The sequence below is a fragment of the Camelina sativa genome, chromosome 20 (genome assembly GCF_030686135.1).
Source record: "Camelina sativa cultivar CO46 ecotype springtype chromosome 20, ASM3068613v1".
NCBI lineage: Eukaryota > Viridiplantae > Streptophyta > Magnoliopsida > Brassicales > Brassicaceae > Camelina > Camelina sativa.
Window position 1 is genome coordinate 32,744,245 of NC_141899.1, and position 59,441 is coordinate 32,803,685.

The 59,441-nt window shown below is 38.1% G+C and overlaps 2 protein-coding genes, 1 non-coding gene and 2 pseudogenes across 4 annotated transcripts; 4 read left to right on the forward strand and 1 right to left on the reverse strand.

Annotated features, from left to right (window-relative positions):
• The first annotated feature begins 9,874 nt into the window (after window positions 1-9,874).
• On the forward strand, window positions 9,875-10,948 carry LOC147919762 (uncharacterized). Its single transcript, XM_087504096.1, has one exon. The coding sequence runs from the start codon at window positions 9,875-9,877 to the stop codon at window positions 10,946-10,948; it is 1,074 nt and encodes a 357-aa protein (XP_087360222.1).
• A 456-nt stretch (window positions 10,949-11,404) lies between these two features.
• LOC147919763 (uncharacterized) lies at window positions 11,405-20,389 on the forward strand. The gene is made up of 8 exons (XM_087504807.1): window positions 11,405-11,480; window positions 11,696-11,927; window positions 17,148-18,011; window positions 18,233-18,826; window positions 18,920-19,060; window positions 19,154-19,294; window positions 19,373-20,043; window positions 20,127-20,389. The coding sequence occupies exons 2-8, from the start codon at window positions 11,895-11,897 to the stop codon at window positions 20,371-20,373; spliced, it is 2,691 nt and encodes an 896-aa protein (XP_087360933.1). The 5' UTR covers window positions 11,405-11,480; window positions 11,696-11,894; the 3' UTR covers window positions 20,374-20,389.
• A 12,368-nt stretch (window positions 20,390-32,757) lies between these two features.
• LOC147919764 (uncharacterized) lies at window positions 32,758-33,413 on the forward strand (annotated as a pseudogene).
• A 13,899-nt stretch (window positions 33,414-47,312) lies between these two features.
• Window positions 47,313-47,996, forward strand: LOC109131292 (pectinesterase inhibitor 12 pseudogene; annotated as a pseudogene). The gene has a single exon (XR_015592365.1). The product of XR_015592365.1 is annotated as a pectinesterase inhibitor 12 pseudogene (transcript).
• A 3,400-nt stretch (window positions 47,997-51,396) lies between these two features.
• On the reverse strand, window positions 51,397-51,503 carry LOC147919765 (small nucleolar RNA R71). The gene has a single exon (XR_015594190.1). It is a non-coding gene; the product is annotated as a small nucleolar RNA R71 (small nucleolar RNA).
• Between the last annotated feature and the right edge of the window lie 7,938 nt (window positions 51,504-59,441).

The following is a 59,441-nucleotide window of genomic DNA, read 5'->3' on the forward strand; positions in this document are numbered from 1 at the left end:
CCTATTTTGGGATTGAGCTTGGTAGAAAGTGTTAGGTTTGAACTGACAAGAGTAAGAACTTGTGTAGTTCTAGTTTGCATTTTTCAAACTAGATAGGACTAGGTGGTTCACTTGTTGGGTTTGGGACTTGGCTGTTTTGAAAAGAAAAGAGGAAAAAGAAAAACAAAAAGGGTAGAGTCTTTGAAGAGGAGAATGTGTTTAAGCAAAGTCTAGTGAAAGGATGGGAAGTAAAGATTATTGAAATTGGTTCTAGTTAAAGAAAAAAAAAGAAAGAAAAGTCTAGCAAAAAGCTTGTATGTCTTAAGAATAAGAAGAAAAGAGAACCATAGCAAATAAGTGAGAATCCCCCATCCCACTAGAAAGATCAAATAAGAAACCTCTCCTAAGACTAGAAAACCAAAAGAGAAAAGGGTGAAAGAGAAAAGAAGAAGTTAAAGGGTAGCACTAGGATCATTTGGGTTTAGATTGATAGGATAAACACTTTGGGTGCCTTTGGGTAGACAAGGTTTTATTCTTGTATGTGTCTAGGTGTTCTTACCTTTAGCTTTCTTCTAAAGCTCAATCCATTTTTTATGAGAGAACCTTGATATTGACAAGCCCCACTCTAAGAGACCATCATTGTCTCAAAACCCTTTATTACCAAGCCAAATGAGTTTAAGCTTTGCATAGAATTGATTCATGTTCTTGATTAATGAATGTTAAAGGAAATGGTTGATTTGAATGCATGTGGATAACTAAGGCTCAAATCAATAAAGGTTGTGATATGCTTGTCTAAAATCTTTAAGTACAGCTCATTCACCTTGCATCATAGTACTAGTAACTTGGACATTGATTCTAGGTGGTCTATTTGCAAGCTTTAGGAGCTGAGATCCCACTTTCAAACCTCACTTACCTTCTTATGTCTTGCTTATTTGCTTGAGGGCAAGCAAAGACTAAGTTTGGGGGGTGTTGATGTTCATATAATTTACCATGTTTTCCCTTAGTTTATTCACATCTTTTGCATCTTTTGCTATCCATTTAGGCCATTATTGTGTAGCTTTAGCACTAATCATGCATTAGAGTTTAGTTGCATTGCATTTGCATCTTTTCATGCATATTCAGGTGATTTTGGAGCTTAAGGAGCATGGAAGCAATGCTGAGGAAAAGTGAGCCAATCATGAAGGGAAAGCAAGAGAGTTAAGGCTGAAGAACCAAGGTCCATAGTCCAACTCGACCGCACACTCGACCAGACACTCGACCGTGTGCTGAGGAGGACTCGACCGAGTGGAGAATGCACGAGAGAAGCCAGCTCGACCTGCCACTCGACCGAGCACAGTTCGAGTTGACCGAGCCGTTGACTATTTTGTCTTTTAGTGTTTTTAGGGCTTCCACCTCCTCTCCTATATAAAGCCTTGTACCTGCAGCCACCAAAGTGTGCAACCTTTTTAGAGAGTCAGAAACCTAGTTTTTACTTTTTAAGGAATTATTCCCTTTGCCATTTTATTTTCCTAGATTTTGTACCATTTTTAAGAAAACTCTTAGATTCTTCAATATTGTTGGTTCCATAACTTTCAATATATTAAGAATTTGGATTTGATTCCTTTTGCAACATTGTAGATCTTGTTCTTATCTTTCATCTGATGCAAGTTTCGAGATTTTCTGGGTTTATGACTTTGATGTTCATCATGTGTTCATGTGAGTAGTGCTTAGGATCTTGAGGATGGGTTAGGCCGGGCTGTGTTTGAGGTTTGTTTGCTTTGGTCAAGCTTGATTGTGGTAGAATCTCTTCTAGGCTAGATGTTCTTAATGCTAATCCTGAACTGAGAGGTTAGGGTTTGATTTCAAGCATCTTAGCATCACACCAATGTTTAAAGAGCATCGATAAGGCTAGATCTAGAGCTTACCATTAGGCTTGCTAAGAGATTAGAGGTCTTGTTTGGTATGAGATGTATTGCTTAATGCCTGCTTGTGTAGATTCTTTACTTTGTGAGAACAAGTCTAGAGATGCATATGTTTGATTGATTCTTGCCATGAGAGTTGAAGAAACTTGTCTTAGATTTATATGTCTAGAGATTAGCTCAAAGCTTTGCTTGAGATTTGTTGGCCAAAGTGTGATAACCTCATTCATTAGTCTAGCCCATGAATCCCTCCTCAAGGCCTTCTTTGTTTATTGATTTTTAAGTCTTAATCCTGTTGCTTGCTTGTTGTTTGATTCGTTTTTGCATTGCTCTGTTTTTATTGTGTTGCTCTGTTTCCCGGATTTATCTAGCTCGACCCTGCACTCGATCTACACTCGATCGAGTGCTAGCTCGAGTTCATCCCCAGAACTCTTGTTTATGATTTGTAGTTGTTCTGTCTTGTGTCTAGTATCATTCTATTTGCATTTCTGTTTCATTTACTCATTGTCCTATTCATTATTGTCTTGCATTAGTTCATTAGCATAGTTTCTATTTCTGTTCTTGGTTCATAACTACTGCAATCATTCTGTTCTATTTGCATTTAGCTCTTAGTTCTTTTAGTTTACTTTCTACATTTTACTTTTTCATCTTAGGATTGTTAGTGACAAACAATCTTTACATTTGGCTTAACTTAGATTCATATACATATCTTAATTGTTCACAAACACTCATTTAGGATTGACACCTCTTATACTGCAACTGCATAAGGGGAATTGAAACATCCATCCATTCATTCATATCTCACCATTGCATACATTCATCATCATTCACCCACACAAAAAAGATTCTTCTTTCAATAATTCAGCCAGATTTTCACTCGAACGAATCTGTAGAACACGTACATCGCCATTTTTCTACATGTCGTGTGTGTAGAAGAACTTTGGTAGAATATGCTTCGTTCTATCGCCTTTGATGTATCCGTCTTTAAGTTGTGGAATGCATGCAACATTGTCTTTGTACATAATTGTTGAAGCATCTTTCCCTAACACATATACCAAACAAAATTTTGTTTTCTCGAAATCTTTCATCTCAAATTCTCTCGAGATCATATAAGCCATTGACAATTGATTCCAATTCATATTTTTTCAGCTGTTTATTTTTTCCCCCTAATGTTGGGTAAACAGAATGATTAAAATGAAAATATATGAATCAAGCCTTGAATAAATCCTCTATGGATCGCTCAAGATACTTTATTATTCATGGAGAATCAAATCCAACATATATTCCCAACCTCTTTTGAGGTCCCATCTTAGTTTGCTGTGGTGGAGCAATTGGAACATATACAACACATCAAAAAAATTAAGATGAGAAATATTTGGTTTCTGACCCAGAACTAATTGTGATGGAGAGAACTTATGATGACTTGTTGGCTTGATGCGAATCAGTTCCGCAGCATGTAATATAGCATGTCCCCAAGCAGATATAAGGACTTTTGATTTCATGAGTAATGATCTAGCAATCAGCTGAAGACGCTTGATTAATGATTGAGCTAAGCCATTTTCTGTTTGAACATTTGCTACAGGATGTTCAACACTTATCCCAATAAACATACAATAGTCATTAAAAGCTTGAGATGTGAATTCACCAACATTATCAAGACGGGTTGTCTTCAAAGAAATGTTTGGAAAATCTGCTCGTAGTCTAACCAACTGGGCAAGTAATCTTGCAAATGCTAGGTTTCGAGTTGAAAACAAGGATACATGTGACCATCGAATAGATGCGTCAATTAAGACCATAAATTATCTAAAGGTTCCACATGAGGGGCTAATCGGCCCACATATATCTCCTTGTATGTGTTCCAGAAAATTAATCTGTTCTAAATCTATATTCGATGGTGATGGTCGTATAATCAACTTGCATTGTGAACAAAAAACACATGAAAAATCATGAGGAAGAATCTTCGGATTTTTTAATGAATGACCACATGAATTCGTTATTATCTTTCGCATCATTGTTGTGTCGAGGTGACCTAACCGGTCATACCAAACTTTTAAGTTTTCAGTGGACTTCTGGTTTACTATAGCATTTGCTTCAATTATATTAATTGTAATATATATAGTAAAGCCCAGTAGAGAATGCAAACAGTCTTTCCACAATATTTTTAGAGCTTTGGGTATTATTTGTGATTTGAAGGTATTCGGTGCTACATTTTCTCATTGTCTCAATATGGTAACTATTTCTGCGGATATCTTTAAAACTTAATAAGTTTTTTTTGAGACTTTTGAGATTATAATGCATCAACAATTTCTAATTGTGTTCCCATAGACCATAATATATTAGCTCTTCCAGAGCCTTCAATTATCTTTGCACTACCAGTTATGGTACTTAAACTTGCTTCTTTCATTGTTAAAGAAGAGAAATAACTCCTATTTTTCAAGATGGTGTGACTGGTTGCACTATCGGCCAAGCATAAATCTCCACCATTCATAAATAAAATAAATAAATTAATCTCATATAAATATTACTTCATTAAAATATAAATAGAAATTCATAAATAAATAAATATCTTAATAAATCAACTTTAACCATGTCTTAAAATACATAAATGCATATAATATAAAAATAAATCTGAAATCCAAATAACTAAAAGCCAAAGACAATAAATTAAGAGATAAGATTATTTTAAATAAATTTAGCACAATCAGTTTTTCTCTTCTTCAGGGAGGAAATCGACAATGTCTAGGTGAGTGAAATCACCAATGTCAAAATCATCTTCTGCATCTTCCTACACCATATTTTTCCCACTTTCTTTCCCTTTTCCATCATTGATTGTTGGTGTAAGAAGATGGGGAAGATGATTTTGGAGTACGACATGTACGGGACCAATGGTCTTTTCCTCCACAATGGTAACATATATTCAGATATGTTGATTTCTCTTGTTTGTTACCACTTTTGTTTTCTCACTTCTGGTGAGAGTAGTTCTTAAAGTGAACCCTACAGTATCTACGTCCATGACCATGACCACGACCTTGGCTATTATTATTGTTCTTATCATAGGATGTCACATTCGCTTCAGGGAATGGAGCAGAACGAGATGGGCGTAGTCTATGATTTTTCAACAACAACTCGTTTTGTTTCTCAGCCACAAGGAGACAAGAAATGAGTTGGGAATACTTCATGAATTCCTTCTCGTGGTACTGTGTCTGCAGGAAAATATTATTAGCATGAAAAGTGGAGAATGCCTTCTCCAACTTGTTTGCATCCGTGACTTTCTCTCCACATATTCCAATTTGGAAGTTATTTTGAACAAAGTTGAGTTGTACTCACTTACAGACTTAAAGTCTTGTAATCTCAAGTGAGTCCAATCATAGCAAGCCTTAGGTAAAATCACGATTTTTTTAATGATCATACCTTTTCTTTAGATCATTACAAAGGATTTGTGGGTCTTTCATAGTCCTGGGTATAATATTTGGTACCGAAGAAACGTACCGAAACCGAACCGATAAAAGCGGTATCGGGTAGGGTTCGGGTTAAGCAGAATTACCGAATGGGCTAAGAGGCCTTGGTAAAATGGACTTTGGTCCGGGTTTGGGTTGTAACTTAAGTATATTGGGCCACCGTTTTAGATCCGTTTAACCTAAAGGCCTAAGAAGGCCTTGACCCACTAAGTCTTAGACGACAGCTAACCTAAAGGCCTAAGACACCTAACCGGCTAACCCTATTGCGCGCAGGCGGCAACTATCTCTTATGTTCCTAATAGAGAAACGTTCATCAAAGCTTGCTTTTCGTTTCGTCTTCTACACGAGATGAAGCATTCTTTGTCTATGTGCAATTATTCTAGTAACCTTTTCGATTCGTTTTCTCTTGGTACCTTTCCTCCATTTCGAGAACAGAAGCGCTATATAAACCCCTAATCCCCCATGGAAAGAACCATAAGTTTCAACCCTCCATCTTCTCCTCAACCATCTCCTCCTTCACTACTCTCTGCATTTAGATCACAGGTTCGTCCCTAGTCTTCCTAAATCATGTAATTCTATTATGTCTTAGGCTGTTCTTAATAGCTTTTAGTTGACAATTGATAGTTGGTTTTGGTTACAGTAACTTACAGTGATGAATTGATAGTGTAATACGATCATTTGATAGCTTTTACTCTTTTAGTTGATAATTTATAGTTGGTTACACTGTTACAGTAGCTTTTAGTTGATAGCTTTTAGACGAATTGATAGTGTAATACGAATTTGATAGTTTTTATTTGATAGTTTGTTACATATAATATGATCTTATTTGTGTTATGATCTTTGATGATCTTATATATGTTTTTTACTTAGTTACTGATTTGTTTCTTTTTATGTGTGTGTTCAAATGGGTTCTTCATGCTTTCCATATGAAGACGATTTCGGTGAAGAGATGAGTCATGAAGACGAGCAAGACATTGACAGTACTGGACAACAAGCTGCTGCAACTACAGAAGTTCTTGGAACTCCTGATTGTGCTAGAAAGAGGAAGGACATTCCAGAATCAAGTGCTGCTAATGAAAAGCCAGCTAAGGAGCTCAAAGTCATCATTCCGAGATCTCCTGTTTGGGACCACTTCACAAGGAATAAGGAAGATAGAAACAAGTGTATCTGCCACTACTGCAAGAAGGAATACTGCTGCAAGTCTAAGTCAGGAACTTCTAATTTGACAAAACATATGGAAACTTGCAAACAGTACCAAGCCTATAAGGAAAACAAGTCTCAGCAAGTGATCAAATGCAATGGAACAGTGCTAGCTAGAAAGATAAGTGAGCCAATGTTCAGAGAGGCAACAAATGAGATGCTCGTGTTAGGGGAGTTGCTACTATATTTTTTGGACAGTGTTACCTGGAGACACTTCTCCTCTCGTGCCAACCTCTACCAGCCTCATTCAAGGAGAATAGCAAGCAGAGACATAGTGCAGATGTATGTGAAGAAGAAAGCTTTGCTGAAGAACTGGATTAATTCAAACAAGCAAAGGGTGTCCCTAACTACAGACATATGGGTTGCTCTAAATACAGGTTTGTTTGCTCTTTCTTTCTTATTTCATTGATTGATTCATTAATTATATTCTCGTATCTGATTATTATTTGATATGTACAATATGTAAAACAGGTGCAAGCTACATTGTGATCACAGCTCACTTCATTGATGCGTTTTGGCTACTGAAGAAACTGATCATAGGCTTCAAGTATGTCTCAGATCACAAAGCATCAACAATTGCAACTACTCTTCTAGATTGTCTGGCTGAATGGGGGATTCAGAAGGTGGTTTGTGTCACTGTCGACTATGCAACAGCCAACACTTTGGCTCTGAAGAGGTTTCAAAGAGAGTTCAGCTTGGTTAGCAATGAAGCATTTGTCTTGGATGGAGACTACATGCATGTCAGATGCAGTGCTCACATCATCAACTTGATTGTGAGAGATGGTTTCCAGTAGTTAGGAAAGAATGTGGAGGCTATACGCAATGGTGTATCATATGTTAGGTCATCTCATGTTAGGCAGAAGTCATTTGAGTTGAGGGTTGATTCAGGGAAGCTGAAAAGAGAAAGTCTCACATTGGATGTGAAGACCAGATGGAATTCAACATATACGATGTTGACAAATGTCCTGAAGTACAAAGTTGCTTTTGACAAGATGCTTCTAGAAGATAGGTTGTACCACGACTACTTCCTGGAATTAGACAATGGGAACATATGTGTTGGACCTCCTGAATCAACTGACTGGAATGCAATTGAAAGGTAATCTACTGGACTTATCTTTATACTGACCTGTTTATTGCACTAAACCAATGTTTACACTTATTTACACTCTCATGTTTATGTCATAGGTTGGTGAAGTTTCTGGTGATTTTCTACAACTCCACTTTGGTTGTCTCTGCTTCCACCAACTTGAATGCGCATAAGTGTTATGGTGAGATTGTTACAATAGAGAGGAACCTCTCATTTCTGAGTAACAGCAGAGATGATGAATTGAAGAACAGGGCGGATGAAATATTGAAGAAGTTTGTGAAGTATTGGGATGGAATGAAGAATATTAACAAGATGCTGATCATTGCAACTGTGTTCGATCCAAAAAAGAAGATGAAGTTTGCCAAGATGTGTTTTGAGAAGCTGTATGGTGAAGATACTGTCGACTCCAAGGCTATGTTTGATTCAGTTTTCTCTGTCTTCGACTTGATGTATAAGGAGTATGCTGCTTTTTACAGTCATACAAATGGTGCATCTTCTCAGACTACCAAGGCCAAACAACATCAATCAACTGTGATTCATGAGAAGATGGATTTGGTTGATGATTCGGGTTATAAGAGAATGGATATGGCTTATAAAGAGATGGTTGTTGACAAAGCAGATGAAGAAGTAAGGCGTGAGTTAGGGATTCATCTCACAGATCCTGTTGAGAATCCAAAGCTTATTAGGGGTGCATAATTTTATGTGTTATCTTGGTGGAGAGTGAATTCTTTCAAGTATCCTGTCTTGGCTGAGATGGCTAAAGATGTACCTGCTATGCAAAATTTTAGACCCTCATAGGTACATGATTGAGGTCCTCATGTGTACTGAGCAATGGATGAGGCAAGATATCAAGAGTGGTGCTGTCCCGACAGCGATCACAAGTGCTCAACTGCTCTCAGAGTTTGAAATGTTTGATCATCTTGAGAATGGTAATCTTTAACAAATTTTGATATTCGTAAATGATAATACTTTGTTCTATAATTCTGTTTCTAACTTAATTTTAAAACTGTTTTGCAGAGTTTGGTATTGGAGATGAGAATCATCTTGAGGCTTAGCTTATGTGGTCTTCTTATGTGGTGTTTTTTTTTAAGGCATGGATTGCGGCAATAGTAAAGGTATATTGAAACTTTGCTGAATCATTCAAGTTAAACAATAGATGTCCTATGGTTTGTTATCAAAAGATAGAGACTCATTCAAGTTTCATTTGTTTCACATGGAGCAACACTGCAGCAAGGACCTTTTTGTTAGTGTGGATGCTTCTTCATTGTTCCCAATTTTCATTGGCTATTTGAACTTGTTCTATCTTTTGTTTTAAGTTGGTTGTGAGTTTATTGAACTTAATGTTATGGTATTTGGTTGTGTTATGGTGAAACTTAATGTTATGGGTTTGATTTATGGTTTAATCGGTTATTTTGGTTATTTACATGAGTATTTTATAATTTTAATCAGTTATCTTGGGTTTTATTCGGTTATTTGAGTACTTTGGTTACTGAAAATAACCAAACAGATTATAACCCGGAATAATTTCGGGTTATTTTGGATTTTGTATTGGAGTAGAAAACCGCTCCGAACCCGGCCAATTACTAATTGTACCAAACCGAATTTTTTGTAAATTACCGAATGGGATCAATAGGTCTTATACCGATTTACCCGAAACCCGATTGGGTAGAACCAAAACCCGATTTCCCAGGACTAGTCTTTCATACTCAAGTATTCATGTCGAAATACATGAGTCTTGAATTTGGAGCTCTTGACATCAGTGGAGACAACTACTTGGCATATTCACTAGATGCTGAGATTCAAAAGATCTCCTTGACACCATCAAAGAAGGAAATCAAACTCAAAGCAAGGACAAGTCCAAAGCTATGATTTTCTTTCGTCATCACCTCCACGAGGATCTCAAGAATGAACACTTGAGTGTGAAAGACTCACAAATCCTTTTTGTGAATACTTTTTGGAGACCCACAAATCCTTTTTGTGAGTCAAATCATAGCGAGTCTTAGATAAAATCACAGCTTTTTTTTATGATCATACTTTTCCTTTAGATCATTGCAAATTATACTGATTTGGAAACAATACATGAATTTCACATCTCTTAAATGTTGCAGTTTGAATTATCGATGATATGAAGAATATGTTTAGTATTTTGATCTTGTAGTTATAGTAGATATTAAATATATGAGATTTTGAATTTATTATAATTTCCTTATGTTGTGTTTTCTATATAACTACATTACTTGAGAATGCTGCTAATGAAAGTAAAAGGGCCGACAAGATTTGATGATTTACTAACCGTTGATAATGTAAAACACAAATTATTCAAAGCGGCATGTTATGCAAGAAGAATGTTAAATGGTGATTCCGAATGGAAGGAGGCCATGGACGAAGCAGCAAAATATGCATTTCCAATTCAGCTTCGCCATCTCATTGTGACATTGTTACTTTACTACGAATTGAGTAGTCCACATACTTTATGGGAGCATTGTTGGCGACACCTAGCTGCGGACATCCCTGATTATCAAAGAAAGACATTCAACTTTAGTGATCAACGATTCTCTGATGAAGAGTTACAAAGTTATACACTTATAGAAATCGAGAGAATTTTAGCACATAACGATAGAACATTGACTGATTTTGAAGATATACCAAAACCAGACAAGGAATTATTGAAGAAAATGAAAAACTCGATGCTCAAAGATGAAAAGAGTTACAATATTCCTAAAGAAGAAGAAGAATATTGCAAGTTAATACAAACATTGAATGATAAGCAGAAGGAAGTATATGGTGCTGTTATCGACTCAATTGACCATGGGAGAGGAAGATTTTTTTTCCTCAACGGACCAGGCGAAACTGGAAAGACATATGTGTACAAGACAATAATATCAAGGTTAGGATCACATGGGAAAATTGTACTGCCAGTGGCTTCATCCAGAATTGCAGCTATACTATTACCTAACGGCAGAACTGCACATTCGCGTTTCAAGATCCCTATAGATCTTCATCAAGATAGTATATGTAACATCAGCCGTAATTCAATGCTTGCAGAATTACTAGAGAAAACAGATCTTATCATTTGGGATGAAGCACCTATGTGCCATCGGTTTGCGTTTGAAGCTCTTGATAAGAGTTTACGAGATGTACTATCAGTCGCAAATCCAGATGCAGCAAATAAACCCTTTTGCGGAAAACAATGCTTCTTGGTGGTGATTTTAGACAAATTCTACATGTTATACCACAAGGAACTAGACAAGAAACTGTTATGGCAACAATCAACCGTTCATATTTATGGAACTATTGTTCTATATTCACTCTTGAGGAAAATATGAGGTTACACCAGGCGGAAAAAGATTTTACAAAATGGTTATTAGGTATTGCAAAATAGATTAGTGATATTATATATCGCATTAATGGCTATATCTCCATTTACAATTCAATATCCGGAAAGTTCTCTTTTTAAATTCCAGTTATTGTTAATATTTTTTCAAAATTCAAAATCTGCAAATTCTAAAATCTTCATAGAGTTACATGTCTTGAATGCAGTTTTTGGTTTTTGATTATAAAAAACCAAAAATTTACCCATTCATGAATCCTTGAAAATTAGGAAAATTAGAATTTAGGAGATTTCCCTTATTTCTTCTAAGAATCCAAAACCTTTAAATTGTGTCTGGACTCATCATTCATATGGCCCAATTATTTAGTAAACCTACTTCATATGGCCCAAATTTTTCGAGAAACCCTACTTCACACCTACTATATAATGATATATTTTTCGTTGTTGTTGTGCTCTCTTATCGTTTTTTTTTTGGTGAGACTATCGCGGTGGCCGTTCAAGATTTCATGGAGAACGAGGTGAACAAGGTAGTTTGGTTTATTTTCTTCTATCTATAGATCCTTGTTGATGATGAGTTTATGATTTTCGTAATTCTATATAGTTCCTTAATCGTTCATTTTTGTTCATTTTTATCAGATTAGGCATAGAGATCTTTGTTGATGTTGAGATTAGGGATATATCTTCTTTGATTTTCGTGATCCTATAGATCCTTAATCGTTCATGCGTTTCCAAATGTTTTCAGGATCCTCCTGATGATAATTGGATTTTTTGGGATATTGAGGGTGTTCAAGTTCCCCAAAATCTTAAATGTAAAGACGTTCTTCCAATGATTAGGCGTTTTCAGCATGTAAGAGGCATGCTCGGAGATCTGTACATTTTGGGAGCAGTAGGGTTCTTAGAGTCTGTCCGCATCACCACTCGGGTTCATAATACCTTATGGGATGAAAACATCCTCATTTATAACATGCATACTCGTAAGTTTGTTAGAATTCCTTTTTTTTTTTTTCATGTGTTTACATTTTTCAAGTAAATTTAAATTCATTCTCTTACAAATTTTAATGAATAAAAATGTAAAAATTCAATATCTACCATAAAAATGTTTTATATAAAAGTAAAATAGATAAAATAAAACCTAATTTTATTTAAAATCTAATTATAAGATAAATTATATATATCATAACTTTCGAAATTATAATATTATTTACTTATTTTAATTTAAGTTGCTGATTTTACAAGAAAAATGATTGTGAAAATTATATTATTAATTACAGTTTCTAAGAAAATGTAAATACTCACATTTACATAAAGAAAAAGATTGTTGAAGTAAAAAAATAAAATGAAAATAGATCATTTCATATTTTTTTCACCAATCAAATAATTTATTCAAAAAGACTGCTATTGTAATATAGTAATATATAAGATAGGAGTATGTAATATTAACGTATGCGCTTTTTAACTATAAAAATGTTAAAGTGAATAATAGGAAATTATGGGAAAGCTTCTGGGCAAGAGGTTAATCTGGAGAAGTCTTCTATTATGTTTGGTAAGAAAGTCCCGTCTGATATAAGAACCCAGTTAAAATCAGTCATTGGTATCTCTAAAGAAGGCGGTATGGGCTCTTACTTGGGTATCCCTGAAAACCTTCAGGGATCGAGAACTAAGGTTTTCAATTATGTGCATGATCGGTTGGATGATCGTGTAAACGGTTGGTCTGCAAAATATTTATCGAAAGGCGGTAAGGAAGTCATGATTAAATCAGTTGCGTTGGCTCTCCCAACTCATGTTATGTCATGTTATAAACTACCGCAGGAGTTGATGTCTAAATTAACCAGTGTTATTGCACGGTTTTGGTGGAAGTCCAATGATAAGGCTCGTGGTTTGCATTGGGTTGCTAGGGATAAAATGTGTAAGGATAAGTGTGAGGGCGGTCTGGGTTTCAGAGCACTGGAGCAATTTAATGATGCAATGTTAGCTAAACAGTATTGGCGGTTAATTCAATATCCGACATCCCTGATGGCTCGGGTAATGCGGGGTAGATATTTTAGGAATAAACATCCCCTAATGGCCAAAAAACCATACTCCCCTTCGTTTGCTTGGCAGAGTATTTATTCTACAAAGGATTTGGTGGAACAAGGGACAAGATTGTTGATAGGTTCTGGTTGCAATATTTCGGTCTGGCGAGATCCTTGGATACCGGATACTCAACCAAGACCAGCTAATGGTCGAGGGAAAGAGTTCCTTCCTAACTTAATGGTCAATCACCTGATTAATCCAATCACGAAGGAATGGCATTTGCCTACCCTAGAGGCTTTTTTGGACCCTGACGATATTCAGATGATTCAGCGTATGGGCATTAGTAAATCTAATAAACCGGATAGGTTGATTTGGCATTATACTAAATCAGGGAAGTACTCGGTCAAGTCAGGGTATCGGCTTGCACGACAGTTAATTAGGGAAGTTGAGTACGGGCCGACGTGTTCGGCTCTTCGGGCCCACGTTTGGAAACTTGAAGTTCCCCCAAAGATTCAACACTTTTTTTGGTAGATCGCCTCTGGTACTCTCCCTGTGTTGGAACGGCTTGCTCATCAAGGGGTCCGGTGCGATTCCATTTGTAAACGCTGTTATTCTGAGATTGAAACTATAAATCATGCTCTTTTTGAGTGTCCATGCTCGCGAGGATATGGGATCTGTCCTCGGTCTTGTTAATTCCCGATAGTTTTCCTTATGGATCAGTCTACTCGAATTTAGATTTTATTTTCTGGAGGGCGTCATCCCAGTCGGGTGTTTAGGATATCGGTTTCAGATTACCTTGGGTTTTATGGTCAATTTGGAAAGATAGGAATAAAAAAGTATTTCAGGGTTTAGTGGCGGAGCCAATCGATAATATTAATCAGGCGTCGAATGATAAACTGTTATGGGAGAAGCCAAGGCTTTTTCTGCAGGAGTCTTGGATCCTTCGTCATCTAGGGAAGTCCAGGAACCTTCTTCTCGTTGTCAGGTTGATAGATATTGGAAGGTTTCAGACATTTTTACGGGATTGGGTTGGTGGTACTGTAATAATGTGGATACAACGTTACTTTTGGGAGCACGATGTCAGAGACAAAGTCCTTCACCCCTACATTCAGAGTTACTGGCGTTGATTTGGGCTATGGAATCCCTCATGGCGGCTGGTGTTGATTGTCAATCTTATGAGACGGACTGTGCAGAGCTAGTGGCGATGGTGCAATCTCCAGACGAATGGCCCGCTTTCTCCAATCTGTTGGACGAATTCAGCCTTCTCCGATCTTCCTTCCTATCCTTCACTCTTACCAGGATTCCGCGTTCGTCAAACGAAAGGGCAGATTGTCTTGCTCGTTCTTCAAGATCTTTAGCTTCAGAACTTTCATTTGTAAATTCTTACCCTCCGGTTTGGGCAACTAACCGTAGAGTTATTTTTTAATTATTAATGTTTGGTTGACAAAAAAAAAATGTTAAAGTGAAGAGACATATAATAGATTATTTAATGTGTTCATAAAGAAAATTTGTTGGTAATAGTAAAAACTAAAGAATATATTTTAATAGTAAAATATATGTGTACAAATATACTTTTAGTGGTCATGAATACAATAGATTTGTAAATAGATATACATTAGTGTATTGCAGAAAACAAAAAATAACTATTTTCTATAACTAATTTTTTTTTTTACTTTTATACATTGTTTTTATTTATGAAAAGAATTAAATATATATTATTTGTTAAATTTAATTTTATTTAAATAACTGAACTCATCTACAACTATTTTTTTTAACTAAAAGTGTATCTATTTACTTTTTTTTTCTTTCAACCAAACAATAAATTAAAAAGAAAATTTCCGGTTAGTTGTCAAAGCTGGATGGAAGGGGTTTACAAAAGAAACTTCAGAAATAAGAAAACGGGAAGCACGAGCAAGACAATCTGCCCTCGTATTTGACGCACGGGTATCCAAGAGATATAGAATAGTGAGAAGGACTCCAGCGAGTTAAACTCATCGAGCAAGTTGGAGAAGGATGACCAATCTTCAGAGACTACACAATAGTGAGTAACTCAGCACAATCAGTCTCAAAATGTTGACAAGCGATCCCTGCAACATGTATCCGCTCCATGACTGAAAACAACGCTTCTAACTCCGAATGTAGGGGAGAGGGGTCTATCCTTAGACACTTGTCCCCCAACAACAAGGTTCGCTCCTCACCAACGCAACACCACTAACCTAATCCTGAATGCACATTGATTGCTTTCCAAGAACCATTAATCTGACAACCAGGTGAATAAACTTGGACATCCAAAGACGAAGATGGAGCTGACATGACCGCCATAAAAGAGAGCGCCTTTTCCCAGGCTAACTTATCGCCCAAAGCCTGAGCAATTATATCATTTGCCTCGATCTCTAAATCTTGAAAAACATTTTTATCTATGGTCTTCCAGATTGCCCATAAATTTTATGGTAATTGAAAGAAATTGATCACCTTATTGAGAGACACCCCTCCTGAAACCAAAATCCAAATTCGAGTACACTGAGTCATATGGAAAACTCTCTGACGAGACGAGAGTCGGAGATAAATCCCAAACTTCACACGAGCGAGGACATTCAAAAAAACATGATTAATAGTTTCAACCGCATAATCGCACCATTTACAGCAAATATCACATTGGACAACTCCGTGTATCAATTTATTTTTATAGATATTTTTTCCGTACTAAAAATATTTATTTTAAATTAAATTTTATTTTAAAAACTCTAAACCCGTACATCCGGTGGATCCAATCTAGTGTATTGTACAGGAGTACAAAGAGAAGGATTTTGCTTGATGATAAAGTAAACCTAATTTACAAATAATTGAAGAAAAACTTCTAGAAGATCGGTTTTAATATTTTATAACGGGTTTCATAACAAATTTATAAACGAGGATTAATTAGAATATTCATGGAAGGGAAACATAACAAATAATTTAAGCCAATTTGAATGACATTAATATATGAATATTCGAATAGCCTTTAAATTGATCCATGAATATTATTTTACTGTGGATTTCGAGTATTTGTAGTTGTTTATTAGATAATGATTTCCCTAGTAGGGAAATAAGAGTGGGTATTAAATTTGACATTCTAAAAGATTTTAGAGTATTCTAATAAACTTTTGTTATTCAATTGAGGATTTTTAAAAATCTTATGAAATCCTATGTTGTTCAACTTAAGATTTATGTAAAATCCAATAAAATAATACAAAATCTCTTGTTATTCAATCAGTAATTTTTAAAAACTATTTGAAATCTCTTGTTATTCAATATTTCACAACTTTTTTAAAAGAAAGAATTACTCAAATGTTATCCAAAAGTTGGTTTATTACTCAAATCTATAAATCTTTTGAAAATTACTAGAATGTTTAGTGCCTAGATGTAATTACAATTTACCCCTTGGGTTTTGTTTTCCGAATTTGAGTAAAAAAAAAAAAAAAAAAAATACACATCAACAAATTAAAATACACATCAGATATGAATTAATACGTCATTAAGCAGTTTTTTTAAGATCCACAGTTTTGTTTTCTCTCGTTTATATCAAAGAGAGGGAAAGTGAATAGTTTTAACTATTCACAAACCGCAAGAAAAAAAAATTATCGAAACTCTCGTCTCTCGTCGCCGGCGATACTGTCATTGTCCACTCTCTTGCCGTCAATCTCCCGCCATCATCTCTCGCCGTCATCTCTCACTGTCATCTCTCACCGTCTTTCTTCGTCGTCGCACTCTCTTTCTTCAATTGGCTCTCTCTCTCTCTTCGTCTTCTTCGACTTCTTCGTCTTCGTCTATCCGGTATGTGTCGACTGTTTAGTTTCGAGTTTTCCGGCTGAATGTGGGTTTTTTCGATGATTTACCGCTGATTGTCGCCGTTGTTAATGACGGCTGATTTGTTAGATCTATTCGATTTGATGGCTGATTTACTTTTTGTTTTATGTTGCGGCTCAGTTATTTTAGGGTTTATGGCTGATTTGTTAGATTTATTCGATTCGATGGCTGATTTACTGTTTGTTTTATTTTGCTGACGGATGAGTTGTGACTGAGATATTTTGTGCTTTAGATCTGAGTTATGTGTTTGTGGCTGAGTTATGTTATGCTTTGTGTATGAGTTTGTTTTATGTTATGGCTGATTCATTTTATGATTTACTTATGAACTATAACAGATGTCGATGGTGATTATTTCTTCTGAAGAACAAGCAAGGGATTACCCCCCAAGACTATACGCTAAAATAGAGTCTAGAGATATAAACACAAATTTCAGGATGAAAGAATTCCCTCAGATTAGGGAATCAATAGGACTGGATGCGTGGGAAGAAACGAAGAAAGTACCTATTGGAATAATCTCTAAGCTAGTTGATAGCCAATTCGTCTGGTCTGGTAAGGTTGTTCATTTCCTACTATGTAACCAGTTAAGGGTACATAAGAAGGAGCTTTGGTTTGTGGTCGGCGGTCAACCTATCAGGTTTGGGTTGAATGAGTTTCATTTTCTGACGGGGTTAAACATAGACCCAATGCCTACTGAACGGTTTGAACTTGAAGAGGAACACAAAGATTTCTTCAGACTTTTGAAAGAGTCTGGTGGGGCAGGTCCAACGCTACTTGAACTCAGGGAAGCATTAAGAGTGTGCCGGGGATGGGTTAACCTTGATCATCGTAAATGGTTGGGGCTGTTGCTTCTTCAACACATTGGACTTTATGGTTTGCATCATAACTCTAGAATTCCATATGAAAGTGCCAAAAGAGTTTTTGATGATGAAGCAATGAAGACGTATCCGTGGGTTCGGTCAGCATTTGAAGCTCTTGTTGATTCCATAAAGATGTTGAACCCTACGGGAAAGTCGTACACCCTCAGTGGGTTTACACCTGTGTTACAGGCTTGGGCGTATGAGTCCATCAAATGCTTTGGAGAACGGTTTGGGAATGCATCAGCTAATGATGGTGGCATACCGATGCTTCAATGGGGTGGAAACCGTACACGTTCATTGCTGGAAACCGCAATTGCTGAAGAGATCAAAGCGCTTGGTGAGGTAAGGTTTATATCTGGTTGAGTGATTGTTTAGTAATGGATGAGTTATGATGTAGTTATGGCTGAGTTATTGTTTAGTAACGGCTGAGTTATGTTTTAGTAATGGATGATTTATGCTTTAGTGTTGGCTGAGTTATGTTTTAGTAATGACTGATTTATGCTTTCATTAGTAATGACTGAGTTAAAACTTACTGATGGGTTTCATAATCTCTTATGTTACAGCTGCGTGTGATTAATATGGTTATGAAGGAAAATGGCTGCGAGCTATTTCATTCGTGGCCAGAAGAAGAAGACGACCCAGCAATCGATCGCCTGATCGAAGACATACATCTGAATATGTTTGTTAAAGGTTTTTGGGATGTTAAGGGGAGTGATAAGAAGAAAAAGAAAAAGAAAGCTGAAGCAGTTGTTGAGTCTGAATCTCCTCCCGCAAAGAAGCGGAAAGTTCAGAAGATGAAAGTTTCCAACAGTCAGGAAACTAGTGAAGGAGTTGCACATGAGAGGAAGAAGAAAGGAAAAAAGGTAAGTGAGGAGGAAGATGCTGGGGAAGATGATCTCTACGAATTGATCTCTAAGTTATACACAAGGTTTGACACCGTTGATAGGAACATTGAAAATGTATCGGCGAATCTGGAGAAGAAGATGGATGAAAGGATTGAAACCAGGCTTGGATCTTTTGAGACGGACCTCAAACAGATGAAAGAGCTCGTGCTTTCAAAGAGCACGACTGACCAGACTTTAAAAATGGGACAGGAACTAAATAACCTGGGACATGGACAGGAACTTCAGACATCAAAAGGTCCACCAAAAGTTCCGGTAGTGTCTCGTTTATCTTTGTTTTATGGCTGATTTTTTAGAATGTTTAGGCTGAGTTATTATAATTTCAATTGTCTTCGCTATGATATACAGGAAAAGAACTCTTTGACTTCTCCTAAGAAGTCTCCAGATGCTAAGAAACCAGCTGATACGAAAACAGGGCCTTCTACGAGGAGAAATGCCAAAGAGTTAGAGGCGTCAGAGAAGGCCAAAGAGTTAGAGGCGGGAGAGCCGGTAATGTCTGGTTTATCTTTGTTTTATGGCTGATGTTTCAGAATGTTTAGGCTGAGTTATTATAATTTTAATTGTCTTCGCTATGATATACAGGAAAAGAACTCTTTGACTTCTCCTAAGAAGTCTCCAGCTGCTAAGAAACCAGCTGATACGAAAACAGGGCCTTCCACGAGGAGAAATGCCAAAGAGTTAGAGGCGTCAGAGAAGGCCAAAGAGTCAGAGGCGGGAGAGAAGGTAATGTCTGATTCATCTTTGTTTTATGGCTGATTTTTCAGAATATTTAGGCTGAGTTATTATAATTTTAATATACAGGAAAAGAACTATTTGACTTCTCGAGATGCTAAGAAGTCTCCAGCTACTAAGAGACCAGCTGATACGAAAAGACGGTCTTCCACGAGGAGAAATGTTAAAGAGTTAGAGGCGGCAGAGGAGGCCAAAGAGTTAGAGGCGGCAGAGAAGGCCAAAGAAGTAGCTGCGTTAAAGAAGCCCAAAGAAGTAGCTGCGGCTGGAGGTAGAGGTGGAGGTAGAGGTAGAGGTAGAGGTAGAGGTACAGGTAGAGGTACAGGTAGAGGTAGAGGTAGAGGTAGGGCGCCTACAAATCCTACTGCTGCTGTTGTGGCTGCTGGTGTTAAGCCGTTGAAATTTGTACTACCTGGAGGTTCAGAAGCTGGTGCAGAAGATATTACAGACGAGTATTTTGCTGAAGCCGACTCACTTGAACCTGAATCTGAGGATGATGAGGAGGAAAAGATTAGGCTTGATAGAATTAAAGCTTTAAGGCTGGAGAGTGTTAAGCTGTCAGCGGATGGGAGTGCATTGAATACACAACAAGATCATCCAAGCTGGATTTTCCCTAATATTGGAGACAACGGACTGACGTGCATGAGGAAGAACTGTTCACCTGGACCTGGAATATATGATCCTCTGGCACCTGTTGATCCGGTGAAGTTGCAGAAACTTTTGGAGTACCTAAAGAAAGCCGAGTATGACCCTTTAGACCCTTTTGCTTAACAAGTTAATAACAGCTTGTTAACATTATATTAACTTGTGTTTATTTGTTTGTTAGGAATATCCCGTTAGGCAAAGGCGGAATGGAAATTGAATTCTATAGGGTGCTAATCACCGAACGAAAGGAATGGCCAGTGAAGCCAGAAGAATATGGTAAATATGGGTGGGTTACTGATGAAGTAAGTTTATCTAAATGTCTTAGTTATTGTTGTCGTTGTCTGACTTATATTACATTATGGCTGCGTTGTTGTTTACTACTCAGTTTCTGTTGTACAACACTTGGGCGCGTTTATGAGAGTCCTTAGGTGTAGGTACAAACGAGATCCCTTCCCATTCCACAACAAACGCATTGCGTTTATAGACCCGTGGTTCACCAGTGAAATGGTTCACCGTCATTATCCGTTGTTCAAGTCCGAACCCAAGTTTTTTACAATGACTGGCAATTGTTATGAAGAATTAGTTAAAGGTTTGATTCCATCAGATGAACAAACTAATTTGAAGTGGATAGAAGATGTGGATCACCTGTATATTGCTCCACAAATTGGAGGCGATCACTGGGTGGCGCTGCACGTGGATCTCAACAGAAGGCATATTGATTGCTATGATAGCATTGTGGGACAAGTAACCGGAGAGAGTGAGCTTAGAATGTTGAATGCTTGTAGGGCGTTTACGCGGATGATTCCAGCAATGATGAACGCGAACGTTCCTCACGAAATTCGTACACCTACTTACAAACAGTTTACCTTCAGGAGGAGGACAGTCTCCAAGGTCCCTCAAAACGTACAGGTTGGTGACTGTGGCGTGTACGCTTTAAAGTTTATAGAATGTCTAGCGCTTGGTGTGTCTTTCGATGGAATCTGTGATCAAAACATCCAGGGTATACGTGTTAAAATGGCAGCAGAAATCTTCGATGAGTCACCTGATTTTATGAATCAGTTCACGTAAAAAACATTTGTATTTCTTTTGGTAGGTAGGACTTGCACTTTGGATATGTAAAAAAACCTTTGGATTTCTTTTGGTAGGAATTGTACTTGGATATGTAAAAAAACATCTGGATTTCTTTTGGTAGGAATTGTACTTGGATAAGAAAGTTCTTTGTTTAGTATCTTTTCAATGTTACGGCTGAGTTATGTACTTCACACGGCTGAGTTATAATTAAATATTGAATAAACATATATGTTATGGCTGAGTTATATATTTCGAACGGCTGAGTTATCTACTTCGTACGGATGAGTGAGTTATGGCTATGAACTTGGTACGGTTTCGTTTAGTCTTTTGTGCCGTGCCTCGATATTACTAAAAGTGTTGTTGGGGAAGCCCAAACAATAATTCTGTGCCTGCTCAGATCCACACGCGTAATCAATTTATAAAGTTAGTTTTTTCACAATATATTATACAAAATAATTAAAAAATTGAACTCAAAATTCGAATAAAAAATCTTAAAATTCCGACAAATTGACTAAGTGATGGCTGAGTTATTGACTTACACGGCTGACTTATAAAATATTTGTAAATTTACATTATTATAACTCAACATTTAAATGTAAAATTGAATTATGAATATTACAATTATTATAACCAATAAAAAGTAATAATTATAGAGAAAGATTGATTTTTACACATTCTCACCAAGGATGTGTAAAACATACAACACATGACGTTTAGGGGTTAGGGTTAGGGTTAGGGTTGGGGTTTAGGGTTTGAGATGTAGGGTTCAGATTATTTGAATTTTGGATTTGGTTCTAATGTGTTTTAATGTGTATAGTTTAAGGTGGTAATATGGATATAATAATATTATTACCATTTGAATATTTTTTTAAAAAATCAAAAAATCAAAAAATATTTGGTTATTTCCGGTTATGGGTCGGTTATATTAATATCTAACCATAAATAACCCAAAATATATTGTAATTAAGTAGATTAGCCTAATATAACAGAAATTAAGCCGAATATATCCGAAATTAATGAAACATACCAATTCAAAAATATTAAATTGGAAAATTTATTTTATCGGTCGGTTCGGTTTAGTCGGTTATTTAGGCATTCTAATAAATAACCCAAAATATATTGTAATAAAGTAGATTACCCTAATATAACCGAAATTAAGCCGAATATATCCGAAATAAACCAAACATACCAATTCAAAAATATCAAATTGGAAAATTTATTTTATCGATCGGTTCGGTTAAGTCGGTTATTTAGTCATTCTAGTTTGAGGGTTGGCTGAGATATCGTCTATGACGGCTGAGTTATAATTAATGATGATTGAGTTATAATTAATCATGACTGAGTTATTAAAATAGATTGATAAAACACCACAACATAGAAAATTCATATCAATTCCAAAAAAAAAAAAAAAAAACAACGGAGCTTGACTAATCTCACAGATACTTGTTCAAGCTCTCAAACTTCTTCTCCAGTGCGTCATATTTCTTTTCCAAATACAAGATCATTTCTTCTTGAATCTCGATGCGCTTCTTGGTTGCATCCAAGTCCTGCTTCATCTCATTCTTATCCTCCTGAGTAACCCTAAACTCTTCGCGCACTGCATCAGTCCACCACTTCCTGAAACCGCAGCCTTGACCGGGACCCTTACAAATAGTACATAATTCATATTAGACTAAAAAAAAGTCAGAAACAGAACACAAAACTCAACAATAAGAGTACAAAAATCTTTACATCTGTGATGTCATACAGACAACTGAAATAACGTTCTCCTCTCGTGGTAGGATCATTAGAAGTGGCAACGAGAAGCACCGCACCGCAATTACACCCGATTGGAATGCCCTTGTCTCGCCTCCGGATTTCGCCGTACCTCATTTTCATATTTATTTCATTACGATTCAGTTCCTACAGTTCCACAAACACAATATTAAGATAATGCTTTGAGATTTCAGATAGTCTAGAGATCTACCTCAGCTAGTGCTTCAGAAGCAGTTTTCTCATCAGCCCTGGAGTTGCCGCCGTATATATCTCTATTTGCCATCATCTTGACTCGATCTCGATTACTGAAGCAATAAATCACACCAAATCCCTTAATTTATACTAAAACAATATATCGAACGACGTCGTTTGACAGTAATATACTTGAAGGCTGAGTTGTGTTCTTTACACGACTGACTTAGGATAGTCAGTTAAATTAACAACTTTGTTATGGCTGACTTATGCAACGGCCATAATAATGGTTTTACGGCTGAGTTATCCGACGGCCACCCTATTAATTTATTATATACCCGCTCGGGAATGCAAAAAGGGTTGTTGGGGAGACGCAAACAATAATTATGTTTCTTGTTATCATCCATACGCTTAATAAAAATATTTCAAACGATTTATTATTAAAAATAAATTCAAAAATTTGAATTCAAATTTGTCATGTATTTTTATTTATTATTAAAGAAGGGGCCAGTAATTTGACTAAGTAGTGGCTGGGTTATTGACTTAAACGGCTGAGTTATGAGATATTTGTAAAATAAGGTTATTATAACTCAAAATTAAAATTTAGAATGGCAAAATGAATATTACTATTATTATAACCAATAAAAATAATAATTATAGACAAAAAGAGTGATTTTTACACATTCTGATCAAAATGTGTCAAACATACCAAAACATGTTGTTTAGAGGTTAGGGTTAGGGTTAGGGTTTAGGGTTTAGAGTTAGATGAGGTAACATTATTTGTTTTTAATATAACAGTTTGGTTTTGGATATAATGTGTTTGGATTAAGGTGGTAATATGGATATACTTATGGTTGAACCATTTTGAAAATAATTTTTTAAAAAAAATTTTAAAATTTTGAAATTAATTTTTGGTTGTTTCCGGTTATTGGTCGGTTAGATGAATATCTAACAATAAATAACCCAAAATATATTGTAATTAGGTAGATTAGCATAATATAACCGAAATAAGCCGAATATAAGAAAACTAGGCAAACATACCAATACAAAAATACCAAATTGGGAAAAATTATTTTTTCGGTTCGGTTCGGTTTAGTCGGTTATTTAATCATTCTAATTTGAGGGTTGGCTGAGATACCGTTTATGACTGCTGAGTTATCTTTCCAGCATCGACAGTTACAATGAGAGGGAAAGTGAACAGTTTTTAAACCGCGGAAAAAAAAACTCTCTGTCCTTATCGTCGGCAAAATCTAACCCTAATTGCGCCGGCGATAATCTGTCTTTTTCTACTCTCCCGCCGTCATCTCTCGCCGTCCTCGCTCGATATCCTCATTCGCTCTTTCTTCTCTTCGTCGGCGCTGGTCTTGTTCGTTTCCGTCTAAGCCGTCTCGTCTTCGAGTTCCGGTATGTGTCTTCCTATTTATTTTTGAGATACGGGTGATTGTCGCCGTCTTGGATGGCTGAGTTTGGACTGAGTTATCTTATGCTTTACGACTGAGTTATGTATTATGGCGGAGTTATTATATGCCTTGTGTTTGCCATATGTTATGGCTGATTTATTTTATGCTTTACTATCAGATGGCGAAGGATATTTCTGAAGAACAAGCAAGGGATTACCCACCAAGACTATACGCTAAAATAGAGTCTAGAGATATAAACACAAATTTCAGGATGTTAGAATTACCTCAGATTAGGGAATCAATAGGACTGGATGCGTGGGATGAAACGAAGAAAGTACCAATTGGAATAATCTCTAAGCTAGTTGATAGCCAATTCGTCTGGTCTGGTAAGGTTGTTCATTTCCTACTATGTAACCAGTTAAGGGTACATAAGAAGGAGCTTTGGTTTGTGGTCGGCGGTCAACCTATCAGGTTTGGGTTGAATGAATTTCATTATCTGACGGGGTTAAACATAGACCCAATGCCTACTGAACAGTTTGAACTTGAAGAGGAACACAAAAAGTTCTTCCGACTTTTGAAAGTGCCTGGTGGGGCAGGTCCAACGCTACTTGAACTCAGGGAAGCATTAAAAGTGTGCCGGGGATGGGTTAACCTTGATCATCGTAAATGGTTGGGACTGTTGCTTCTTCAACACATTGGACTTTATGGTTTGCATCATAACTCTAGAATTCCATATGAAAGTGCCAAAAGAGTTTTTGATGATGAAGCAATGAAGACGTATCCGTGGGGTCGGTCAGCATTTGAAGCTCTTGTTGATTCCATAAAGATGCTGAACCCTACGGGAAAGTCGTACACCCTCAGTGGGTTTACACCCGTGTTACAGGCTTGGGCGTATGAGTCCATCAAATGCTTTGGAGAACGGTTTGGGAATGCATCAGCTAATGATGGTGGCATACCGATGCTTCAATGGGGTGGAAACCGTACACGTTCTACGATGGTATCGGTAATTGCTAAAGAGATCAAAGCACTTGGTGAGGTAAGGTTTATATCTGGTTGAGTGATTGTTTAGTAATGGCTTCGCTATGATTTAGTTATGACTGATTTATTGTTTAGTAACGGATGAGTTATGGTTTAGTGTTGGCTGAGTTATTGTTTAGTGTTGGCTGAGTTATTATTCCCTGATGGGTCTCATATTCTCTTATGTTACAGCTGCGTGTGACTAAAATGGTTATGAAGGATGATGTACGGGAGCTATTTCATACGTGGCCAGATCAAAAAGACGACCCAGCAGTTGATCGCCTTATCCAAGACATACATGAGGATAAGTTTGTTAAAGGTTTTTTCGATGTTGATTCTGACTCTCCTCCCGCAAAGAAGCAGAAAGTCAAGAAGGTGGTAGTTTCCAACAGTCAGGGTGGTGGATCTGGTGAAGGAGCTGAACAGAAGGTGGTAGTTTCCAACAGTCAGGGTGGTGGATTTGGTGAAGGAGCTGAACAGAAGGTGGTAGTTTCCAACAGTCAGGGTGGTGGACCGGTTGGAACTCTCATTGAGGTTGTGTCTAATTTAACCTCAAGGTTTGACACCTTGGAAAAAAACATTGGAGATAGAATAGAAGAGAGGATGAATGAAAGGTTTGAAACCAGGTTTCGTTCTGTTGAGAGTGATCTCAAGCAGATGAAAGAGCACGTGCTTTCCTTGGGTGTTGGGCAAACTGGCCAAAACAATGTTGAAGACCTTGGGGATGAACTGTTGTCACAAAACACTTGTAAAAATTTCAAAATAAAGAACCTTATTGATGAACTGTTGTCACCAAAAAGTCCACCAGTACCAGCAGTTCCAGGAAAAATGCACCAAAACTACTCTGTCAACAGTCCTCCGGTAATGTCTGAATTATGTTAATCTTATGGCTGAGTTTCCAGATTGTTTAGGTTGAGTTATCATTATCTTTAATTGTCTTCGCTTATGTTATACAGGTAGTTGGTAGTGGTTTGGCTGGGGTCAGTAGGAATCTGAATAAAGAGTTTGATAAAGATGAGTTTGATAAAGATCATCTTCTTAATTTCATTGAGAAGTCTACAGCTGCTACGAAACCAATTCAACGGACTAACACGAGGAAAAATGCCAATGATGGAAAGAAGGACGAAGAATTAAATGCAAAGAAGGCCAAAGTTGAGGCGGCCGCTGCAAAGAAGAACAAAGAGTTGGCGGCAAAGAAGGCCAAAGATGAGGCGGCGGCTGCGAAGAAGGTCAAAGAGTTTGCGGAAAAGAAGGCAGAAGATGAGGCGGCGGCTGCAAAGAAGGTCAAAGAGTTGGCGGAAGAGAAGGATGGAAATAATCTGCCAAAGAAAAGAGTTAGAAAGACTACTAAGCCTAATCAAATCAATCAATTGGGATCTGATTTGAATGAGGGAGTATCCAAAGCTGGTGCAAACGCTGGTGCCGACGCTGCTGACAGCAGTATATGTGATATGACAGCCAAGATTATGGCTGAATACAATATCCTTGAACCTGAATCTGAGGATGATGAGGAGGAAAAGATTAGGCTTGATAGAATCAAAGCTTTAAGGCTGGAGAATGTTAAGCTGTCCCCGGATGGAAGTTCATTGAATAAACTACAAGCTACACAAGAGAGGACTTTTCCTTATATTGGGGACAACGGACTGACGTGCATGAGGAAGAACTGTTCACCTGGACCTGGAATATATGATCCTCTGGCACCTGTTGATCCGGTCAAGTTGCAGAAACTTTTGGAGTACCTAAAGAAAGCCGAGTATGACCCTTTAGACCCTTGTTAATCACATCTTGTTAAAATTATATTAACCTGTTCTTATTTTTTTCTTAGGGGTACACCATTAGGCAAGTCAACATCAAATATTGAATTCTATAGGACTCTCATCACCGAAAGAAATAACTGGCCGTCTGGTACATTTGGGTGGCTGTCTGATAAAGTAAGTTTAACTTGATGTCTGAGTTATTATGTTTACGGCTGAGATATTATAAGTGATGGCTGAGTTATTATGTTTACGGCTGAGATATAATACATATTGACAGTAGGTGGCAGTGGTATGATTTGTTATTGTTTACGACTGACTTATATTACATTATGGCTGAGTTGTTGTTTACTAATCAGTTTTCTGGTTTACAGCACTTGGGCGCGTTTATGAGACTCCTCAGTATTAGGTACAAACGAGATCCCTTCCCATTCCACAACAAACGCATTGCGTTTATAGACCCGTGGTTCACTAGATCGATGATTGGTGATTATACGATGTTCAATATGAAACCCAAGTTTTTTAAAATGACTGGCAATAGTTATGAAGAGTTAGTTAAAGGTTTGTTACCACTAGATGAACCGACTAATTTGAAGTGGATAGAAGATGTGGATCACCTGTATATTTGTCCACAAACTGGAGGCAATCACTGGGTGGCGCTCCACGTGGATCTAAAGAGAAGGCATATTGATTGCTATGATAGCATCGTGGGACAAGTAACCGAAAAGAGTGAGCTTACAATGCTGAATGATTGTAGGGCGTTTACACGGATGATTCCAGCAATGATGAACGCGAACGTTCCTCACGAAATTCGTACACCTACTGCCAGTCAGTTCAGTTTCAGGAGGAAGAGTGCCTCCAAGGTCCCTCAAAACGTACAGGTTGGTGACTGTGGTGTGTACGCTTTAAAGTTTATTGAATGTCTAGCGCTTGGTGTGTCTTTCGATGGAATCAGTGATCAAAATATCCAGGCTATACGGGTTAAAATGGCTGCAGAAATCTACAATGAGGCACCTGGTTTTTTTGATCCAGATTAAATAATGCATTATGTCCTTCCTTCGTTTCGTTTGTTATCTCGTTGTACTTGGATTTGTAAAACTTTGATTTGTCTATTTTCAAAATTATGGCTGGTTTGCGGTTAAGTTACGGCTGATTTACATACTTCACACGGCTGACTTATGAAATATTTGTAAATTAAAATTATTATAACTCAAAATTAAAATATAGAATGAAAAAAGGAATATGACAATCACTATAAGCAATGAAAAGTAATAATTATAGACAAAGATTGATTTTTACACATTCTGATCAAAATGTGTAAAACATTCAAAACATGACATTTAGGGGTTAGGGTTAGTGTTAGGGTTAGAGGTGTATGTTTCATATTTCCAATTTTGAAATTATTTTTCGGTTATTTCCGGTTATGTGTCGGTTAGACGAATATATAACCATAAATAACCAAACGTTTCAAAATTAGGTCGATTAACTTAATATAACCGATAGCAAGCCGAATATAACCGTAACTAACCGAAAATAATGTAAAAATAGTTTCCGGTTTGGTTCGGTTGGTCGGTTATTTATTCATTCTAATTTGGGGTTGGCTGAGTTATGGTAAAGTTATTGCTGAGTTATCGTTTACGGTATATTAATTTATTATATACCTTCTCGAGAAGATAAAAAGTGTTGTTGGAGAGACACAAACAATAATTATGTTTACTGTTAAGAACCACACGCGTAATAAGTAAGATTTTAGCGATTTTTTATTTAAAAAGAATTTAAAATTTGAATTTGAATTAAAAAAAATTTTTTTAATAAAAGTATTTCTCAAACATTTGACTGATACGGCTGAGTTGTCGACATAAACGGCTGACTTATGAAATATTTGTAAATTATAATTATTATAATTCAAAATTAAAATATAGAATGAAAAAAGAAATATTACAATCACTATAAGCAATGAAAAGTAATAATTATAGACAAAGATTGATTTTTACACATTCTCACCAAGGATGTGTAAAACATACAACACATGACGTTTAGGGGTTAGGGTTAGGGTTAGGGTTAGGGTTAGATATGTATATTTCATATTTCTAATATTATGGGTTTTAATATAACAGTTTGGTTTTGGTTATATTGTGTTTGGTTTAAGGTGGTAATTTGGATATACTAATATGATAACCATTTTTCAAATTTTAAAAAAAATTCTGAAATTACTTTTTGGTTATTTCCGGTTATGTGTCGGTTAGACGACTATATAACCATAAATAACCCAAATGTTATCCAAATTAGGTCGATTAACTTAATATAACCGATAGCAAGCCGAATATAACCGTAATTAACCGAAAATAATGGAAAAATTAGTTTCCGGTTTGGATCGGTTTGGTTGGTTATATAGTCATTCTAAATTGGGGTTGGCTGAGTTATGGTAACGTTATGGCTGAGTTATTGTTTAGGGTCTTCTCAATAATATGAAGATATGAAAACGTATTCTTCTTTCTTTCTTGGGTCTTTTGTTCTGTCAGATTACTAATAAGTATTAAAACGTCTCTCGATATTACAAAAAGTGTTGTTAGGGAAGCGTGAAAATCACTAATTCCGTGCCTGCTCAAATCCACACGCATAATAAATTCATAAAGTGAGCTTTTTATCACAAGATATTATTGCAAATAATTAAATAATTATTATTCGAATTTCGAATTTTATTTTTCTTAAAGTATTAAAACGTCTCTCGATATTATTAAAATGTTTAACGCATTTTTATTTTTTGTAAAAGTATTTGTCCGACAATTTAAATTAAAATTATTATAACTCAAATCTAAATTTAAAATAATTATTCAAAGTGTTACGGTAAAGTGATGTCTGAGTTATTCTATAATGTGGTTGACTTATTGAACTTTATGATTGAGTTATGATTCTGTGATGGCTGAGATATCGTAATAACGACTGATTCCCTTCCCTTATATTAATATGAAAGTACTAACAAAACGAAATAAAAAATAAAAAAACACAAAATCATAGTTCGTAGTTCATAGTTCATTAGTTCATGTAGAAGACGACACAAAAGTACAATGACAATCACTTTTTGAAACCGACGTCCTCTGGGCCAAATTTTTCAAACATATCGACCAAATCATTCCAAACTATGCTAGTCAGCATCTTGGGTTTATTGCCACCACTCGCCCATATCCTCCTGAGAGCACGTATCTGGGATCTGAATATCGTTCTAGCCACCAAATTAAACTGCGTCCAGACCGTTAAAGTATGCTTTGGATCCCACGTGTATTTACGCTACAATTGAAGGAAAGGAACGATAAGAGTAAAGAATAATATCAATATGGTTTGTTTTATTGATCTTACCGCGAGGAGGAGAAACCACCGTCTCTTAAAGTGGAAGGGAATCAAGCGGTACGTCGGCCACGCATGGTACCAGTTGTGTTGAAGTATTCCTCCGATCGCGATAGAGAGAACGTGAAGGAACTTGAACCACGTAACAGTGGTTTTGTCAACCAAGGAACCCACACCAGGGTTTAGAACCGGAATATTCTCTCGACCAGTGGCGCATATGATCGCTTCGACATCTCTAAAAAACTGTCCATCGATGTGAGGAACAACTTCCATGTCGATAGGAAGATGTAACAGATAGACAGATCTGTGATTTAAGAGAAGATAAAGAGAAACAATAGAAACGAAGAAGAGATGAAAGAGATGAAAGAGAGTCAGACATATGAATGAGGAAAATATAAAGGAAAAACAATAGGAAAAACGAAAGGTCGCGTTTATTATTAGGTTAACTTATGGTTTCCCGCCAAAATATCGCTTGACGGCTGAGTTATAATATATACGGGAAACGAAAGGACATATTATAACTGAGTTATAGAGAGTAATGGCTGGGTTATTAGAAGAAAATTTTTAAAGGTAAATGAATGATATATATGATTTGACGGCTGAGTTATAGTATTATTTACGGGAAAACGAAAGGTCATGTTACGACTGAGTTATAGTGAGGTATGGCTGAGTTATCGAAAGAGTAATGGCTGATATATTCACTTTACAGCTGAGTTGTAATATTTACAGGAAAACTTTCTTGTACTCTGGTCCAACCAAATAATATAATATTATTCCATCTCTGTATATATACAAGTATTCCCGTTACTTTAGTCTATTACCTCTCAACTACAAACTAGAATAAAATTATTTTTTACAACACTCTGTCCGCTCGAGCACCCAAGATGCCGGATCTCCCCGACGATGTTTTCATAAAAATCGTTTCCCTTGTTGCAGAAAATGCTGCAGAATATGGTGGATGGTCCTCACTTGGTTCTATTTTAATGGCTGGTCATAGGGGGAAAAATGCAGTATACAGTGACGAAGTTCTAAAGACAGCTGCTATATATTGGCTTTGTACTGGTCCATCAGAAATCAACACATCCAATGCCCCTGATGGTAGCCTCCAAAATGAAGGGCGGCACAGGCCTTTCTTCGTCAAATGCTTTGAGGCCGGCAACCCCATTGCCATTTACTACGAAGGGCTAAGGGTTGTGGCTGAGGATAGAGATATCCAGCGTGGGATTGATATTCTCAGTCGTATTGTACCGGCCGACGGTTATGCCACCTTAGCATGTGGGGTACTAAGTATTTGTCAAGGGAATGAGGATATGGCCGTCCATTACCTCCAGCTGTTTGATGCGAATCATTATCCTCTGAAGTCTTCGGATGCCATGTTAACCGGTAATTATTTTATGTTTGAGTTATCTCGTTATAAGATGGCCCGAAAAAACTCATACACAGTCTCCCTTCACTATCCTGACAACCCGCTACTCCCTTCACCCGTTTGTGCTGTGATGTGTTATTTAGAAGACGGTCTCCATCATCTCAACGGTCTCCTTCCTCTCCACTGTGGAGACATCTTTGAAATCATGTGCAAAAACTGTTACCTTTGGTGGTTGTCCGTCAAAGTCTCTGAGATCCTTTAGGGTTTCCAGCAGTGAATTCCAGTTTTACCTTATCAACTCGCGACTCTAAAGTGTGTTTATTTTAAAATAATTATTTTTCATTTCTTGTATTAAAAGCGAGTATCTTTTTTCATGTATTAAAGGTCCCTATTTTCCACAATTTAGTATCTCCTCTCCTCTCATTAATGGCTGAGTTATCACAAGAAACAATATGAAAGTAAATGAGTGATATATATGACTTGACGGCTGAGTTATAATATTTACGGGAAAAAAGGTCATGTCATGGCTGAGTTATCACAAGAAACAATTTGAAAGTAAATGAGTAATATATATAACTTGACGTCTGAGTTATAATAGTAACGGGAAAACAAAAGGTCATGTGACGGCTGAGTTATAGTGAGTTATGGTTGAGATAGTAACGTTAAGGCTGAGTTATAGTTCAAAACAGCGCTATCAGAGACTTGTAAAACCGTAATTGATTGAAGGGGTAATACGCGAAGCGTCGCTTATGAAGCCGAAGGGGTACTTTTTGTAAACCAAAGCGATGTTTCGCGTATTATAAATACTTTTTGCTATCGGACTTACTCATCAAACATTTGTCTCACGAAAACTCCTAAATCATCTCTCAGATTCGAAAAATCTATTTACATTCTTCCTTCAATCCGTCAGAAATGGCCCGTCGTTCTCCTTCAAGCCTTATAAGGACTGATCTGAGATGTCTGAACAGGGATCATTTGCCAAACATCACAGCAGGTAAACACATACATCTTCAGAGTAGATTTGTTTTACTGTCAAGGATAAAAGAGATTGAGTGTTTGCCTTTTTTTTAGTAACTGTTGATGACGACATTTTCCGTTGGGAGGCTACTTTAATCGGACCAGTGAATACTCCTTATGAAGGGGGAGTGTTTAAACTTAGGCTTACTTTTCCACCTGATTACCCAAGTAGTCCCCCCAAGGTATCTATTTTTGATTATACTCCTTTTTATTTTAGCAAGCATGATTATTAGTACTCCTTTTTTGCATCAACTCAATAGTTTTTTAAATAAAACTTTTTGATTATGCAGGTTGTTTTCATTACAAGAATTTGCCACCCAAATGTAGCAGATAGGGGAGGCATTCACCTAAAACGTTTGAGGCGCGACTGGTGGACTCCCATGTCCATTGTTAAGGGTTTCAAGGAATTAGTGGAGAAGTTAATTGAACCAGAGGTCAATGATGAGGAACAGACCATTGAATACCTTGCTAACCTCTACAAATCTGATAGGAGAAGGTTTGACGCCATGGCTAGAGAGATGACTAATCAATATGCTGGGAGTGGAAATTGAATATGAAATTAAATAGTTCAAATCTATTTTTAAGAACTCTTGAATAATTTATCTTATATTTGTTCTTTTTAATTAAATATTTCAGTCTCTGCTGTTGTAAACTCCTTTTTTAATTAAATATTTCAGTAACGTAATGGCTGAGTTATCACAACAAACAATCTGAAAGCAAATGACTGAGTTATACTAATGTATGGCTGAGCTATGGTATTTAAGGGAAAACGAAAGGTCTCGTCGATTAATATAACGGCTGAGTTATAGTGATTTATAAATCCGCAATGGCTGAGATATCGTAATACAGCTAAAATGGTGTTGTCTAACTGGTGTTAGTTGCCTTGATACCGTAATACCGCCAAATCATATAACTATTTTTTCCCGCCAAAATATGATTTTATGGCTGAGTTATTGTATTTTCGGGAAAACGAAAGGTCATGTGACGGCTGATTTATTATATTTACGAGAAAACGAAAGGTCTCGTCGATTCATGTGACAGCTGAGTTATGGTTGAGATAGTAACATTATGGCTGAGTAAAGTGATATATATGACTTGACGACTGAGTTATAATATTTACGGTAGAACGAATGGTCATGTGACGTCTGAGTAACGGCTGAGTTATCACAAGAAACAATTTTAAAGTAAATGAGTGATATATATGACTTGACGGGTAAATGAATGATATATTATAACGGCTGAGTTATCAAAAGAGTTATATTATTTACGGGAAAACGAAAGGTCAAGTTACGACTGAGTTATAGTGAGTTATGGCTGAGTTATCAAAAGAGTAATGGCTGATATTTTCACTTGACAGCTGAGTTATGGCTGAGTTATCACTAGAAACAATCTGATATATATGACTTTACGGCTGAGTTATAATATTTACGGGAAAACGAGAGGTCTCGTCGACTCATATAACGGCTGAGTTATATTGATTTATAAATCCGTAATGGCTGAGATATCGTACCAATTATAAATCCGTAATGTAGGATTTTTATAGACTTATAGTGATTTTTACACGTTCTATTATTTGGTTAACTTATGGTTTCCCGCCTATTATTTGGTTAACTTATGGTTTCCCGGCAGTGGAATCAATGGGCGTTGCGTTCCAAGTTTTAGTATAAATAGGGAAAGGGTTGGAAATGTTAAGAGCATTCAAAACTAGAACGAAACTAGCAAAGATGCCAGTGACTACCCGATCTGCATGGTTGAAACGGGCCCGAGAACTGACAGCCGCTGGAACTAGCGGTTTCGGTCCGAATGCGTCGGATAATGCCCCCCCTCAAGAGTCTCCGTCTCGATCCCGTTACTTTAATCCTTTGCAAAGGGAACTCCGGATGTACCGAGCTTGCCGCAAGAGACTTGGCGCTTATATTAAAGCATTTCGTCTTAAATTCGAGGAAGTCTTTCGTCTCTGCCGATTGGAAGGGACTATCCGAGTCCTGGATGAGCTCATCGCCGAAGGTTTTTTTCTGGCGAAGTGGCGCATGACTTGTCTACTTGCTGAGCATGCCTCTTGCGTAGAACAGGTCTCCCGTATGGTGGTGCCCAACTTACCCGAAGGTGATTATGAACCTTTGGGAAATTCTGACTTCCTCCACAACACGGAAGTCTTGGCCTACCGAGCTTGCCTGGAGAGGCTGAGGCGGTACATCAACCACTTGGAGTCAACGGAATATTTCTTCCGCGAAAGCCATGACGTAGAAGGTCCATGTGCCTTCTTGGAGGAGATGGTGTCCAAGGGCTCCGAAGTGCCGATGGAAAGGCTTGAATCCTTAAGGCGGGATTGTCAGATCTGGCGATCTGAACTGAGCAAGCTGGTGGTGGAAGAACCATTGGAGTCCGATCTATACGGTCCGCTCCCATCCTGAGTGTTTGACTTTTTTTTAGTAACTGTTGATGACGACATTTTCCGTTGGGAGGCCACCCTAATCGGACCGGTGAACACTCCTTATGAAGGGGGAGTGTTTAAAATATTTCAGTCACTGCTCTTGTAAACTCTATTTTAAAAATATTTTATTCAGAGTCTACTGTTTTAATATTAGAAACAACTTGTAAAGCTTTTAGAAAAGCAAATAAAATTGATATATATCATTATAAACAATTTGTAAAACCTTTTAAAACTTTCTAAAAACCAGATATACTCTTGTAAATGAATGATATATATAACTTGACGGCTGAGTTATAATATTTACGGGAAAACGAAAGGTCATGTGACGGCTGAGTTATAGTAAGTTATGGCTGAGGTATCACAAGAAACAACTTGAAAGTAAATGAGTGATATAAATGACTTGACGGCTGAGTTATAATATTTACGGGAAAACGAAAAGTCATGTGACGGCTGAGTTATAGTGAGTTATGGATGAGTTATAGTAAATATATGGCTGAGTTAGTAAAAGAGATTGATAAAACACCACTAACAACAACATTAGTTTGCTTGGAATTCATAACCATTAACAACAACATTATGGAAACATAATCCCATCATACACTATCTCATCCTGCTATCTTAAATAGACTAAACATGATTATATAACCAAAAACTATCACAACTATCATAACCTTCATCCTTGCTTTCAATTCTGATTTTGCATCTTCAACCCTCTCAAATAGTTCCTTCCCAAGCTCCATTTGTAGTTTTTCAGTTTGAACAGAGAAAGACTCTACCTCATCCAACAGTGCCTCATCAACCCACTTGAAGACGTGTTCATCATTCATAAGCTATCAAGGTGATGGAGACAACAATTGGAACAAGAACAGATTCAATATAAACCAACAAGAACAGATTCAACATAACCAAGAACAGACTCTACCTTCTTCGCAGCTGCATACCCACAACGGACGTATCGTCGACAATGGATTTGACTCCGATTTTGAATTTTTGGCCACGATTGCTTCTCCACACCAACATCTCTTATGTACGCCAACAAATGTACCTCGTCCTCTCTCTCGGACATTTGATGCACAACTCGAATCTCCAGATACATTGCTCATGATTTACGAGAATTTGATTTTTTAGGGTTTAAGCATTCGACATTTGGGGATTTTCGTTTTTAAGAAGAAGAACATCACTCGACAATTAAATATTAATATTATTAGGTTAACTTATGGTTTCCCGCCAAAATATCGCTTTACGGCTGAGTTATAACCATTATTGGAAAACGAAAGGTCACGTAACGGCTGAGTTATAGTGACTTATGGCTGAGTTATCACAAGAAAAAATTTGAAAGTAAATGAATGATATATATGATTTGACGGCTGAGATATCATATTTACGGGAATTCGAAATGTCGCACCGATTCATGTTACGGCTGAGTTAGAGTGAGTATGGCTGAGTTACCTCAAGAAACTTTATGAAAATAAATGGCTGATATATATGACTTTGCGGCTGAGTTACAATATTTATGGGAAAACGAAAACTCTCAACGATTCATGTGACGGCTGATTTATAAATCTTTAGTGGCTGATTTATCATAATACCGGCTGAGTTATATTAATATGAAACATTACAAAAAGAAATAAAAATCAAACAAGTTCAGGGTTCATAAAGAAGAAGAGACGACATTACAATGGAATTAACTTCTAAAAACCGATTAAGAGGAGGAGGAACCATGAGCTTTTAGTTAATCCCAATCAACAGGAGGAGGAACCACACACAGGTCGGCATCGGCCTCCGCAATCTCTCTCATCTCCTCTAACTTCTTGTGCTCTGTCGCTAAGTCGACAAGTTCTCCAGCCAAGATTTGATTCAGTTGGTTTAGTTGAGCGTCGATTAGTTCCACTTGATGCACGAGGACGGTCTTCTCTTCCTTCTTCTTCATATGCTCATCCATCATACGCAGAATTTCTGCGTAGCGACGCTTTGACTCCGCCTCGACCGCGGCCCTTGTCTAAGAAAAGGCTTCGAACACACCCAATAGTGATTCCTCTTCCCACTCGTAAGCTTCTAGGACTCTTGCTGGCGATAATGCTTCGTCTGCCTTGCGTTTTTGACATCTACTGGAACCCTCTCCGTCCATAGCTCGGCTATCAAAATAAAAACAACCGTCACCAACTGATAGGTGCAATGATCGGAAAATATGCAATAGATTGAGAGGGGATGGAGAGGAGACTTACATATGCAATGATCGAAGGATATATTGATATTGGTTGTAGAGGAGATTTGTAGGTGCAATATATTGTTAGCGGAGAAGAAGGAAACGATACAATGAGTAAGAAACCGAAACGATACAATGGACTATTAGGTTAACTTATGGTTTCCCGCCAAAATATTGCTTTACAGCTGAGTTATAGTTTTACGGATTCATGTTATGGCTGAGTTATAGTTATCAAAAGACAGGTCGCGTCTATTATTAGGTTAACTTACGGTTTCCCGCCAAAATATCGCTTAACGGCTGAGTTATAGTTTTTTACGGGAAAACGAAAGGTCTTGTATATTCATGTGATGGCTGAGTTATAGTAAGTGATGGCTGAAATATATATATATATATATATATATAACTTGACGGCTGAGTTATCACTAGGATTATTAGTCTATTACATGAATAGCTTATGGTTTCCCACCAAAATACGATACAATGAATTAAGAGAATATAAAGGAAAAACAATAGAAAAACGAAAGGTCACGTCGATTATTAGGTTAACTTATGGTTTCCCGCTAAAATATTAGTTAACGGCTGAGTTATAGTTTTATGGATTCATGTGATGGCTGAGTTATAGATATCAAAAGAAAGGTCGCGTCTATTATTAGGTTAACTTACGGTTTCCCGCCAAAATTTTGCTTAACGGCTGAGTTATAGTTTTACGGGAAAACGAAAGGTCTCGTATATTCATGTAATGGCTGAGTTATAGTAAGTGATGGCTGAAATATATATATGACTTGACGGCTGAGTTATCACTAGGATTATTAGTCTATTACATGAATAACTTATGGTTTCCCGCCAAAATATGCTTAACCCTAAAATCATTAGTCTATTTATTACCTCTCAACTACAAATAGAACCAAGTGCCTGAGTTATAATATTCACGTTTTTAGTCTATTACCTCTCAACTACAAACTAGAATAAAATTATTTTTTTCAACACTATGTCCGCGCTAGCACCCAAGATGCCGGATCTCCCCGACGACGTTTTCATCAAAATCGTTTCCCTTGTTGCAGAAAATGCTGCAGAATATGGTGGATGGACCGCACTTGGTTCTATTTTAAGGGCTGGTCGTAGGGGGAAAAATGCAGTATATAGTAATGAAGTTCTAAAGACAACTGCTATCTATTACCTTTGTACTGATCCCTCATCAGAAATCAACACATCCAATGCCCCTGATGGTGGCCTCCAAAATGAAAGGCGGCACAGGCCTTTCTTCGTCAAATGCTTTGACGCCGGCAACCCCATTGCCATTTACTTCGAAGGGCTAAGGGTTGTGGCTGAGGATAGAGATATCCAGCGTGGGATTGATATTCTCAGTCGTATTGTACCGGCCGATGGTCATGCCACCTTAGCATGTGGGGTACTAAGTATTTGTCAAGGGAATGAGGATATGGCCATCCATTATCTCCAGCTGTTTGATGCAAATCATTATCCTCTGATGTCTTCGGATGCCATTGTAAGCGGTAATTATTTTCTGGATGATTTATCTCGTTTTGATACGGCCCGGAAAAAGTCATACTCAGCCTCCCATCGCTATCCTGACAGCCCGCCACTCCCTTCACCCACTTGTGCTGTGATGTGTTCCCGTTCTCTCTGCTTCGGAGACTTTGAAATCAAGTGCAAAAACTGTTACCTTTGGTGGTTGTCCCTCAAAGTCTCTAAGATCCTTTAGGGTTTCTAGCAGTGATTTCCAGTTTTACCTTATCAATTTGTGACTCTAATTTCTGTTTATTTTAAAATAATTGTTTTCCATTTATTCGTATAGTTTCCCATCTTTTTCATGTATTAAACGTCCCTTTTTTCTTCGGCTAATTCTATGTATCCACCTTTCATGCTTCCACATTTTAGTATCTACTCTCATGTATTGGCTGAGTTATAGTTTTACGGGAACACGAAAGGTCACGTCGATTCATGTGACGGCTGAGTTATAGTAAATAACGGATGAGTTATCAAAATGAACAATATATATGGCTGAGTTATCAAAAGAAAGGTCGATTCTATTATTAGGTTAACTTGCAAAAATATTGCTTAATGGTCGAGTTATAGTGAGTTATGACTGAGTTATAGGAACAATCTATATGGCTGAGTTACAGGTCATGTGACGGCTGAGTTATAGAGAATGATGACTGAGTTATCATTATAAACAATTTGAAGAAATGACCTTCGTTTCTAATGATAACTCAGCCATAATTCTCATCGATTCATGTATTGACTGAGTTCTAGTTAGTAATGGCTGAATTATCAGTAGGAATAATCTGAAAAGGTCTCGTCGATGCGTCTATTACAGGAATAACTTATGGTTTCCCGCCAAAATATTGCTTACCAATAAATTAGGTTAACTTGCAATAATTTTATTGTTTAGTTTCCCGCCAAAATATTGCTTTACGGCTGAGTTATAGTTTTACGGGAAAGCGAAAGGTCACGTCGATTCATGTTATGGCTGTGTTACATGAATAACTTATGGTTTCCCGCCAAAATATGCTTAACCCTAAAATCATTAGTCTATTTATTACCTCTCAACTACAAATAGAACCAAGTGTCTGAGTTATAATATTTCCGTTTTTAGTCTATTACCTCTCAACTACAAACTAGAATAAAATTATTTTTTTCAACACTATGTCCGCGCTAGCACCCAAGATGCCGGATCTCCCCGACGACGTTTTCATCAAAATCGTTTCCCTTGTTGCAGAAAATCTGCAGAATATGGTGGATGGACCGCATTTGGTTCTATTTTAAGGGCTGGTTATAGGGGGAAAAATGCAGTATACAGTGATGAAGTTCTAAAGACAGCTGCTATATATTGGCTTTGTACTGATCCATCAGAAATCAACACATCCAATGCCCCTGATGGTAGCCTCCAAAATGAAGGGCGGCACAGGCTTTTCTTCGTCAAATGCTTTGAGGCCGGCAACCCCATTGCCATTTACTTCGAAGGGCTAAGGGTTGTGGCTGAGGATAGAGATATCCAGCGTGGGATTGATATTCTCAGTCGTATTGTACCGGCCGATGGTTATGCCACCTTAGCATGTGGGGTACTAAGTATTTGTCAAGGGAATGAGGATATGGCCGTCCATTACCTCCAGCTGTTTGATGCAAATCATTATCCTCTGAAGTCTTTGGATGCCATTGTAACCGGTAATTATTTTCTGGATGATTTATCTCGTTATAAGACGGCCCGGAAAAACTCATACTCAGCCTCCCATCGCTATCCTGACCCGTCACTCCCTAAACCCGTTTGTGCTGTGATGTGTTGTTTGAATTATGGTTTCCATTCTCTCCGCTATGGAGACTATGAAATCATGTGCGAAAACTGTTACCTTCTGTGGTTGTCCCTCAAAGTCTCGGAGATCCTTTAGGGTTTCCAGCAGTGATTTTTAGTTTTACCTTATCAATTCGTGACTCTAATTTCTGTTTATTTTAAAATAATTGTTTTCCATTTAGTCGTATAGTTTCCCATCTTTTTCATGTATTAAACGTCCCTTTTTTTCTTCGGCTAATTCTATGTATCCACCTTTCATGCTTCCACATTTTAGTATCTACTCTCATGTATTGGCTGAGTTATAGTTTTACGGGAACACGAAAGGTCACGTCGATTCATGTGACGGCTGAGTTATAGTGAATAACGGATGAAATATCAAAATGAACAATCTATATGGCTGAGTTATCAAAAGAAAGGTCGCGTCTATTATTAGGTTAACTTGCCAAAATATTGCTTAACGGCTGAGTTATAGCTTTACGGGAAAACGAAAGATATAGTCGATTCATGTCATGGTTGAGTTATAGTGAGTTATGACTGAGTTATCGAAAAAGACAATATGAAAACAAACGACTGATCTATATGGCTGAGTTATCAAAAGAAATGTTTTTGTAATTATTAGGTTAACTTGCTTAACAGCTGAGTTAAATATTGCTTAACAGCTGAGTTATAGCTTTACGGGAAAACGAAAGACGCGTTTCATTAAATGTGTTGCACGGTCTTTTATAGTTATTCTCGGGACACAGCGGAATTTTCGCTGCAGTCTGATTGGTGGACTCAGCGGCGGTTACATCCCATGACTCTATATAAATAGGGATGAAGGTTTGGGGAATAAATCATTCGAACTTCCACCAGCGTAAGAAATAGAAGGATGCCAGCAATAACTCGATCCGCATTGCTGAGACAGGCCCGGGAAAGGATAGCCGCCGCATCCGGCAATCGGGAGTCGGAAAATCCCATTCCACAGGAGGTAGGAGAGACGTCCCGATCTCGTGAGGTCGCTCCAAACTCAAATACTGTCGACCCCGGTGTGTCTCCCCTTCAGCTAGAACTCCGAGAGTATCGAGCTCGGCGAAAGAGGATGGGCGCGTATATTCAGGCGCTTCGGCTGAAACTTGACCAGCTCCATCGTTTTTACCGTTTAGAGGGAACCATTCTAGTCCTGGAAGACCTTATCGTCGAAGGTTACTTCTTGGCACACTGGCGAATGGTCAGTCTACTTGATGAGCACAATGCGTGCAAAGAACTGGTCGATCAGATGGATGTACCCGATCTCCAGAAAGGCGATCGCGAACCCCTGAGAGAAACCGCCTTCCCGTTCATGACGGATGTCTGGGCCTATCGAGCTTGCTTGACTAGGTTAATCCGATACGTCAATTTCCTGGAGTCGTCGGGTGAAGCCTTCCGCGAGCGCCATCTTCTTGAAGGCCCATGTGCCTTTATAGAGGACATGATGTCCAGAGGCTCCGGATTGCCAATCGAAAGGCTAGAGGCCTTACAACGGGTACGAGATTTCTGTCGAATTGCGGTGAACGAACTCGCAGTGGAGGAACCATTGGAGACTGACATATCTGGCTCAGCTCCCGTTCTGCGATTCATGTCATGACTGAGTTATCAAAGAAACATTCAAATGACTGATTTATACGACTGATTATATGGCTGAGTTATAGTTTATTACGACTGAGTTATCATGATACATGACGAAATATATCGTCGATTCATGTGATGGCTGAGTTATAGTGTGTTATGGCTGAGTTATAGTGTGTTATGGCAGAGTTATACTACTTGACAGATGAGTAATACCACAAAATAAAGTAATAATACTTTGACAGATGAGTAATAACACAATATAAACTATAGAGCACAAGTTTTTGCATTGTGCCCAACTTGCTTACATCGCGAACATGCGTGTTGCTTCCTAGGGCGTTTATTTTCAGTGGCAACTTCCAAAGATGATTTAATCCTACGCTTCTTTGGTCTTCCTGGCTGGTTCACAACAATCGGAGGCAAGCACTTCTGATTATCCACAATTTTAGGAGCAGGGAATGATTCATCTGGAGGCATGATTGAACCAGCCCATCCGTTAACCAAATCGTCCTAAATTTCGTATCACACATGGATATACGAGACACATCCATATGCTCTGCAGCTGCGATTGCATGGATGCATGGTATTTTCTCGTGGTCGAAACGACGGCATGTGCAACTTTTTATTTCTAAATTTACAACATGCAAAGATGATCCATATTTCACTTGAACACGTACAGCATCAATCGTTTGTACCTCCATAAGTCTTGCTCCGGTGACACGGTCCTATAAGGGAGTAGAACAAAAAACAAAACGCTTTAGGCTGAGTTATGAAAACAATTATGGCTGAGTTATTGAAACAACAATGGCTGAGTTATGGAAACTATAATGGTAATGGCTGAGATAAGGAAACAATTACGGCAGAGATATGGTAACTGTTACGGCTGAGTTATCAACATTGACGACTGACTTATGTAAAATTACCTGTAATAGTTTCTCAACACCTCGAGTGAGTGTTGTTTGCTGCGATTTCGCATCCTCTCTCCGTTCAGAAAACCATCTGGTCATCATATCCCGTATCGATTCTAGAAGTTGAACTATGGGAAGACTTCTAGCATTTGACAGTGCATGGTTCATTGATTCTGCAATATTCGTTGTCATTAAATTGTACCTTTCACCCGGGAAATGAACACGCGCCCACATTCGGACACCAGCTCGTTGGAGGTATCCATGTAGTTCGGGATGACGTGCTTCAATCTCATTGAAAGCCTCATTAAAATCAGTTAGCCTAAAACACTTTGCCGCTTTTTTCACCAGAGGGAACAAATGTTTTCCTTTGAACTTCACCAAGATGTTCTTATACAAATGGTAAGTGCAAATTCCACGTGAAGCCAACAGATACACTTGACGAATCGTTTTCCCTATTGACTGATGTCTGTCGGAAATTACCGCAAGATCCTTTTCGTCTGGAATGGCAACTTTGAGTTGTGTAAAGAACCAACGCCAAGACTCATCATTTTCAGTGTCAACAACAGTGAAAGCTAATGGGAAAATTTGAAAGTTTCCATCCTGAGCTAGGGCTGTTAGAAGTGTCCCTTTGTAACTACCATGGAGAAACGTTCCATCGACAACAACAACTTTGCGCATGAAAGCAAACCCAGCAATACTCGCACCAAAAGCAATAAAAACATATTTGAATCTATCTTCATCACCTATTTGAAGACGCGTGACTGTACCCGGATTTTCCCTTTTTAACTTGAATATGTAAGAAGGCAACTCGCTAAAACTTTCCTCAGGAGTTCCCTGATGGATCTGCCTTGCATTCAGCAGCGTTCGATATGCCTTCCAATAACCCATCTGTCGACACCAACAAATTAATAAATCAGCCATAATATATAAATAACTCAGCCGATACATTCGAATAAGTCAGCCTTAAATAATCAATAAATGAGCCGTAAAATGTAAATAATTCAGCCTATACATACCTATAACTTAGCCTTTGTTATCAATAATTAACTCAGCCTATACATACCTATAACTCAACCATTATTATCAATAAGTCAGTCGAAACATAGTAATTACCTTTAGACTAAATTGCTTATTGAAAATGACTCCGACACTTTTAGGTTTAACATCCGGACCAAGATCACCAAGATAGTCCCTGTAAAGACCTGCCAGTACATCAGCTGTTGATTGACGGCATCTAGTAGAACGTTCCGTCACAGAACATGTGTGTTCCGAATCGTATACACGAACATGAAAATCCGGGTCATCCCCTTGTACAGATGCACGAACTCTCCAAATACATCCTTTAACCCAACACCTAAAAACCACTTGTCTCGGATTTGAGACTGGTACATTAAAATCAAATCCATCCCTAACCGAAATAAGTTTCACGTGATTCCTGAACTGCTTTTTGCTAATGTATCGTTGTCCTACATCAATTTTTAGCGTTGACACCTCCAACCTAATAGCCTCCGGATTCATCTTCGATCCGGCAAAGTTATCATCTCTATGAACTTTCTTCTGAGGAGGCGGAGTAGGTGGGTCTTCCACTGTACTCTGAGGCTCGCCCAAGACAGAAAACTTCTCCTCATCAGATGACTCACCATCGGAGTCGTCGAAAACATCAAATCGGGTTGAAAATTCATCGTCTTCTTCTTCGTCAGATGCTACTTCAACAGCTTCTTCTTCGTTTTCTTTGTCAACAATCTTACCATAATCAAAACAAGTGCCTTCAAATCCCCCACCGCACACTTCGGGGGTAGATTCTGCTTTCGAGTCTCTGCTTCGCCGAATCATACTTCCTCTAGCTCCACTAGTTTCTGTAGACTCTTTCGCCGAAAACTCTACACAGAGACGTAGCTGATCGGTTTTCCATAGACCCAAAAAACATTGCAACTGTCGATCATTGGAGACAAAAACTGGTGGAGTATCATGCGCCATATGTTTCATTGCCCTGTTCGAGAACATGTAGCTCAGCTTTAGCTCATGTCTAAACGAGTCCAATCCGTAGTCTTCAAGAACAAGCTTAACAAGCTTGTCGCATGTTGTGCCTCCATCTATCTGCACAACTATACACCCTCTCTCGTCGGAGTTAAATACATATCTCTGTGTCTTTATCCAATTACCGGACACAACTAGTACCAGCACTGGATCCATGAAATATAATGAAGAACAAGGTGGAGAAGAACAAAAGTAGAAGAACAAGGTGTGAAGAAGAAAGTGAAGAAGAAGTAGAAGAACAAGGTGAATAAGAAGGTAAAATAGTTCACTTATTAACCAGTTGAAGAACCAGAGTCGAACGACGTTTCGTATTTCCAGAGAAAAAGATGATGACATAGAATGCTGACATGGATGCTGCATCCGACGTGACAAATCAGCCATGAAACAATACCATAACTCAGCCTAACTAAAACTCAGCCACAACACGAAAAACATTACAGTAATTAAAAAGCAAAAAAAATTGCTGCCAAACTCAGCCGCTTCATGAACTGAAAATATGTAACTCAGCCGTATCGTTTGATAAGTCAGCCGTAACTGAAAAACATTCTAGTAATTAATCTTTTGCCAATAAGTCAGCCGTCAAACGGCTGACTTGTCGATAAGTCAGCCTATTACGGCTGAGTTATAGTTTTTTACCATAACTCAGCCGTAACTACATCTCATAAGTCAGCCATTTTTCATAACTCAGCCAGTCGGAAAATGGCAACTCAGCCGTGTCGTTGTGATAACTCAGTCAAAATTTTGACAACTCAACCGTGTCGTAGCGATAACTCAGCCAAAATCTTGACAACTCAACCATCAGGTGAAAACTCAGCCATTACTACAGCTGAGTTATGCGCATAACTCAGCCAAATTTAATAAGTCAGCCATAACTCTTGGCTGACTTATAAGCGTAACTCAGCCAGATTTTCATAAGTCAGCCGTCCGCTCTTACTCAAATGTTTTTTTGAGTAACTCAGCCGCAACATACCTATAATTCAGCCGCAACATACTCTGTATCGCGTTACGGCTGAGTTATGGTACATGTCAGCGATTTCTGACGTGGCGTCTGACGTGGCAATGGCATTTTTGTAATAACATTTTTTCCGGTAACATAAAACAGGGGCACGCTGGGTATTTTGAAAATACCCGAAACATTCTAGTAATAAAAAAGTTTTTTGTAGATTCTGGTAATATTACCTAAAATGAGTAACATTTGAGTAATTCACCCTTTTTAAAACTTGCTACTTTGAATGATTTTAAGAGACTTTCTTTTGTTTTTTAGTTGAAAAGTATGACAATCAAAATCATACCTATAGAGGTGGAATTTTGGAAGATTTCAGAGGAAAAAAAAAGACTGAAGATCTTGAAGCTAAAAACCCCCGCCAATCATCAACCACCTTCTCCACCAGTCTCTGTCTGATCCGTCGAGTTTTCTGGGTTTGCCGCAGCAACACCAGAGTCAGAGTAAAGGGATAATGAATTATATTGGTTTAGATCAGTTTCTGGGTATAATTAATCTTCCTTGAGCTCATGGAGAGTTCCATCAGATTATTATTTGGACAAAAAAAAAACATCACCATCACTATCGTGTACATGAACTGAGGATATAGCTCCAATTATTGATCTGATTTTCTTTTGGTATTATGTTATGAAATATTTTAAAATCACCCAAAGTTTAATAGTCAAATCTCATAAAATCACATTTCATTTTCTTTTCTTAAAATAGAAAAACTATAAAACACAGTCAAATATCCTAAAAACTTACTAGAATCTTTCAAAACTCTAAAATATTAAAATCCTACCAAATCTTTAAAACATCAAGTTGAATACCCCCCCCCCCCCTCTAACTATTGAATTAATGATTCAACACATCTATTGTACATAGTCAAAGAGTCTTCCCATAAACATCTTTTTATTTTTTGGTCAAAAGAGTCTTACCATAAACATCTATGTTCACTTTTACTATAAATTGCAACACAAAGTGAACATACTCTTCATCAATCAATTCTTATTTTCTCTACTTCCTCCAAAGAAAAAAAAAAAAAGAGATGAAGTTCTTGGTTTCATTGGTTATGTTCTCTCTTCTTTTGAACTGTTTCACATTTGCTCAAACTCTCATTCAAGATTCTTGCAAGAAAGCAGCCATGAAAATACCGGACTTTTATTACAATTTCTGCGTCGATTCTCTTACACAAGATCCACAAAGCAAAAACGCAACCACCCTCAAAGGTTTGATCCTATCGTCGACGAAGAACGCTGAAGCAAACGCTATGAAAGTTAAAGGAATCGTTGAACATATCCTCAAGGGCAAGAAATATGAAAGTATTGAAGCAGAGCTACGCGATTGCGTTGAGTTTTATGACGATGCTAATGATTCGTTAAACACTGCTTTAGCAAGCGTTCGATCGCAAGATTATAAAACCGCTAATGAAAATTTTGGTATTGCTTTGGATGTACCACGCGATTGCGAGGATGGTATCAAGGAAAGAACACAGCATTCTCCCATTACTGACGAGAACAATACTTTGCTTCAGAAGATTTCGGTTCCTTGTGGTTTAAATTATATACTAATATGAATTTGTCAAAGTGCTTTACCAATTAAACATCGATTAATGATTACCATGTAAAGTTGAGAGCAAAGAGACTTTATCTTAATGGAAATAAATATTCGCTTTACATGTCTCGGTTTTTTTTTGCCGGCAACATTGACATATTGATTTTTGTTTTTGGTAACAGATTGACATATCCTACTATATTAACTGGGAAGTACAAATATGAAACTAATCTTAAAATATGTAAAACATTACATTTACATGCCATTAGAAAAACGTAATTAATTAATTAATCTTTATTAATTATAATAAACAAAAAATTATCAACAGATCAAATTAAATTAAATCTACAAAATTAAATAGAATCTATTCGAATCTAAACAAATTTGTACATAAAAATAAAAAATATTTTTTTTAAAAATAACAGCTAAGATTTTATAAATCTAATCGAATAAAATCTACAACTACAAACTTTATCAATATTTTTTACTAACACAGGTTAGAAATTTTATTAACAATCTAATAGATAAAATCTATATCAGTTCCGTTTAACAGTTTAGATTTTAAAAATTAATAAATAACATAATAATAAAATAAACTATTACAAATTTTCATCAAAAAAAAAGTTCAACCAGCGGTTTTCCGCGGGTTAGTATCTAGTTGATTTGGAAACGTAAAAAAAAATATATTTTCTTGAAATTTAAACTTAATGCGCGATTTTAATTATGTAAGAAAATATTCAAATATATTATATAATCTTATTTAATATATTGAAGGCTGCAAATTTATATGTCATTCAATTCATTAATTTTTAAGGCATTATTAATTTCAATTAACAAGTGAAACTGGTTTATTGATCTGTTCATTTATAAACCAGTTTTAGTTAAAAAAACATTCTTTACTAATATGTTTCTCATAATATTTTCAAAAACAATAATAATATTATAAATATAAGACGAAAAAATATATCTAGGATGACATATCAGTATATCTCAATTAATTCTTTAATTTTGTTTTATATCAATTATACTATTAAAAGTTCTATATTAATTCTTATTTTTAATGGAAAGATAAATACCAAAGTATTAGGATTTGAAGAGGTTATACTACAATTGTGGATTTGAAATAATTATCAAATATCTTAGTCCAAATTTTTTTTGATAGAAATGGTTCAAAAACAGCTAATTAAACAAAAGAATACAGTTAAAGGTTTACAATGATTTTATGTATAATAAGAACAAACATTATATATATATTTGCCTATTTTGAAATCTCTCTCACAGCGTTAACCCTATGACTCCAAAAATCTATTCTTTCTCCGACGCCGGTGTAGCCATGGATTGCCGGCGTGATAACTCTCTAATTTATATGTTTTTTAGCATCCATTTTTGTCCATATTTTACATAGTTCATACCTCTAACTTATCATTTTTAGGTCATTAACTGTAGGAATTCACTTTTAGGCCATTTAGGGTGTTGCATTTTTGCATTTGCATATTTTGGATGAAAACAGGTGCTAAAGAACCAAAAATGGGAAAAAAACAAGGACAACTCGAGCATGTACCCGAAGGAGCCATCGAGCTGCAAGAACAAGTCCGAACCCCAACACGATCGGGAGGATCCAAGAGCATGAAGAGCAACCCGAAGATCCAGAGGAGTAACCCGACTTCACCCTCATGTACCCCATCGAGTAGATCATCGGGCAGGTCTGGGAAGCTAGGTCAAACGGGTTTCCATATATAAACCCCCTCCTCTCCTAGCTCGCAAACGAGCACGCCGCAGACCCGCAAACCAGAGAGCGAGAGCTTCAGTGAGAGAACTGAGCTACTCAAATATTTTCCTTCTTGTTTTGCATTTTTATTTTGTAGTTTTCTTAGATTTCTATCTTGTACTCTTTCTACTCTATTCTATCTTTTAATACAATGCAATTTTCATTCATTTTCGTTGCTTTGTTATTCGTTTCTATGTCCGAGTAGTGTAGTAAAGTTTCTAGGGATGGGATAGATGATTTTTTGTTCTTGATCAGTTAGGATGCCTTAGTTGATTGTAAATGATTGATAGATTTCCTTCTAGGTTGGTGTTCTTAATGCTGTCAACAGACCGAGAGGTTGAGATTAGATCTAGGGCGTTTACAAATGCTACAGGCCGAAAGGAGTAGATAAAATGCTTGATTTATCCAATGCTAGAGGTTTACTTGACTCTGAGTAAGAAGTTAGATGAGTTTAAGTTTACTGACAATAATGAATCGTTCTTAATGCCTGCTTGTTCATATTGCTAGTGCGACAGTGTGGTAATGTGTTCAAGGTTGATTGTTGCTAGTTCGAGAGTGTGGTGACAAGGTTTTAGAGGTTCATTGTCTAGGAAATAGTTGCTTGAGGCATGTAAGGCATCCATACTGGTCTAGAATACTTAGGATTCGATTACCCCCATCCTTAGGAACTTTCGTATTTTATTTGTTTACATTTTCTTTAACTTACTCGACTACCTACCCGATCAGGGTCAAGATAACCTGCATCGAGTAATACCTCGAGCTGTTCATATCTCACTTGCATATTCGATCACCCCACTCGATCCTGTACTCGATTGCTTGCATCGAGTGCTTAGGTCGTGTGGTTTCCCTTTTTATATTTTTTTCTTTTGTTTATTTTAGGATTGTTAGAATCAAAACCCTATCTGCTTGGCTTGACTTGTATTGTACTGATCATATCCTTCCTGCTAGCAATAGAAAACCATTTGGATTGATAACCCTTTGTACTACAACTACATAGGGAATTGATACCCTGGGTGAAAACCTGTCTATCAATGGTTGTTTTAATTTTGCTATGTTTAGGATTTCAGCACTTGCTAGATCAAGTTCGTTTGTTTATATTCGGTTCGGATACTCACTTGTTTGCTTTCACATTGTTTGTTTTGAATCTCAGGTACAACCCGAGTACCCACCCGACCCGTCACTCGATCACCTGGATCGAGTTGATCCTCGTGTACACCCTTGGATACCTACCCGTGCATGCAAACACAATCCAGAGGTAGCCAGAACCTAAGTCCTTTCATCGAAAACATCGACAGACCTCGGCTAGTCAGACAACAACAAGTTCAACTGGAACCAGCAATCATTGAAGAGACGATGAATAATCAGAACGGTCCACCAGCTCCTCAAGCAAGGACCAATATAGGAGCAGTAGATGCTCCATCTACTCACACTCAAAGGAATGGCATTGTGCCACCAGCTGTGCAGAACAAAAATTTGAGATCAAGAGTAGTCTCATCCAGATGATACAGAGCAATAAGTTTCATGGATTACCAATGGAGGACCCATTGGATCATCTGGATGAATTTGATAGGCTCTTTAGCCTCACTAAGATCAATGGAGTCAGTGAAGATGGATTCAAGCTCATGCTTTTCCCATTCTCTTTGGGAGATAAAGCACACATCTGGGAGAAATCGCTCCCTAAGGAGTCCATCACCACTTGGGAAGCGTGCAAGAAGGCATTCCTCGCCAAATACTTCTCCAACTCCAAAACCGCAAGGCTGAGAAATGACATTTCTGGCTTTGTTCAGAAGAACAACGAAACGTTTAGTGAAGCTTGGGAACGTTTCAAGGGATACACTACTCGATGTCCACATCACGACTTCAGTAATGCTTCATTGCTGAGCACACTTTACCGAGGAGTGGTCCCCAAGATACGGATGTTGCTGGACACCGCAAGTCATGGTAACTTCCTCAACAAGGATATCGATGAAGGTTGGGACCTAGTGGAGAACTTGGCTCAGTCTGATGGTAACTACAATGTAGATTACGATCGATCTGTCCGATCAATGGGAAAAGAAGATGCCAAGTACAAGAGGGACATGAAAGCCCTCAATGACAAGCTCGATCAGCTCCTCAACCAGCAGAAGCATGTTCATGCTATATCAGAGGAAGAGCAGTTTCTACAACAAGATGGGGAGACTATGCAGCTAGAGGATGTTAACTACATCAACAACCAAGGAGGTTACAACAGATGGTATAACAACTTCAAACCGAATCCGAATCTGTCTTATCGAAACCCGAATGTTGTGAATCTTCAGGACCAAACTTACCCATCTGCAGTTCAAGGGAACCAGGTCCAACAGAAGCCTTTTGTCCAATACAACCAAGGTTATGCACCTAAGCAGCAATACTCTGGAACCTACAACCAACCACCTAGATTCCAACAACCACAAGGTCCACCAAACCAATCACAAGAAGCTGAGTTACGCGGTCTCATTCAGCAAATGATTCAGAATCAGGCTACAGCTTCTATGGACATAGCGAAACGGTTCGCAGATATGAGCAACAAGATCGACTCAGGATACAATGATCTCAATGCCTAGTATGAATCACTCAACACAAAGGTTTGATACCTGGAAGGCCACCACAACAACCAACCAGCCCCAAAGATCAACCAACTCCCAGGTAAGGTTGTTCAAAACCCCAAGGATTATGCGACTGCTCAAGCCATCTTCCTTGATGATGACTATGAGGATTACCTCACTGGGGACAGTGATGATCAAGATGGGGAGGATGTGGAACACCCAATGAAAAATGAGGCCAAGTACTATATATCCGAGTATGAACTCGAGCCTTCACCCGAAGAGACTGATCGAGTTGATGATCGAGCAATGGTTCGAGAATCACAAACTGAAGAACAACCCGAAGTGGAACCCGATGACCTACACGATGGTGTTGATCGTATGATGCATCGAATAGATGTTGAAAAGAGAGATCAGCCTCAACCACCTGCAACAGTAGAAGGGGAGTTAGAGGAAAGGTTCAATGCTGCACTTGACATCCAGCTGGAGGCGCTTGCAGAGCGAATGGCTAATCATAAAGCTCCACCACCTAAGCTTTTGCCCCCACACGAGCTTCAGAAGGAAGTTGCCAAGGAAGCAGCTCGATTGGAGGATGAGGTTAAGGAAGCTGTCAAGGAGATCGGTTTTGAGATTCTGAGAAGTGGAGTTTGCTTGGATCCTGAGCTGCGAATTGAGGAAAAACTTGAAGATCCTGGCTCTTTCACCTTGCCGTGTTCGATAGGACTTCGGATCTTCAAGAACTGTTTGTGCGAGCTTGGAGCTTCAGTTAGCATTATGCCGCTATCAGTTGCCAACAAGATGGGATTCACTGATTTTAAACCAAGTAAATTGTATTTGGTTCTGGCTGATAGAAAAGTGAGGCATCCGATTGGTATCCTGGAAAATCTGCCTCTCAGGATTGGAAGATTGGAAGTGCCTACTGACTTCATGATCCTTGATATGGAGAAGGAACCAGATGATCCACTGATTCTAGGAAAACCATTCTTGGCAACAGTAGGTGTTGTGATCGAGGTGAAACAAGGCAAGATCAGGATAGAGCATGGTGAGCATTTCAAGATGGAGTTTGATGTGAAGAAAGGGATTAAGAGGCCAACCATTGATGGTCAAGCTTTTTCCACTAAGACCAAACAAAGGAAGGTGCAACATCTTGAAGAGGTCAACACCACATTTGCTTTAGAACCTGGACAAAACCTGGAAAATCTGTTGAACCAGCCTACTACAGTGGAGAGGACTCCAGAACCTCTTCCACATAGACCCCATGCTTAAGGAGCATAAAGAGTCAAGCTTAGTGACTTTAAACAAGCTCACTTGGGAGGAAGTCCCAAAAGTATCTTTTAAATTATAGTTTATTTGTTTTATTTTTTTTTTTTATCTTTTTGCAAATTTATAAAAAAAAAAAAATGGAAAATCGGAAAGAGGAAAATTGGGGAACCCGAGGGTCAACTCGACACCATACTCGATGCCCCTGATCGTGTCTCTGCTTGGGTGGCGAGTGGAGTCCGAATTCCACAAGGAAGCCCACTCTCGGTGAAGCCCACCAACCGAACCCTAGCCTATTTAAGGGATTTCGACATTCTCTCCCCAAGAATCACCGATAAGTATCTCTTAACCCTAGAGTTTTTGCTTTCCAAAGTTTCTATTCTATTCTCTCTCAAACTCGAGCTTTATTCGATTTCTTTGGGACTAACCCTATTGACCTCGAGACTTAGCCTTTTTCTTCTCAACGAATCAAAGATGGAGCCAATTGCTAAAACTTAGCAAAGGAAGGGAAGAAGATCGACCTCCGCCGCTGCTACAACTGGAGGTGATGCCGTTGAAGCTCGAGAGTCTCAAGGGAGAGGAAACGTTCCACATTCCCAACCGTTGGTTGGACGTTTTGCCTCCCCAACCCGATGCTCAACCCGATCCACCACCCGATCCGATACTCGTGTAATCGATCGAGTAGGACCCCGAGTTCGCTCACCGAGTCCAATGGCGAGTGCTGTCCGCCGTTCTACTCGACGTAGGGACCTGTCCACGTCCGAAAAAACCCTTACCAACCCTATGGAGGACGATTCTGATGCTGGAGGAGAAGAGCAAGGGGAGATCCAAACCTCTCGATCAAGGAACAGAGCCGCGGTTGCAAGAGGGAAGAGACCGGCTTTAGAGAAGGCTGAGAAGGTAGTTAAGAGAGCAGTTGAGGAAGAGGATCAACACGCCAAGGAGGAGGACCGAGAGAGAGAAGAGGAGCAGAGAGAGTGGACTCGCCAAGCCTCGCGGAGGCTAAAGCAGAAGGAAGTGGACACTCCGGCAAGACTATTCAAAGTCTTCCGGAAGATGAGCTTTGTTGGAACCCGATACCCTCACCGCGAGACCATGAAGCAATTGGGCATCTCTAGGGATGTTGAGTTTCTGTTCGATATGTGCCACCTGGGCCATATGATGCGAGCCCACCTCGAAGCCTATGAGGAGGAGACAGTGCATTTGCTTTCGACCTTGAAGCTGCACTATTTCGAGGACCATCCGACCCTACTACCCGATGGGGGGATCAGGTTCATCACCTTCTCCACGAGGAACAAAGACTACCGACTCAGTTTCAAGGAGATGGAGAAGCTATATGGCTTCAAAGATGGTAGTGGAGAAGGAATGGAGGTTAGCAAGGAAGAAATGAGGTTCCTATGGCTGAAAATAGGAGACAAGAACCCCTACAAGCCCACAAGCTCCAAATCCGCTCAAATAAGGAGCCCTGTCTTGAGGTATTTTCACAAGTCCCTTGCATGCACTCTTTTTGCAAGAAAAGAGTCTGCGAATGTGACCGATCATGAGCTCCAGCTGTTAGACATAGCACTGTGTGGAGTTTTGGATAGCGCTAGGGATGGAACACCACTAGTAAGGGATGCTGCTGATACTAGTATGGTGTTTGTGTTACTCAATCAATTCCTCTACCTGAAATTGTGGGCCGTGAAAAGAAGAAAAGGAGGCGGAGAGATCTCCATTGGGGGACTAGTCACACCGATCCTAGTGGCGTGCGATGTGCCTTTGAAGGGAATTGTGCACGAACCAAGATAGCTGGATGCGGATTACCTCGTGCTGGCAAGATTTTTGGCCTATGAGAGGCCTAATGACATGATGCTGTTCAAGTTTGTCCATCCAACCGCCGGAGCTGCTCAGATGGTCCTACCTAATGTCATATGCACCAAGGTTTGGCTGGGAAACAACATTGACTTCGCACCACCTTTGGAGGAGCTGTACAACCTGAAGGAGGAGTCCGAAGCTGAGAAGAGAGAGGAGACCAGGCAGAGAGAGGGAGGTAGCTCGGAGGAGTTCGATTTTGAGGAGTATGTATGCTCTCAAATGCAAACGGTTGGAGTGGGGGAAGCTCACAAGAGGATCGGCTGGCTGAAGAGGATGAACAAGTTCTTGGCGAAGAAGGTAAAAGATCTTGCTGGTTCGGTAAAGACAATGGGAGGTCAAATCAAGGAGTTGCAAGACAAGGCAAGCTGTGCCTCAACTCCTACTGATGTGTCTATATTTTATAGGGTTTTAATTGTAGTTTTTAGGATTGTTTTGAGTCTTTTCCTAGGTCCAAGTGTGCTTTTAGAGTCCTTTTTGTCCTTTGTGAGTCTTTACAGGTTCTAGGTGACTTTGGAAGGAATCTGAGCGTTTTGGGGGTGAAAATATGCATCTGGAGCTAAATTGGTTGAAGGCTGATCGAGCTAGTAAGCAGATGGAGTGAGAGCAGAAAAACGTTCCGGATCGACTGATCCTTTCGAGATCGACCATTCCCGTCCCCGACGCAACTTTTCCTTATTTGTTTTAAACCGACTTTAGGGTTTTATTTTGATATTTAAGTTAGAGGCACGGCCTCCAAAGACATAAGCTTTATTTTTCTGAGACTATTTTGTATTGAGAGCTAAAGGGAGAAGATCTCTAATCCTTATTGACACTTTGGAGAAGATTTCTAAGCCCTATTTTTCTATTCCTTTGCAATTCAATTTTTTTTTCTTCATTATTGATTTGCTGTTTCTGCGTCTCCATGTCTGAGTAGTTTCATTGTTGGGTTTAGGGTTTCAGAAAGGGTTTTTTATGATTTATTGATGCTAGATTTGTTAGATTAGGGATTGATCTTATTGTTCTTTATCTATAGTTGTTCTTAATGCTTAAGCTAGATTGATCACCTAGATTAAGATCTTAGTTTAATTCATCGGGGCACCAAAAGTGTTGTTGAGTTGCTTGAAAAGAACATAGGTGAGCAAGGTGATCCTTAGCCAACGACAGTTGAAGTTGAGGCACCTTGTGAACATAATCAAACTTGAACTTATTGCTTGCTAGGATTTTTTAGATTCAAACGACGGTTTAGAGTTTTATCAATTCCTTGCATAGATAGCTAATGCTGCGACAGTAGGTTAGTTTTACATTCGAGATTTGAATTCAAGAATGGTGTTTAATGCTATCCCAATTTATCATCTAATTTTGTGGTCATGTCCCCTAACTGATTCCCTGCACCCAATATTTCCTTTTTGATTTAGAAACAACTTATTTACTTTCCGTTTTTGATTAGTTAATTTATCCACAAAACTTCCTCTTTTGTCTTAGCTATATTTAATCTACATAATTTCATAGTGTAATTTTTTGGTCCCTGTGGATTCGATCCTGAAGTGTTACAACGATACCACTAGATCGTGGTGGAGTACACATTAGGTTTTAATTGACCTGTTGATCACCTACCTCGGCACAAGCACCTACTTGGATGGGGAGAAGTGGACCGCTAGGAGGAACTCAAGGACTGCCACTTCCAGAACCTCAAAGCGCATCATCATACGAGCCCCAAGCTGAGGAGAACATCATCCGACCTGAAGCATCGAGGAGAAGCCATTCAGACGCTTACCCGACACCCAACCCGATGGGATACACGATGAACTATCCGATGCACCTGTCAAGCACCCAATCGGGTGATCATTGACTCCACCTTACCAAATGCCATTTACGATGCCGATGCACCCTGCTAGTGGATATACGGGTGATCATTCTGGACCTCTTCCGCAATTTCCGTCATACTACCCGATGCCCTACCCGATGAGCTACGCGATCCCACCCTCGATCAACACCTCGGATGCTGGTCCGAGTAAGTCGTCTGTGCGCATTTCTGAGCTCTCTGACGAGCAAACACCGGCACCTTCTAACGCCGGAGACGACCCTGGCTACACGTTGGCGAGTATGGAGGCTGCTGCAACCTCCTTCTTCTCCAACCCATGAGGTACCAATTTCATCGAACCCTTGTATATATCATTGCATTTAGTTTAATTAATTTTGTGTGATTCTTAGATTCTTTTTCCAACTTTTATTTACACAGGGACTGAATGTATTTAACATTGTGTTTTATTTTCTTATTTTTATTATTTCAAATTTTTGCATGCTAGTTTTATTCATTTGAGTCTGCATCTATGTGCATTAAAAAACCCAAAAAATTTGAAAAAAAAAAAAGAGTGTTCATGTAGTTGCATTTGCATATTAGGATTGAGTCTAGTTTGTTTCATATAGGATTGTTGCATATGCATCTTAGGGGACAATGATTAAAACTACCTTGTTTAAAATCAAACCTTAGGATTGAAGCTATAGCCCTTAATCACAGTTCATTGTTGCTAGATCAGTCTTTGGAAAAAAATGAAAAATCTTTGCTTAGACCCTTTGTGTCGTTTGAATGCTTCCTCCACTTGCTTGAACATTAGAACATCTCTATATTATTGGATTTAATATGAACTATAATTGTCTTGCTTATGGAACTTGAATACTTGCTCATGGTAACTCTAAATTCGGGTTAGCACTCGACTTTTTACCAATCTTTTCGTTTAACCTGATTCATTTGTCCTACCCATGAACCCAAACCTTGTTGTGAATTGTTGAGTGAGGTCTCTTTCATTGTGCTATAGGTTGTGAAACCTTGAGAGTATTAAGAACGACAAAGAACTGCCTCTTGATTTAGCTAAGTTAGAATTTGAACTAGCTAATAGATTTGGTTTTGAAAGATGGGTGGTTAGAATGTTTATTCGGGGTTGGGTGTGGAATTAAAAAAAAGAGAAGAAAAAGTCCCTAAGGTTAGAATCGATTAGCTCTAAGTCTCTAAAAAAATATAGAAAAGATCGTGCTATAGTCTCCTAGAAAGAAAGAAAATAATATATTTACATTAGGAGTTTAGCAAAGAAAGAAAAAAAAAAGAGAGAGAAAGAGCTAGAAATTTAAAGTCTAAAATTCTAAACCTTAGGGAGTAAAAAAAAAGAGAAAAGAGTTTAAATCAAGGATGTGGGTAGTTTAATTCTAGGGAGTTAAAAAAAAAAAAAGAGTGAATGAGAAAAGGGTAGATCATCGAGAGTTAAGCTTTGTATGCCCAAATTGTTCTCAGTCTTAGATAGTTTTCACAACTGTCTAGCATTCCATCTTTTGAGAGAAAACCACCCAAAGAATTTGTTTGAAGCCACCTTACTAAAAAGCCTTACCCTTGAAACCGATTGAGCTTGATTCACCTTCCATTTACAAGAATTCGCCAAACACTTAATTGAATGTGAAAGAGATGTTCCTTATCTTTAGTTGGAGGGAGAACTAGAACGATGCATGGTAATAAGCATAGAAAAATATTTGTAAGTATGTTGATTGATCTTAGCACCATTAAACTATCATTAAGGACTATAGCTTGAATCCTTTGATTAGCATCTTAAGGTTATGAGTCCCCACTTTCAAACTGCACCCTCTTACTTCCTTGCTAGAGGACTAGCAAGATTTAAGTTTGGGAGTCTGATAACTCTCTAATTTATATGTTTTTAGCATCCATTTTTTTCCATATTTTGCATTGTTCATACCTCTAACTTAGCATTTTTAGGTCATTAACTGTAGGAATTCCCTTTTAGACCATTTAGGGTGTTGCATTTCTGCGTTTGCATATTTTGGATGAAAACAGGTGCTAAAGAGCCAAAAATAGGGAAAAAACAAGGACAACTCGAGCATGTACCTGAAGGAGCCATCGAGCTACAAGAACAAGTCCGAACCCCAACACAATCAAGGAGGATCCAAGAGCATGAAGAGCAACCCAAAGATCCACCCGAGGAGTAACCCGACTTCACCCTCGTGTACCCCATCGTGTAGACCATCGGGCAGGTCTGGGAAGCTAGGTCAAATGGGTTTCCATATATAAACCCCCTCCTCTCCTAGCTCGCAAACGAGCATGCCGCAGATCCTCAAACCAGAGAGCGAGAGCTTCTGTGAGA

Excerpts from the sequence above, each read along its gene's own strand:
- LOC147919762 (XM_087504096.1), top strand. The coding sequence starts at position 9,875 with ATGAAAGTAAAAGGGCCGACAAGATTTGATGATTTACTAACCGTTGAT.
- LOC147919763 (XM_087504807.1), top strand. The coding sequence starts at position 11,895 with ATGAAAACATCCTCATTTATAACATGCATACTC. Across the intron at positions 11,928-17,147 it reads CATTTATAACATGCATACTC|ATGTCGATGGTGATTATTTC; the intron begins GTAAGTTTGTTA and ends GAACTATAACAG. Across the intron at positions 18,012-18,232 it reads AGATCAAAGCGCTTGGTGAG|CTGCGTGTGATTAATATGGT; the intron begins GTAAGGTTTATA and ends CTTATGTTACAG.